The following is a 72,089-nucleotide window of genomic DNA, read 5'->3' as shown; positions in this document are numbered from 1 at the left end:
GCACTCGCGGAAGTTCAAGACCGTTGCCTAGACAACTTCAAGACAAATTCTCACTCTTCTTTTATTTCCTAAGGCTAGTATATTGTACTGCATGTTCATCAATGCCTAATAAACAATTCACCACCAAAAAATACAAAACTATTGCATAGATTGCACACGTATGCAGATAATGCAGCTGGGTGTTTTCGGGCAATAAGGACCGTAAGGCAAAGTGAACAGTTGGGCGCTTTCGGGCGGGAAGGGGTTGATTAGTTCTAGGCTGGTATTAATTTATCTGTCTTCTTTATGCGAGACTTTCTCTTTTAGGATTTTTTCAGTTGTTAGCTTAAATTGTAATTTGGCACATCATAATTTACTATTGGTCTAATGGGACATGAGCTTTTGTGTATTTTGGGGATGGTTCTTACTGTGGGGAGTTTGGGATTTTTTGATGGTGAGGCTTTCTTTTTCTTGTTCTGTGAGAATGAAGACTGTTTGCTGGATAGCTTGTTTTATTTTGTTTTGAAATTTATTTGTAGGGTCACATTGTAGTTCTTGAATTCCGTGGTTGTTGATGACAGCTATTGTTTCTTTCCATATACCCAAGAATAGAACATAACAAGAAGTGTCAAGAGTATAGATCTTGAATAGCAGTGCACTCGCATCTCAGATATGTTCAGACACCGTTCTCTTCTGTAGTGTCTGTAATTTAGAACTCAACCAGCACACATTTATTCAGAGAACAGTGTGCATAAGCTGCAGAATTTCACCTTTAAGCAACTCCTGGACAATATCACATCTATAAATTAGCAGTTCACAGTGTTGGGAGTAGATTTTTGCTGTCGAGTCACAATTATTCATTGAATATCCCTCTTCCAACTCTCAAGGTTTTCAAAGACTCTGAGGTGCAAGAATGATGTGCAGGAATTCACTTTTTTGCCAGTATAACTACAGACGTGTGCTGGGATATTCAGCTTCATCAAATACCTCCAGAATGGACCCAAATTACACTCGCCAACATTAAAGTAGAATGTTATCACATCACCATGTAAGCTATCAGATGAAGAGAGACTGAACTGTAAGCCACACATTCAGAAGATTACAATTTACTGTGTTTACAGTAGCAACAGACAGAGCAAGGAAAAATGATGACAATAAGTCGCTTCTTCTCCAAAATTATTTCACAGCTTCTCCGCCAAGGCAGAGTTTTACTATGAGATCACCCAACATTAGTAACATTGTAAAAAAGTTTAAATGATGCAAATCTTACCTGGAACTTCTTTTGGAGGAAAAATATGTTCACTATGAGATTCAAAGCCCTACTGGCCGTAACCGAATTAAATCCAGCACCCACAATTGTCCTTCAGTTCAGCAGCTACTAGCACTAAAATTGGATAATGTATGATAGGAGATGATGTCAATCCCACAACAATGCCATTACCAAACCATGGAGAATAAAAACATAACCAAACAACCTACAGAAATCCATTTCAATAAATGCCAGATGTAATCAATAAACAGTCATTTGATGGGTACTTAGCTCATGAAATGTCCTGATGCCTCAATCTTGAAACGCTGCCTGTCACAACTTCATTGGTAGCTGGACCTAACCAAGATTCCTTCACTATCAAGTCCACAACTTTAATTCAGCTTTTTGCCACTATCAAACATAGCATGCACTGCCATCTCCCTAGTAAATGCTAGAGGCAAATTGTCCACTTGGCGACCATAATCTGGGGGCAGGTGCCACCATAACCCCTTTCCTTGCCCCATGAACAAAGTTTCAGTCACTAGTTGGACCTATAGATGTATATAAATACTGTTGTTTGTACTTCCTAAGAGTTGGCTGCCTTGCGTAGCACATTATCACATACTCCCAGACAAAGAAACAAAAGAGAGACATACTTTTCCTAGATGCCCATGTAGCAAATGGCGACTGCTGGGGTTAATATTGGGGAAGCACATAGTAAATTATGCCCCTGCCAAACTTATTCAGCTACTAAGGGTTAAATTCTGATCTCTATAAAGTTATTTGCCATGAGACTCACAAGTGATGCATTTGTTGTTCTTTCAAGCCAGGCTGGTTCCTCTTTAATTTTTACTTGCAGGTCCATTTCACACTGCAACTGAAGTAGTTAGAAGGTACTGGGGTTCTTGATTACTTCCAATGATTTTACACTGAAACATAGCCCAGAGAAATATATTACCTTATTGCAGTCATTGCTACTTAGGTTATCTGTCAACAGACTAAGCATTATGCTTGAAATTTTATATGACCGTCAATATTATGAACATACCAAAAAGACTCAAAATTTTACATGACTGTTAATATTGTGATCATACCTATTGGACCTCAAGTTTTCTATGACTGATACTATGCAGAACAATCTCCATAACAACACTGATAACCATAACAAGAATTCTACATATGATATCCGAAACGGAAACTTCTCAAAATTTCGAACCCTACTACCATATGTCGCAGCCTACAATGTAAAGAACAACTCAACATTCACAGCGTCACTATTAAATTGCAAACATAGGTAAATAACACAGCAACACAATAATTAAAATTATGCACTACATATTGTCATTTCTTTCTGAAACTAATATCCGCAATTCTTCACCTGCGTAGCATTTCAGAAAAATTCTTCACACCAAAAAATTATGAGAGGTAAGATAAGTTACGTTATATTGCTACAACACACGAGGAACAGGTTTGCCGGCACTTGTGACACAAAGGCCAGGAGTTTTCAAAAAGAATGCCAGTTATATGTGTATACAGTTTTAATGCTTAAGTAGAAAAAAAATTAAGAAAATTTAAAATATTAAATGTTAAAAATCTGTAGAATGCTGAAACTGAGAAAGATTAGTATTAACTTCTTACTCTTCCCAACTGAGATCTATAATTTTCGCAAAAGTAAATTATAGAACTTGAACCTTACCGACAATAGAGATTGTAGACACATTGTAAATGATAGAAATCACAATCTCTCAATGAAGAAAATCTGTAGCACAATAAATTAACGGAATAGGCTGTAGAAATGGCTAATACGCGTCCTTTGTAACACATACCTCACACCTAGAGACAAAACCTGATATTTTAATTCAGTGTAATCACTTAAAACAAACACTTAAAGAACTTATTTGATTTGTATCAGTCAGTAGAAGGGGCAGAATTTAGGAAAGGATGAATTACCAGTGAGAACTCCAGAGTACACGACACTTCTTGAAAACAACACTGGGTGCAATGTCCCGTTATATTTCTATCAACTATCAATACAGTCCTGCTCTAGTGGGCTTTACACGTGGTCAAAGAGAATGAGTAAGAGATGACTCTCAACGTTATTTTTCACTTCTGAACGCAACGGCTGCGCAAAGATCGCCAGGAATTGCACACCAGCGCCTCTAGTGTAAACAGGGCTGAACTAAAATTACCGGGCGTGTGATTTAAATCGTTTAGCGCGCGGAGGGTCCCCAGGTTCTCGTCCCCCCTCCACTCTTAAATATTATATTAAATATATTGTTTCTTTTTTTCTTTCTCTTCTATTTTTCATTCATTTCCTTTTCTCTCTTTCCTTCTTTCTGTTACCTTTTTCTGAAATACTGCATTCTGAAAAACAATACACCTGGAGGTTGGGCTGTGCTTTATTATTATTATTAAATTTTTTGCTGGTGAAAAGAAGCTTACCAGCTTGTGCTGCTTATTATAATTATTTCAATTATGGAGCTATATTTTATTTTTATCAATTCACAAAGCCTTGAAGGATCGGAGTGACTGGCCTTGCCTGTGCTGCTTTTGTTTGTTTCTGCTGAGGAAAAAGGAAGCTAACTCACAAAGGGAGGAAGGAAGTGACCTGAAGGTGAGTGGGATTGGCAATCCTTATCTCAGATTAAGACCTATGACAGAAATAGACACTACCCCTCGTACATCAGTCCTCTTTAACACTACTTAAGCCAACTGTAACAGTCAATAGTATCAAGATAGGCCACTTATGCAGGAAATAAAATATAAATACAATGTAAGAAAGAAAACCATATACAGGAACCAAAATGATGAAAGGAAACTCATATGCTAAGGAGGGAGTTTGTAGGATTCAAAGGTAAATTGTAATGAAACATGATCTTCTGATTTATGGAGCTATATTCTACTTACTATCCACAGTGTTACAGGTATAAAATTGTGTAGAAATTATATTCAGCAGTGTTAATCATCAATTAATATTCATCAGCCAGAAAACTATTCAATACAACACAAATACAAGATCATTCATTTATGAAAGAAAGAATGGAACTGACAAGGTACAACATAATACTTTTCTCTCTTATTGAAGTTTAACGTTGCACTGACATTGCAAAAGTTTTCAGCAACACCATTTGTATTTTCCCAAGGAACTTACTATATGATACATCTTTCAGTCTGTCAAAAGAGGCACCTTGGGCCACACACTGAAAAATATTGAGATTTGTACTTCTTTTGCATCTACTAGAGGATGGCAAATCTCTGGCAGAGTAGTGTTTGAAGAAACCAAGACATGATAGCACATATTCTGTTCCTACATACTGCACCAAAACACAACATATCATTCAATCAGTCATCTGCATTTAGATGATAAACAATGTCAAGCTACAAAATTGTATGCATCCCTTGTATTCAATGATCTACACTATTTACAATAAAAATGTTCTATTTTATGTGGCAGTAGGATTTATAAAAAAAATTCTGCTACATGGAAAAGGATTGAATCATGAATATATTTGAGGGTTTAAAAGACAAGAGAGAGATTACAGATTCTGTGATTGCTCGCTCTTACATAATGCAGGAAGTACAAATAATGCTTCCTTTCAGTCCATCCGCAGGAGAGGAGTTCTAATAAATTTGCAGAAATATGTAGCATCAGGATCTACATACAATAATATGGCAGCTGATCCAGCACAAAACATTCCCATTCCAAGTCGCAACATAGCTCCACCTATTAAGAGCTATGTCCAAGGAATTGCTTGCTAATTTAGTACAGTATTATGAACAATATGCTGCTACTTCCACAACATTACGGTGTGCAAGGGACTTTGCTGGGACCTAGACGAAATGCTAGTTGTAGACAGTGGAAACTCACTTCAGACAGTGCCATTTGTACCTACTGTATATCGAAGGCAGAAATCTATGTTGGTGGTTGCAGAGTAGGCTGATCTGTGGTCTGACAGCATGCACTCCAACTGGCCAACCAAGCAGAGGAGGGGTGGCTATGGTTCCACCGTGTTTCTACACCTCTGCATTTGGGACACAGAAACGGGCTGTTCCCCTACCACCAGCTGTCCTGAGATTGGTTTTTCCTTTCGCCTGTAGTAAGGCGAATGATGGGACAGTTCCTAGTATATGTCATGGCCACCAAATATCTTGCCCTCACCACAAATCTCCTTGCTTAAGATGATGATACCTGTTGATTAAAAGGGCCTAAAATCTAGTTCATTGTTTTAAGAGAAAGTACAACTAGGCAACCATCCCCTATATATATTAGTAATCGGAGAGAAGAAATGGAAGGGGGATGACACTAGGAGAAAATGATGGTATAAGCTAAGAAGGACCATGCCCTTTGAGAAAAATAAGACTCCCTAGGCCTCCATACATAATACAATCGGGAGCAGAAAAGAACAGGTCGTGATCGAGGTAGATCAGATAGGATAGGTGAAAGTGGGGAGCCTGGCACAAGTAAGCAGAAGCAGTGCCAAAATTCAATTAAAGGCTCCGTGGTCGCCTACCCAAGCTCCCAAGTACAGAGCCCACATGGGACCCATGGGACAGCAGGCTGAGGATGCTGTGGCTGTTATTCTACTGCCCCTACCCACAGGGGGACAACTATGATAAGGCTAGTTGCTTTACGTTGCACCGACACAGATAGGTCTTATCACGATGATGGGACAGGAAAGGCCTAGGAATGGGAAGGAAGCAGCCGTGGCCTTAATTAAGGTACAGCCCCAGCATTTGCCTGGTGTGAAAATGGGAAACCACAGAAAACCATTTTCCGGGCTGCCGATAGCGGGGTTCGAACCTATCTACCGAATACTGGATACTTGCCGCATTTATGTTTCAAATTATCCGAAATTCATTTGTCTTGGTGTGGTATGTTTTCATGTTCTGGCCTCAGGAGATTAGTAAAACAAGAACAGTAAGGATGCTTACCTCAAATATCTTGTACTTTTTCTTCAAACACGCAAACGAATATAACAGATATACGCATACAAATCAAAGTAAAGAAAAATATCACAAACGTGAAAAACGTGGTCGTCCCACGTGGTCCAAGTTGTCAAACTGAAATCGACCAATAGCAATCGGGAAATGTTTCTACCAATAGGAGCTGCCGTATTCGTCACGTGGGCTTAGGTGAGTGACGTGATGTACAACAGCGCGCCCACGCGAGTGGAGGGCAAAAGTATTAAGCCTGAGCCGGACCCTCGGAAGGGTAGGACCTATGCCGCTGTCAAACCCTTTCATGTGGTAGTGGTGGGGGTAAGGTTCGGCAGTACGGTTCGCTGCCGTCTCAATCCTACATATATAGATTGAGACGGCGGTGGTTCGGTTATTGATGTTGGGGAGGAAGGGGCGTTATCGTTGAAGGAGGGATTGGATATGGGTGGGGTATAGTAGCCATTACTGAATTAAAACAGCTCATTTGCGAGCTTTAATCTGAAAATGCAACAACCCGACAACATTATCGAGATCATTTTGCAGTTGCTCACAATCTTGTAACTTATTTATCACTCTGTACAGAATAACATCATCTGCGAGAAGCCTTATCTCTGATTCCACTTCTTTACACATATCATTGATATATATAAGAAAACATAAAGGTCCAATAATACTGCCTTGAGGAATTCCCCTCTTAATTTTTACAGGCCCAAATAAAGCTTCACCTACTATAATTCTCTGAGTTCTATATTCTAAAAACAGAGCCACCCATTCAGTCACTCTTTTATCTAGTCCAATTGCACCCATTTTTGCCAGTAGTCTCCCACGATCTACCCTATCAAACGCCTTAGACAGGTCAGTCGCGATACAGTCCAATTGACCTCCTGAATCCAGGATATCCGCTATATCTTGCTGGAATACTACAGGTTGTGCTTCAGTGGAATAAACTATGTAACAGTATGGCTTCTCTTCTCTGTGTGTCCGCATATGAACAGTTAAGTCGGACTGCCTTTCTTTGTGAATGATTTGCCACAGACATTGCAGCTGTTTGGCTTGTCGCCAGTATGGGTCCGCATATGATCGGTCAGAATGCCTTTCCTAGTGAATGATTTGCCACAGACATTGCAGTTGTAAGGCTTCACGCCTGTATCGGTCAGCATATGATCGGTTAGTTTGCCTCTCTTTATGACTCGTCTGTATGTCTCCGCATATGTTCGGTAAGATTGCCTCTTTTTATGAATCATTTGCCACAGACATTGCAGATGTTAGGCTTCTCGCCTGTATGGGTCCGCATATGATCGGTCAGACTGCCTTTCCTTCTGAATAATTTGCCACAAACATTGCACCTGTATGACTTCTCGCATGTGTGGGTCCGCATATGATCGGTCAGACTGCCTTTCCTTGTGAATGATTTGCCACAGACATTGCACCTGTAAGACTTCTCGCCTGTATGGGTCCGCGTATGTTCGATTAGTTTGCCTGTCTTTATGACTCGCCTGTATGGGTACACATATGATCGGTCACAGTGCGTTTCGTTGTGAATGATTTGTCACAGATATTACAGTTGAAGGCTTCTCGCCTGTATGGGTCCACATATGTTCGGTTAGTTTACCTCTCTGTATGAATGATTTGCCACAGACATTGCAGCTGTATGGCTTCTCGCCTGTATGGGTACACATACGATCGGTCACAGTGCGTTTCGTTGTGAATGATTTGTCACAGATATTACAGCTGTAAGGCTTCTCGTCCATATGGGTCCGCATATGAAAAATCAGACTGCCTTTCGTTGCGAACGATTTCTCACAGACATTGCACCTGTATTGCTTCTCGCCTGTATGGGTACGCAAATGATCGGTCAGACTGCGTTTCGTTGCGAATGATTTATCACAGACATTGCAGCTGTAAGGCTTCTCACCTGTATGGGTACGCATATGATAGGTCAGATAGACTTTCTTTGTTAATGATTTGTCACAGACATTGCAGCTGTAAGGCCTTTCGCCTGTATGGGTTCGCATATGTTCGGTTAGTTTAGCTCTCTGTATGAATGATTTGCCACAGACATTGCAACTGTATTCCTTCTCGCCTGTATGGATACACATATGAACGGTCAGACTGCTTTTGATTGTGAATGATTTGCCACAGATATTGCAGCTGTAAGGCTTTTCGCCTGTATGGGTCCGCATATGATAGGTCAAATTGCCTCTCTGTATGAATGACTTGCTACAGACATTGCAAGTGTATGGCTTCTCGCCTGTATGGATTCGCATATGTTCGGTTAGTTTAGCTCTCTGTATGAATGATTTGCCACAGACATTGCAACTGTATTCCTTCTCGCCTGTATGGATACACATATGAACGGTCAGACTGCTTTTGATTGTGAATGATTTGCCACAGATATTGCAGCTGAAAGGCTTCTCGCCTTTATGGGTCCGCATATGACAGGTCAGATTACCTCTCTGTATAAATGACTTGCTACAGACATTGCACCTATATGGCTTCTCGCCTGTATGGGTCCGCATATGTTCAGTTAGTTTATATCTTTGTATGAATGACTTGCTACAGACATTGCAACCGTTTCGCTTCTCTCCTGTTTGAGTCAGCTTGTGATAAGATAAATTGCTTTTCTTGACAAATGATTTGCAACATACAGTGCAGGAGTTAGGCTTGTTGACTGTGTGAATACCCATGTGACCTGCTAGTTTTTTCGAGCTGAAGGATTTTCCACAGACGTTGCAACAGTATCGGTTCTCGCCCGTGTGAGACCGCATAACGTCCGGCCTTTTCCTGAAATTTTTACGAGATACTGAGCATTCGTTTATAATCCCACCTTTTAGCAATCGCGTGTCCCCAGTCAGCATTTTCCTCTTTGTAAAACAATTATCAGAAAATCTGGACACTTGGAGTGGGTGGATCCTGAGGTGTTTCGACAAGCTGCTTCGGCTACATAACACCTTTCCGCAGTTATCGCACTTGAAGGGTCGATCTTCCTTGTGTCTCTTCAGATGTTGCAAGAGGTCCAACTTCCTACCCAGGACTTCACTGCACACACTACACCTAAAACTAGATGATCCGCCGTCCGGAGGTTGATGATCTCTATAGCTCACCTCGGGTCTCGATCTACAGTGACAAATTAAAACCATGTGACCAATAGTTCAACAGCCAAATCCACTACAACTCTCACACAGGGAATTTGCTACTGGACATTCCCATCACTGATATCCAGTGCAGAGAGCTCGTTACTCATATACATTACATTCCTGAGAGTAAACATCATCTGAGGTTAAATTTCAAAAGCTCTCACTTGTTACGAGAATATGTTGCGTCTTTTCTTAATCACGATATCAGGCGCAAGAAACTTGTCACGGTTTGGAAATGTACGAGTTAATAGACAACCTCATTTGAAGAAAGCATGAGAAGTGGTCCAGCCTAAAAGGGTAAATACTCATAATAGCTCCTTAATCCAGCACATATTATTCTATCGAAATCCGTAGTCTGTTCTCCTACATAAAGAACGGCATATGCTTTGGAGTTTTGATCTTGTTGAAGCACTCTGCGCTTTGTTGCAGGGAAGTAATAGTTTTTGTAAAGGACCTTGTTCTTGAGGTTGTTTGAGTGAAACTCTGTGCTGTAGATAGTAATAAAGTTGAGAACATTTGCCGACATTCAACAAGATCTGTTGAAACACGGCTAATCTTTTATGAATGTTATTTTGTCACACAAATATACATATTGTATTTGTACATTGTTATATCACTATAGCATTTTATTATGTCACTGTGTCGCTTTTCCGAAGTATGCATCTTTGATGTGCAATCAAACATAGCCAACCTATATATAGGACGGTAGGTTTATACAAGGACATTCATACTTACTACCATCTACTACATCAGTCTACGTCTTAATTCCTGTATTTAACACGGTAGCCACTAATCCCGATGGAATCCTGGCAAAGCTGAAATATAACAAGTATACGACGGCTCTCTCGCTAGCATTGATACTGTCTTTTCTCCTCAAGACACTGCTGTTAAAGACATTATGAAGGCAACACAGAATATGGCATTGGTGGTAGCGTTTTATTACAATGTCCTAATATCCTAATTTTGAAACCAAACGCAACCTATCATGCCCTTGAATATTCTTACAAGTATTACTTTAACAATACGGATAGAAGGAGCATGAATATCAAGGCTTGAGCCAAAATTCGACATGACAAGACGTTGAATTGCACCGTAGCGGATATTGCTGCTATGCAAAAGAAGGAATATTATTCTATTTATTTCAAAAGATCACGGGCAACGTGATTATTTTTAATGGATTCATAACATAGTTAGATAGCATCCAATTCTGAGCCTGTCTCCCCACCACAGAGTAGTTCTACATATTCTACGGAAGAAGGGCGGGAAATGCAAATTTCTTGGTTAAAGGTGAGATCCGCTTACAACTGCCACATGGGAAAATCGATCACGCAGGCTAAAATATATCATAACATGGACTGGTACTTTCCAATTCATGCTGTATGAACTGAATTCACATGGCCCAGTCGAATGCACGACTGGCTCACAAGCAAAGTAATGGGAGGCTCGACCATGTATTGTTACTGCACTCTTTGGAGAAAATAAGTGGACAAATGAAAGGGGGACATTGATTCCAGATATGACAGACTAAATCTCTGGATCATCAAACAAGATATTGATGTTGATACCACTAGACAACCGGGGACAGAAAATACGACACTGGATGGTATGTCATGTGTTCTGTGGCATATCACACCAAGCAAAGGTGCAAAAGTCTGTAACCCTTCTTCTTTACGTGAATACTTGATTCCTGTGACAAGTAATTTATCAGGTTCACAATTAGTTTTCAGTAAAATAATGTTTCATTTTGCACTGATAAATATACTACACCAACCAGCTATATTACTGTAACACGTGGCGCTTGCCAGGTGACGGATACGGGTTCCCCGCTGGCCTGCCGATGAACTTGAGCAATATATAAAAGCTCTCGCGTACCAAACATGTACAAAGTCTTTAATGGCAACTTTGGCGGAGATGCAGACGTTCACTAGGGACCAGATGGCGGAAGAGGTACACTAAATTTCTGGAAGTTAATGCAGAAAAGAGGGTACCGTTTCTTCTCTAGAGGAGTGGCTGCAAAAGGCATCTGTTCTCCGTGTCCGCAGCTGCGTTACTACCTTCCGTCATGAGCACCTAAATGCTTCAAGACAAGCCGGCCGTAAAATAATGCCGTTACATCATTACAGAAATATGTCTCATGGTATCGGAGCCAAGGTTAGTGCAGCCCCTGGAAGGGACACGCATTGGCAGTGCCCAGTCAGCATGAAAACTATGCTAGGGTTACCGTCGCACGGGCTGTGACGGCTAACCATGCTAGTACCCCCATTTTGTATCCCATCATTGAATTATGCCTGGGTGAAGTAGCGAATACGCCACTGCACTTGAGAGAAGGCTTGTAGGCATCTGAGAGGTGCGGAAATAAAGATGGAATGGAGAAAAGTCATGTGAAAAGAGGTGTGGTTACTAACTGGTGTACAACAGAAACCGAAGAACAGCTCATGGTGTTGACATTGTCATATCAGCTAAATTTGACTGTTCAGTTTCCGAGGTGCCAAAGTTTGACAATCGCTTGATGTAACTCGTCCGCATTGGGGAGAAAAGGAAATTCCAATTATTCAGCGCAACGCTCCACAAACTGACGTGCGCATGGAAACCAAAGATGCGTTCTGGGCACTGCCTGACAAGAAGACCGCTGACTATCTTATCGCTGCCGCTGATCTGAATGGACGTGTCGGACCGAGGAAAGAAGAACAAACAGTCCATGGCGTTCATGGACGTGGAGAAAAGAACGACGATGCCCAACAAATTCGCGATTATGCAGAAACTGATCACCGCAAACACACGGTTCAAAAAGAGTGATATTCATCTACTCTGTACTACAGTGGCTCCCATCCAATTCGCACTGACTACAACCTTGTGAGAGGGTGAAATCTCGAAGTTGTTCTAGAGATAACAGTTGTCCCTTATTAAATCCTTGCGATGCACCAACGACCAGTCCTCTAAGCTGTGGATAAAGTCACCAAGAGCCAATACTTCACAGGAAATAGACAAATTGGGATCAAATGGTTGCCCCTGAAGAAGGAGACTAACGTCGTTGCTAAAGTTACAGAGTCACAAATCACCATAGTTGAAGTGAGCCGGACTTAACTGAAAGACGCCTTTCGCTCTATTCCTAGAACAATTAAGTCAGGGCGACGACAACGAAGGATTAAACATGATATATGGCCAAGGAATGAAGATGTTAAATATGCAGTACGGTTGAAGAAGCAGCTGTACCACGAGTTTCTTGCTCGTTGGAATGCCTACAAGGTAGCCACTCGTAAAATGAAGGAGGCATTTGCCGTAATAAAATCAAACCGGTAGGCAGGTCTATATGTTAAACATGACATGCGCGAATTCGAGCGGAATTTTTAATGCCTAGTCCAATCGAGCCATCGCAAAACGTCAGAAGTCCAACGTTTTTACGGCATCAATGAGGAAACAGACGATTTGCTACTGGAGAGGCGGGAAGCGCGAGTACACTGGTGTAACTATTTTGACAACATTTCAATCATGGAATTTCCGTATCTACCAATAGTATTCACCTCCGCTGGTGAAGGTCCAACGTAGGAAAATGACGTCACTAAAGTCCAGACTATGCTGAAGGAAATGAAACCAGGGAAAGCCATCTGTCCCGATTATCTTCCAGCAGAGTTTTGTTTCTCTCAACGGGGGGATGCAGCAATGTGGCTAGAGCAAGCTTTTCAACCATATGATCAAAGAAGGTCAAAAACAAACAGACTAGCGACGGATTATCAATTCAGAAATAAGGGAAGCCCTGCCAATTTTTCTAATCACGGCCCGAACATACTTCTGAGCCTCGCAATGAGAGACTTAGAACAAATCTTCGACAAAAGGATTAGCGATTTAGACAAACATACAACAAGCTAAGCTGGATTTGTGTAAAATTGTGGCGCAATAGGAGAAACCCATGCTGCCGGACTATTACTTGAGAAACACTGTGAAAAGAATAAGAGGCTTCATCACAAATTTCTGGACCCTTAGAAGCCCTTCCATCGGGTACTTCATGACCTAATCAGTCAGCCCTACAAGTACATGGCATTCCAGAGCACCTTGCTGAGAGGGTATAATTGCTCTACAAAGAACAAATTAGTTGTGTTGAAGCTGCCGCAGGAGCGTCTGATGACTTCCGCATAACTGTAGGAGTCCATCAAGGCCCCGGCTTATCACCACTGCAGCTTATTCTTGTGATGGACATAATTACCACAAATCTGCGCAGTCCAATACCATGGACAGTTCTCTAAGCAAATGATATCGTTTGGCTGAAGAGAATAAGCTAGACCTGCAGTGTCAAACAGAAGACTGGAACAATCGACTAGCGCAATAAGCTCCGCGCCCCAACAAGAAAAAGACGGAATACATTGCATTACATCGTCGAGAAGTTGGAACCATGCATGTTGACATTGAATATATAGGGATATTTAAGTATATTGGCTCCACAATCTATGATTATGGCCGACTTACTGATGAAGTCAACTTAAGGATATACAAAGCCTGACTGAAGTGGAGAATGACAACAGGCGCCCTTCCGAACTTTGGACGAAGGGCCATCTCTAAACTAAGTTCTACCGAACTGATATCTGTCCTATCGATATCCATCCTGTCGTTTTCTACGGCAACGAATGCTGCTCAGCTCTAGAGGTAGAACGCCAACTAAGCATCATGGATACGAAGTTTCTTATGTGGAAGGCTGGCATAATTAGGCTAGATCACATTTCAAATGATATTAGAAAACGTTTTGGCATTGCAGCGATCCAGAAGAAAATTGGGGAAAGGCGTGTGCGCTGGTTTGGCCATGTGTTGCGTGTAGAGGACGATACATTGGGAAAGTCAGAGTATTACACAGAAAGTCGGTGAAAAGATGCGCTAGGGACGAACCAGACAGCATAGACTGATAAAGTGCACAGCAGCCTCAAAGTTGGAAGACTACATGCAGACATGGCCCGAGACCGAACTAACTGGTGTCAATGAACCACAACACCGGACCCTGCCACCAGATGCAGACTGATGAATATTCTGTTACAAAAATGGAATGCAATGGATATTTTACACATCCTAATATTGAAATTAGTTTATTGTATGTTCAAATTTTCTCCCCTAATGCCTATGTCCGATATCTATAAAAACGTATTTTCACAAAATAGTGTTTGAATGTCTGAACGCTTCTGGATTTCGTGTTTAAGTGACTCCTATAAATGCATTGTGAAGAAAAACTTATAACTCAAAAAAATAAAAAATGGGTATATCTGTGTTAAATGGGAAGGACAGTTTGAATATCCGGTGAAATTCTACGAGTACCTACAAGAGGGGAGTCCGTCAGTGTATTCTAGCCTGAATAGAATTTTGCAATTCATATTTCTGCTTACATACGTCATAGACAGCAGACGATCATATTAATCAGTTTGTTATTTTCACTCTGATCACGCCTATAAATATGAAGACCATGGAGGAGTGGCACAAAGTGGTCAGCTCAGGGCCATGTGACACTCAACGCTCTAAAGCTGGAAGGAAGCCACATAACTAAGTGGTTAGTTCAGGACCATGTGTCTCTACACAAACGGAAGTAAGCCTCATCACTATTTAGCTCAGGACAATGTGTCTCTCCACAAATGGAAGGTAATCTCATCACTAATTGGTAATCTCAGAAATACGTGTATTTCCACAAGTCAGCACTTAGGAAATTTTATGAATCTTAAAATCTTTTCTTATGTAATTCAATACCCAACTGGCATGGCAAATAGTTTAGACATTTTAAAGGAAGTCATTTAAGTTGCGGCATGATATTTGTAGACTGCTGAAATGAGAGTGAGGAAACAATAGCGCCTGAGGTGAGATCTAAAACAAAGTGGGAAGTAGCAGATAAGATCCTGTCGACTGAATCCTTCAGAAGCATCTAAAATCTATGATGTAAAATGGACTAAGCTACGTAGACAATGGACTGACCTCTGACATATATGCCAAGAAAAAAGAAGACACATAAAATGCATGTCGCTTTGCTGGTCTCTGCACAAAATATGTGAAGAAAGTAGAAAGCTAATTTAGACTCCATCAAAAATAGAAATATCATTTTGTGTATGAAAAGGATTCATAAGCAACATTTTTACTGGTGGTCATAATACAAGATTGTTCTCTAACGTGGCCTATTGTGTCCTGTTACACATGAATTACAAAGAAACAGAGAGTGTGAGCTGGTACTGGGTAGTTCTGAGGACCGACATGAATATTTCTTGCCACTAGTTGTGAAAGTACAGTAGGAACAAGTCAGTGCATCACATAAGAGCCGAGAAGACCCTAACCACTCACAAAATCAAATAAACCATTCAGAATTCATAGTTTCCATCACAAATCTGGTTTGAAGTCAAACCTTAGGCTATGACTAGCCATCGCATGACCTGCTGATACAAGGGCTTGGTTAAGAGCACCAATCCGAGACTATACAATCATTTCCCACGGATTATCAAAGATCATTTCACACAGTAACCAACAAAGGTGTGACAGCAAAAAATTAATTAGCAATGTCACAATTACAGTTCAAAAACACTACTGCATTAAATGTTTTAAAACAGGACATACACTTGTGGTACTTTGTAAGGTCAGTGACAATAATTACAATTTTGAAAGAATATTATATCACTACGTTATTTATCTATTATTATTATTATTAGCATGGGGCAACAAGTTAGATACATACATACAAATATAGAGTATTTACAAATGTACACAGACAAGAAACATGTTTTATAGAATAATGTCCAGTTGAGTGATCCTCTGTATGGCTTCCTCTGTTGGTTCCAAAACGTCACTCGGGCTACCTGTGTAGGAACGTCGTGTACATTCACTTACAATATGGGGATCATCTGTCGAGATGCACCACAGTCGCACTCTGGTGATGAGATATATTTCCACTTATAAAGGGCATCCCTGCGTCGTTCATGATTTGTTCTCACCCAATTCAGATTGGTCCAAATCTTACGCGGTAGATGATGTTCACCAGGAAGATGTTGTGTAAGGAACTGTCTGTGGCAACTTTCCAGCGACTTCTCCATTCTTCTAAAGGGTGAAAATTCCCATCAGCCAATGCGACAGCATCATGCAAAGATGGATGTCGTGATTCCAACCTCGTTACCTTGAGAACAGGAATATCATCCAAAACAGGCAGTTGACGCTTCATTTCTATCTTCTTGAACTCTCGGATGGGAGCATTTCATCTTTCTAAAACAGGTGACATTATACCTGACAGAATTGGGAGCCAATAAAGGGATGTGGACTGGACAGTACCAGATATTAACCGCAAACTAACATTCAGTTGAGTACCAATTAGTCTTGTATATGGGCTATCCTGCCAAACTGGTGCACAGTACTCACCACACGAGAATACCAGTCCCAAAGCAGATCATAAAGTCTTTGCTGATGAACCCCAACTTGAGCCATACAATTTCTGAAGGATAATATTACGTGTTTTGAGCTTTTTTGACAGATTCATAAGATGTTGTTTGTAAGATAGTGTGGGATCAAGTGTAATCCACAAATATTTGGGATGGCTGCTATGCCGAAGTTCTTGGTGACAAAAACGTATGTGAAGTTTAATGCCAGCTTGGCGATTATTCAGGTGAAAACATGACACTTCTGTTTTGTTAGAGTTAGGACACAGTTGCCATTTCTTGAAGTACGTTTCAAGTGAAATCAGGTCTCTTTGTAGCACTTCTTCTGTCACACTAAGGTATCGATTTTGAGTGGCTAGTGTTATGATATCAGCATAACAAAATGTTTGCGATGATGTTTCTGGGAGATCGGAGATATACAAATTGAACAGTAGGGGAGACAGTACCGATCCTTGAGGTAATCCATTTTTGAGCTTCCTTTCTCTACTCATACTACTTCCCATACACACTCGAAATCTTCTGTCATTGAGCATATTGCTTATAACCTGCACGATGGTCATACGGGGTGCAATTCGGAGAAGCTTGTAAATTAATCCTTCCCTCCAGACTGCATCAAATGCTGCTGTAAGATCAATGAATACAGCTGAGGTCTTGAGTTGTTTCTGGAAACCTGCTTCCATGTGGAATGTCAGTGAAAGCACTTGATCGCAGCAGCTGCGATTTGGCCTGAATCCAGCTTGATCAACTGTAATACGCTGAAAAATAGTTGCGCTGATTCTGTTGTGGAATAGCATCTCAAAAAGAAGGGCAACTGGTCTATAACTGCTTGGGTCATTGGCAGGCTTACCTGGTTTCAAGATGGAAATCACTTTCGTTCGTTTGAATTCTGCCGGGAGTTGTCTGTTCTGTAGAAGGTCGGTAAAAGACCTTAACAGCCAACTTCTTGCATTCTTCCCTAAATGAATGCGAAATTCTGGATGAATGTCGTCAAAATCTGGAGCTGTACTTGGTTTAACGTCTTTGAGAGCAGCATTGATGTCTTGCACCGTAAGCGGTTGTGAATACCTTGATGTGCGTGGTGTTCTTGATTCCAGAGTTTGGAGCTGGCGCCGTATGTATTTGGTATGTTTCTTATCTGATGGAGTTTGGGAAGTTGTGACGATGTGAGATGCTACTTCATCCGGAGTAAGTCCAGGCTGTTGCTTCACCAAAGGTGTCCTTCCTCCAAGTTTTCTGCGGTGCCCCCAAGATCATCTACTGGAATGAGTTAGGTCGATATTCTCCACTGTCTCAATCCACCGTTCTCTCCGGGTAGTATCCATGCTGGAAAGAAGTTCATCAGCTATGTCTTCATCACCAGTATGCCGATATTCGTTATAGAGTGCATCAGTCTCTACATTCCAACCAGGGATGTATTCTTTTCTATGGCATACTCTTCTTAGCCGCCATCATAACTGCATCTACGAAACGCTTGTAATTGTGCTTGGGAGCAATCCACCGAACACATTTATCCAGTTCAGTTGTGAATGTTGACGAATTTGCTTTTCTGAATTTCCTCCGAGCATGTGGTATTGACCGTACAACAGGAATTTTCATGCCAATGTCCACTACAATGGGGCCATGTTAACTGTGGAGAAAAAGTATTAACACTTTACGACTGGTATGTAAGGACTGTCCTCCCTCATTGCAGCTAACAAAACACAGGTCAAGATTGGAATCCCTATTCCATGCAGCTGATTGGAAACTACCAAGATCTTTTGGGTCAAACATCAGATGGAGATTGTTCATTTCTGTCCATTCTAAGAGTTTCGTTCCACATTCACTGTTATTCTAGTACTTAAATAGTTCGTGATGGCTGTTGAAGTCGCCTATATAAAGTGCAGGGTGTTGAGCAGTAGGTAGAACGGTACTTGGCCACTTTGCGTTTGGGGGTTTATAAATGTTAAAAATAGTAACATCTGCCACTCGCACAGCAACACAATGGATGTCTTCGTCTTCGTTATGAAAGAGCAGTGAGGCATCTTGGATATTATTACGAACATAAGTAGCTATACCATGTGCACTGTGATATGTTGCACCAAGAGCTGTGTAACCATTAATGCGGCCCCTTTTCCGAAACTCGTCTTCATTGGCTGTATGGATTTCATGTATACCCACAACATCTATCTTATTATCCAGGATAACTTTGGATAGGTAGTCACATCTATGTTAAGCTGGAAGACACGGATGAAAGGTCCAATCGTCCTTGTCTGGTAGCTCTGAGAACAGCTATTTCCATGAAATACTTTAGTCATTGCTGGGAGATATTTAAAAGATAGGTCCAGCAGAAACAGTTATTGCTTTCTTAGCACCACCCGGGGGGTCACGTGTAGGGCACTTGGAGGTTAAACCTACGGACGTGAAGCAACAATGTACCGCCTATTATCTACTTTTACGAAATAATAAATTCACTTATTTAAAGAATTCTGAATTTTTTAAGCAACCTGCACAAATTTAAAACTCCACTTGTACCAGTCTATTTTATTAGATTATACTCATTATGTAGGCATGTTTTCAATCAATACACTAGAACCACCTGACTGACAATGAACACTAAAATGAAATAGAGTGTGTGACCACATCACTGGAATGAACATAAATTCAATAGCACAGTATTTTTATGGTTACAACAATGCACAAGATTTATTTGAAAACCACGACACCAAAGATGTAGCATAACTGACCTCAAAGTTTCGTTTCTACAACACATTATCTGCTTTGGCGTCCACAAATGGAGGAATCTGACTTAACACACAAGAGAACAGAAATTACCAGAAAAAAGGAATCTAACCAAATAATTTTAAAATGACATTCTCTGAGTGACCACATTATTGAACTCAGCCATAATTATATTGATTAATGAAACTGATTATGTTAGTTTGAAGTAATTGTTGTTTAAAATGTACATAAAACTTAACAATTTTGAATTTGTAGATGTAATTTATAATCTACAAACATTGCTTTTTCTGTGTGTCACTGTTGGTATGAACGTAAAAAAAACTTACACAGAATATCTGGAAGCAATAGTTTCAGAAGGCATTTCAGATGATAAGAATGTGATGAACAAATGATGCAGAGAAAGTGAAAAAAAGAACACATTTTTCGTGGTTGGTTAAAGGTATTGTAAACAAATACACTTCAAAAATATCAAGCTTTACCAAGGATTTTTTTGTAGATATACATTCAATAAATCTACATGACGGAACATTAATTATGATCTTAAATAACCTGAATATTTTAGATAATTTTAACAGGTGGAATTTGAAGATATTAGTGTTTAAATGTAATCTTGTAAAGAAAGGATTAAACTGATGAAAACGGCCAGTTTTTGGAGATAAACCAACCACTACTGAACACAGCTGTGAATAGGTACAACATATTCCATATTGTATAGAATTTGTAGTGTACGTACTTCGTTTCTTCTTTGCTGTACGGCAAGAGCTGATCATCAGTATGTTCTTCTATGAATATTTCCTCCTTAGTATATTCAGAAGGCTATAAGTAAGAAATAAGAAAAGTAGAATAAAGAAGGGAAAAATATATAGTCCTAAACAAGAAACAGCTGAGATAATAAATTTCATAGTGGCACAATAAGAGTATAATTAATTTACATCCCATTTAAAAATTATATAATTCAAAGGAACAATCAAATCAAAATCACTTTAAATGCAAGTGAGGTGTCTACCTTGTTGGCAAATGGTACACAAAAATACATTATTATCAAGCACTAAATTTTAAAAGAATAGAGAAGAAAACAATTTTGTAAATACAATATTATACAATATATGCTATTTTTTCTATTAAGCACACAGCTCGTCCTTAATAAATGTATATAATTTACAAAATTTTACTCATAATATCTTCTGTGTTACAAACATAATCAACACGTATACAACTTGTGCAGCTACTTCAAATAAAGTATACAATTTCTATTAGATTAAAATTTACATTGCATTTATTTATTTTATTTTACTGTTTTGGGGACCTAACTTGCATAATGACCTGCTGCGTTCTAACCCGAGCCCTTTCGCCACTGCTTTTCAAACAAATGATAAGATAGATAAGAACATGAAAAGGAAAACACTGTTGGATAGCAGTAGACATGGTAGCACAGAACAGGAGGAACATTTGTAAATATGTAAATTTAAAATTATCTACATATTTGTGAATATTCAGCAGAGTATATGTACACATACATGTATGAGTGGAGGCACTTCTGTGTATGTGTACATGTACAATTTAAGGAAAATAAATAATAATAAACATTCTCCAAACCATAACCCAATACCACACCTTGCTTATGTTTCTCTTTCTATTGATCCTAATACCACAATGACTAGCTATTATCTTCATTGTCTTATATTCACATTTCACTGTTCCAATTTTTCTATACATGACTTGACTTGTTACTTCTTCGTTCATTTCCATGTTCCTATATATATTCTTTCCAAAACACTTCACTGTAATATCAAATAATCCCACATTATTCCCACCACTTTTCAACAAGAGGACAATGTTTATATCACAAGCATAGAAATATCCATCGTCCCTCTCTGTACATCACATTAAGACCAGAATACATAAATCAGTCAATGTCCCAATCAATGAATAAATCAATCAATGAAACAATCAAACAACAGCATTTAGGGATGTTGGTTGTTTATGTAGAAAAAGATTGTGGAAATTTATGAAAATACTCTCACGGTAAATTATTTCAATCACTAAATCATCTTCCTATAAGTGAACATTTGCCAAAATTAGTCCCCATGAATTCCAACTTATCTTCATGTTGTGACCTTTCCTATACTTCAACAACATGACTTAAATGTATTCATCAACTAATGTCATTCCAAGCCATCTCTCCAATGACATCTCAGAATATACTGCTTAATTGAAGACCTTGTCTCCTTTCTCCAAGTCTTCCCAGCTGAATCCTTGCAACATCTCTGTAACACAACTCTTTTGTTAGAAATCAACCACAAGAAATGGAGCTATTCCTGTGGAGTATTTCCTATTCTCTAATCAAGTAATACTGGTGATGGTCTCATACTCCCATTGTGGTTTTGCTGCAGATTTATATGCCCTCTCCTTTACAACCCCTAAATAACCTCATAATCATATTAAGAGACCTGCAAATTTTATTTCTGATACGTTTATGTGATTACCACAATGAAAATATACCCTTAATAAGAATAACTAGGTACTTATAGAGATCCCCATGAAGAACTTTCACCCCATCAACACAATAATTAAATTAGAGAGGACTCTTTCTATTTGTGAAGCACAGAACCTGACTTTTCACCTCATTTACCAATATAGCATTGCCCGATGTCCATCTTACAATATTGTCAAGGTCTTTTTGCAGTTACGCACAATCCTGAAACTTAGTTATAAAATTGTTTTTGCTAGTTGTTTTACGTCGCACCGACACAGATAGGTCTTACGGCGACGATGGGACAGGAAAGGGCTAGGAGTGGGAAGGAAGCGGCCGTGGCCTTAATCCTTAGTTATTACAAAGAGCTTAATCAGTTTTCAGTTCATTATTCATATTGTTTATATATATATATATATCAGAAAACAGAGGTCTCAGAGTACTGCCCTGTGGGACCCAATCCCATAATTGTTACAGGATCAAATGAAGCTTCAACTACTCTAATACTTTGAGTTCTATTTTCTACAAATACTCCAGACGTGGCAAATTTTCATGGTAAATGGTATATTTCTATCTTTATGTAATTTATCGACCTTTATAGTTTAATCCTTGAACATTGTTTGGTGGTAAAGTTACCACTTGGGATATCCCTGCGCACATTATTGTATTTTATCATATAGTGGCTACAGTGAGAACCACAATGTAATTTCATTATTCACATGGTTTTGTGTCATATTTTGTTAGTGAACATATTCTGTTGTTTATCGTCTATATATGCATATTGTTGCTGTATGGAAGTAAATAATGCGACCTATTGTTAATACTGTGCATTCTGTAAATTGCGTGCGTTATTGCTACTATTCACGAGTTCAGTTGATATGTCTTAAGAGTGGTACTAGAGAACTGTCAAATTTTGAGGTTATGGGGAGACAAAACGAACTTTCGCCAAGAAAGGCATTGTCAGAGAGCTACTTGTTGAGAAACGTTATTCACAGCAAGAGGTAGATTCTAGATTGCAAATATTACAGCAATCTGTAAGTAGAATTTTAAAATGTGAAGATAAGGGGAAGGCAAAATGTCAACGTGTTGGAAACTGTGGGCGAAAGAAGAAACTAACAGCAAGGAGGAAGCAAAACTGTTTAAAAATGTCAGTAAACAACCGCAAGGTTACTAGTTTGGATTTACGTATGAAATTATAAGAGTACGGGTCATTGGTACCAGCCAGGACTTTGAGACGAGAGCTATTTAATGCTAGATTGAGAGCAAGACGACCTCTAAGAAAAGCGAAGATTACTCCTGCTATGGCTGAAAATATGTTCCAGTGGGCCACGACCCTCCAGAATTGGTTATGTGAAGATTGGGAACAGGCAAGTCCATGACAAATACTGTAATTCCTTAATTATCATTCATTATTCAATTTTAACCCAATCTAAGTGATGTAACTGTACAGTACAGTAACTGTGTGAAATTTTTCTTCCAAACCGTACAGCTTATTGCATTTAATGCTAGGCTTATTTGTTTCATTTATTTCAGGTTTGTTTTAGCGGCGAATCGGTATTTCCTGTAGAATAAGAGTCAAGTCCATGTGTCAGAAGAAAAGGTGAAGCATTCCATCCAGATTGAGTGAAGCAGAGAGTGAAACATCCAACTTCAGTGATGGTCTGGAGTGTGTATTCTTGGTACGGCTGTGGACAATTATATATTGTAGAAGGAACTATGGGGCGTGAACTATATAGAATTAAGAACCCGTTTGGTACCTCAGATGCAAGAGTGGTTTGGCCAAAGTGAATTTATTTTTATGCAAGATGGGCCTCCTTGCCACAAAGTCTAGAAACAGTCCAGACATGAACCCCATAGAACATCCTTAGGCGATAGCAAAGAAAAGTACGAAAAGCGAATATAACGACAGAAATTGGCTTCATTCAGATCTGGTGTCATGATGACGATTTAAAGAGTCAGTGTAAAATACTGTTTGAGGGTATGCCCAGTCTAATCAAGTCACACATGAAAGCTAAGTGGGTGCTTACCAAGTACTAAAGTCATCATCTTAAAAATTGGTAACATCTTATGTTTTCAATCCTCAATTTTTAATGTTTAATAATTTGGCCTCGTCTTTATAGTCACCCATTTAGCCACAATTTTATCTATCCCAACCACACTAATTTTTGTCAGTAGTTTCCCAAGATCTACCCTATGAAAATCCTTATAGATATGTCAATCGTGATACATTAGACCACATGAATCTAATATATCTGCTATATCTTGCTGGAATCTACAAGATGAGCTTCAGTGGAATAATGTTTCTGAAACCTGAACTACCATCCATCGAACCAGTTTGTAATTTCGTAAATGTGTATAATATAATCAGAAAGAATGCATTCCGAGCGCTTGCATGCAACATCAGTCAAGTTGACTAGTGTGTAATTACTGGCTTTATGTTTAGCACATGTTCTTTATACACAGGGTGCTACTACACTAATTATTAATTCATCTTGGATAGCTGATTCACACATACACTAATCAATATCTTAAAGAACTGACTTTCGTATATGCCCAGAAATTTTACCAATCCCAGCAGCATTTCTAGTTTTAAATTTTTGTATAATATTGTCAATGTCTTTTTATAGTAGGTCCATGTGGACATTGCAAAGTAATTTCAAAAGATTGGATGAAATTGCCAACTGCGTCAGGTACAGCAAAAGGACGCCGACCAAACCATTGGTGACATATTCTATGCTCATTTGCTTGTGAACGGTGTCTTTCTTTTCTTACGTGATACAGGACTGCAATGCCCATCTACTAATGGCGTATACACATTTCCATGTTGTGTAATTGCTACTCCATACCTTTCTCAGTACGTCGACATTCAACACCGTACACAGCAACAAGACGTACTAACATGCATTATATTCTGAACTTCAGACGTAGTGTTATACTTCAGTCACAGTGTGTACCTGTGAATTCCCTTCATCTCATCCACGCTGCCTGTATCATAAACCACACTTCAACATCTACCCCACTAACAGTCTGTAGGCAAGATCCTAGGTACCTGAATCAACTTGGATGGAGCCATTAGATGGTTCGGATGACTCCAGGTATTCACTCTTCCTTTTGTTCATTCTAAGCTTGTATTGTGAAAAACAGGTATTCAATCTTCACCTTGATGCCGCAGTCCCATTCCGGGTCTATCAGCAAGTGCAACATCATCTGCATATAACAGAGTCCTACAAACACCCCTTTGCAAGTCCCATGTGGTGGTGTCCATGCTGAGGACAAAGAGCAATGGGGACAGAGTGGAAGATTGGTGTACACACAACCTTTCAATGAGAAGCTCTCCGAGACGTTGACAGCGCAACATACACAACCTCTGGTGTTCGTGTATAGCATCCTGATCTAAATTATAAACATTTCTGGTACACCATGGTCATGAGTGCAGACTAGATCACACGGTGTGGAACACGGGCTGTCATCAAACAACTCTCAATAACTATTGATCTGCATTTAGGGCTGCCGCGCAGGTGGCGGATTCCGTATCTGTTTTTTCCTAGCCTTCTCTTATATGATTCCAAAGAAATTAGAAATTAATCGAACATCTCCCTTGGTAAGTTATTCCACTCCCTAAATCCAGTTCCTATAAACGAATATTTGCCCCAATCTGTCCTCTGGAATTCCAACTTTATCTTCATATTGTGATCTTTCCTACTCTTAAAGACACCATCCAAACTTATTCGTCTGCCAATGTCATTCCACGCCATCTCTACACTGACAGCTCGGAACATACCACTGAGTCGAGCAACTCGTCTCGTTTCTACCAAGTTTTCCCAGCCCAAACTTCGCAACATTTTTGTTACGCTACTCTTTTGTCGGAAATCACCAGGGAACAAATCGAGCTGCTTTTCTTTGGATTTTTTCCAGTTCTGGAATCAAGTAATATTGGTGAGGGTTCCATATACTGGAACCACATTCCAGTTGTGGTATTACCAGAGATGTATATGCCCTCTCCTTTAGACCCTTACTACAACCCCTAAACACCGTCATAACCATGTGCAGAGATCTGTATCCTTTATTTCCAATCCCATTTATGTGATTACCCCAATGAAGATCTTTCCTTATATTAACACCCAGATACTTACAATGATCCTCAAAAGGAACTTTCAGCCCATCAACGCAGTAATTTAAAACTGAAAGGACTTTTCCTATTTGTGAAACTCACAACCTGACTTTTAACCCCGTTCATCATCATACCATTGCCTACTGTCCATCTCACAAAATTATCGTATAACATCATCTGCAAAAAGCCTTATCTCAGATTCCACTTCTTTACACATATCATTCATATATACACAAACATAAAGGTCATATAATACTGCCTTGAGGAATTCCCCTCTTAATTATAACAGGGACAGATAAAGCTTCACCTACTCTAATCCTCTGAGTTCTATTTTCTAGAAACATAGCCACCCATTTAGTCACTCTTTTGTCAAGTTCAGGTGCACTCATTTTTGCCTGTACTCTCCCGCGATACAGTCCATTTGACCTCCTGAATCCAGAATATCTGCTATATGTTACTGGAAACCTACAAGTTGAGCTTCAGTGGAATAACCTTTCCTAAACCCAAACTGTCTTCTATGAAACCAGTTATTAATTTCACAAACATGTCTAATAAAAACAGAAACAACGCTTTACCAAAGTTTACATGCAATGCATGTCAAACTGACTGGCCTGTAATTTTCAGCTTTATGTCTATCAGCCTTTCCTTTATACACAGGGGCTACTATAGCAACTCTCCATTCATCTGGTAGAGCTCCTTCATGCAAACAACAATCAAATAAGTACTTCAGATATGGTACTATATCCCAACCCATTGTCTTTAGTATATCCCCCGAAACCTTATCAATTCCTGCTGCTTTTCTAGTTTTCAACTTTTGTATCTTACTGTAAATGACATTGTTGTCATTGGTAAATTTTAATACTTCTTTAGTATTAGTCACCTTCTCTATCTGGACATCCTTGTAACAAACAATCTTTACATACTGTTGACTGAATACTTCTGCCTTTTGAAGATCCTCACATACACACTCCCCTTGTTCATTAATGATTCCAGGAATGTCCTCTTTGGAACCTGCTTCTGCCTTAAAGTACCTATATATAGTTTTCCATTTTTCACTAAAATATTGTTATCCCTAGCTGCCTTCTTTGCTAGATTCAATTTCCTAGTAAGTTCCTTCAATTTCTTCTTACTTCAACAGCCATTTCTAACTCTATTTCTTTTCAACCTGCACTGCCTCCTTAGTCTCTTTACTTCTCTGTTATAATATGGTGGATCTTTACCATTCCTTGAAACCTTTAAGGTACAAACCTATTCTCACATTCCTCAACAATTACTTTAAAACCATCCCAGAGTCTGTTTACATTTTTATTTACCGTTTTCCACCTATCATAGTTACTTTTTAAAAACTCCCTCATGCCTGTTTCATCAGCCATATGGTACTGCCTAATAGTCCTAATTTTAATACCTTCCTTTCTTTCGCATTCATGTTTAACTACCACAAAAACAGCTTCGTGATCACTAATACCATCTATTACTTCGGTTTCTCTATAGAGCTCATCTGGTTTTACCAGCACCACATCCAGATTATTCTTCCCTCTAGTTGGTTAAATCACTTTCTGAATCAGATGCCCTTCCCATGTTAACTTATTTGCCATTTGCTGGTCACGCTTCCGGTCGTTCGCATTACCTTCCCAATTGACATTTGGTAAATTGAGATCACTCACTACAATCACGCTCCTTTCCTTATCGTCTCCCACATAGCTGATTATCTTATCAAATAATTCTGAATCAGCATATGCGCTACATTCCTGGTCTGTACACTCCAAAGACATCAAGTTGCCTATTATCTTTAGAAATGAGCCTTACACCTAGAATTTCATGTTTCTCGTCTTTGACTTTTTCGTAGCTTACAAATTCTTCTTTCACCAGGATGAATACTCCCCCCTCCTACCATTCCTATCCTATCTCTACGATACACACTCCAGTTCCGTGAGAAAATATCTGCATCATTTATATCGTTTCTCAGCCATAATTCAACTCCTATTACAATATCTGGTTAGTATACACTGACTGAGCAAATTTCATGGGATAGCGGAGCACTGATGCGCAGGTGTGTTGTATGCGCACCACAAGCCCCCTGTGCCAGCGGCAGTTGTATAGGAGACCTTGTGAGCAGTGGCTGTGCATGTGACAGGTGTAACATGAAACGTCGTCGTGAGATGACACCGTTCGAACGGGGTATGGTGGTCGGTGCACGACGGATGGGAAGTGCGATTTCGGAAGTGGTGCGGGAATTCGGCTTCACACGATCAACCGTGTCCAGGGTGTATCGTGAATGGTTGAGTGCGCGTGACACCGTCCACAACAGACGAACGACCGGCCGTCCAGCCACTTTCGATGACCGTGACCGGCAACATCTGAGACGGATTGTCAGTTGTGACAGGCGGGCAACCGTGCAACATATCACGGCTCAATTCAACACAGGTCGTGCTAGACATGTCTCCCACTGGACAATCCGTAGGAACATGGGTTCTATGGGGTATGGGAGCCGGCGCCGCACACGGGTGCCACTGTCAACCCAAAGTCATTGGGCACAACGACGCGCATTTGTCGCCAGTCACCAGGGATGGATACTGGAATAATGGCGTAACGTGATATTGTCGAACAAGTCACGATTTCAACTGCACTATGCCGATGGAATGCATCGTGTATGGCGCAGACCACATGAGGCGATGAATTCCGCCTGCCAAGAAGGTGTGGTCCAGGGCGCTGGTGTCTCTGTTATGGTGTGGGGTGCATTTTGCTGGTATGGAATGCGCCTCCTAGTTGTTCTGGAAGAGACTTTGAATGGTACGCGGCATGTTGAGCTGCTCGGAGACCATCTCCAACCATTCTTGACCTTCCAGCGCCAAGACGGTTCTACGGTGTTTCAAGATGATAACGCGCCACCCCATCGCTCCCAGGTCGCCCGGGAATGGTTCCAGGAACATGCAGCGGAGGTCCAACGACTGCCATGGCCACCCAGGAGGCCCGATATTAACCCTGTCGAGCATATCTGGGATGTCGTGGAACGCAGGCTCCGTGCTATGGATCCTGCACCCACGAACAGACCAGCTTTGGCGGCCGCTCTGCAAACGATTTGGTGACAGTTGCGTCCAGAGGACTACCAAGGACTTGTCCACTCACTTCCACGGCGTCTCATTGCAGTTCGCAGGTCCAGAGGAGGCCCCACACGCTATTACGTGACTATCCCATGACATTTGCTAAGTCAGTATATATATATTAAATTATTTAATTCAATTCATTTCTTTACAATACTTCTACAGTTCAGCACTAACAATTTTATGTCATCCCTACTTGACTTCCAGTTCCCTGTTCCCTTATCACCGCTCCCCGTTTCCCTGAATTTACCTCCCTATAACCCTCCTAAAAAAATTTCCTAACTTATATGTATCACTGCGGTGTAAGTGGAAGCCATCTGAGCGCAGATCTATATCTCCTACCCAACCATTAGGATCTAGAAATCTCACTCCCAGTTTCCCACATACCCACTCCATAGTCTCATTTAAATCCCCAATCACCTTCCAGTCAGTGTCACTCCTACACTGTATTCCACTGATAACAATCTCCGCTTCCGTAACTTCATGCGTACTGCATTTACCAGATCCCTAACTATATTGGTACTTATACCTGCTTGTTCTACGTTGTTAGTACCAACGTACAACACCAAGACCTTCTCCTTTCCCTCTTCCTTTTCTACTTTCATCAATATCTGCCTTAACCTAATTCCTGGATAACACTCCACCCTGGTTCCCTTTCCTCCACACACATTCCCCACATGTCTAACGATGGAAGCCCCCAGGACCAGAGGCTCAACCCTACCCCACCTCATTTGATCCCGTCTCCTCATGGTCAGGCCTTACATCCCTGACAACTGCAGAAGCTACTTCCTCCGCCCTTTTCTCCATCCCATGACCCTGTTCCACCTGTCTTTTCCTATCCACTATTCCACATTTCCCTTTCCTACCTTTTCCCTTCCTCCTACTTCCACACTCCTCAGCAACAGTTCCCTGTTCATCTTCCCTCGGTTATTCTACCTGCAGTGACTCATACCAATTTCTCACAGACACCTGTCCTGAATTCTGATCCTGAATGGAGCCCTTAGCCTGCAATCTCCTTCCACTTAAAACATTAAACCACCTGTGTTCTATAGTTCCCCATTTCTTTCCCTTCCATTCCCTCATTTACACCTACTGTATCCTGTACATTGTTTGAGGGAGGCCTACTTTCATTCCTGTCCTCTGAGAGAATCCTAATTATCTCCCTCAAACTCTCCAACTCCTCCCCCATACTCCTTAATGCCTGGCCACATCCACAGTTCCTACACTTGCACTCCTTAGCAATTCTTTACTGAATAATGAAAAGAAAACGAAAAATAAGATGACGTATTCTGTACAAAATAAAAATGAAAGGAAGGAAATATTGTCTAGGATAGTTCACAAAGATCACACGACAATAAGGTAGTGAATATAGGCTACTACTACACTACAACACTACTTAGTTGTACGATTTTTTTCCTACAACACCCTAACAGGATGAAAATTGCTGTTAATTATTGAAAACAGAAAATAATACACAAGAATTACACAATTCTAAACTGCAGTTAAGTCTACCATAATGACTACAACAGAATTCTGGTAAGAGAGTTATCACAGATACTACAGACACTATAGTACACAAATACTCATATTTCACAGTAATAAAATAAACACACTAATATCTAATAAGATACAACAATACACTGCAATAATTTTAAACTACGTTCAGACGTATCCTAATGACAACAGGTTATTACTAAGCACAAACAGAAAAGGAAGTTACAATTAATGTTTGAAATTCGCAAGACTACTCAAAATAATAGAATAAGCAATCTAATTTCTAATAAGTTACTGCAATACACTACAAACATTTTAAACTACGTTCAGATGTATCCTAATTACAATAGGTTATTACTAAGCACAAACAGGAATGAAAATTGCAATTGGGCCTAAAGTTTAAAATTTGCAAAAACTACTCAAGGATTACAAACAAAGTCAAACGCCTAGACAGATTATTGTTAAATTAGTACTACCTTATCTTTCTATGCTCTAACAGAAGTGAAACCTGCCATTTGTTAAATGCTAGAGTATCGAAAGGGTTACCGAACACAGAAATACACACGAATATAACAGGAACAATAGAATTCTAGTGATAACTAAATTTCTAAGGAGAAATCTCCCCTACAATGAAAAATTTAGTAATAGTAAAGGAAGAATGATATTTACTAATAAAATAAATATTGTACAATAATTCTAAGCCACATTTAGGTGTATCCTAATTACAATAGTTCAACTGAAGCAACAAATATTCCTATACTCTGAATCTATGGAACTTATGAGAATGTAAATTTTCATTGACTACGTTCATAACATTTAGCTTCCTTGGTTTATGAAAGAGACAAAAGGTGAAAAGTTTGAATGTAATTAACATTCAAAGAACAGTGGCCAGTTATTATCATAAATTTAAGCCTTATTAATGAAAGTTAATTGAACATAACCTACGGCATATTGTTATTTGATGGTTTCTACCATTTCCCTTTCACACCGACACAGATATGTCGTAAGGGGATGATGAGCTAAAATGGTTAGGAGTGGGAAGGAAGCAACTGTGGCCTTAATTAAAGTACAGTCGCACCATTGCTTTGCTGTAAAATGTGAAACCATGAAAAACATGCACTTCAGGGCTGTCGACAGTGAGTTCGAACCCAGCATCTCCCAAATTCAGGCCGATAGCTAAATGGCCAGTTGCTCAGTATCACAAAGAAGCAATTGCTTGAATTCTTTCTCTTCCAATACTTATTGTGAGAGTATCTTTATATGTAATTTCAAACACTAAGTTAAAAGTAAATTTCTATTTTAAAAAATCGGTGTTTACAGTTCCCCATATTTATATGCACATTTGGACATAAGTTTTCATATACATGCCAAAATTTTACGATACATGGGGTTACTTTGGAAAACTAAAGATTAAAGTAGAACCCCAAGTGCACATCTTTCAAAATTCTATAGAGAGCATGCTTTCCTCCCTTGAAGTCAAGATGGGCTGGCTACCTATGCTCTTCGTTTCTAGGATCGAGGTAGCCCTTACTTCTTACTTCGCAGCTTCTCTGTATGCCATTCACCAAGAATCCCTTTACGAGACTTGTCAAGCATATCGGCATCGTAATTACGATAGACCACGCTTCCAAGTTTATACTTATATTCTTGCAGCACAGTCCGAAGAAAACTGCACGAAAGAACTCTACTCATAAAAATTGCCAAGATATTATTCTTGAGGTGATCAAACTAACGCAAGTTGAACCTAACAGAACTTCAGTTAGAGTGAAACACTCAAAAACAATTCACTTCAACTAACATTGGTTGACAATGTTAACATTCAGTACCACACGATACAACAAACAAATTCTCCCTCTGATGTACAGAAAAAAAGGGACAACAATCAAGAAATAGGTTTATCACAATAGTTCTATGAACTTTGACTGTCCTATATCACCACAGATCTATCCATATTAAGAAACAATGTATGCACTTATTTGAAGATAAACCGTCGTCCAGAATTATTCCATGGAATATTTGGAAGCTAACACTCAGAGAAGTGTAAGAAAACACTAGTAAACTGCAGGGTACATGCTGTAAACGGGAATCATGGTTCAAAGGTATCTAGGCACAGAGAAACGGTCATGGGTCAATTTATCTCCAAAGGGAAGAGATTGGGTTGGATCAAAAACATTTCAACGACACTTGGGTGAATTATCAATTAACAAATAGTAAATGAAATGATTATCAACATTCTACTGTAAAACCAGCTACAGCATTACAATTAACAGCTAAAAGATCGCTGGGCATGTTAGAAAACTGTTAATAATGTAGAATGACACTGAGTAAGCACTGTACAAATGTACAGGTAGTTTCACTTTAAAGTTCTACACAACAATTTAATCCAAAAATGCAATTATCACATCACACATAGGATTTCTACAAAATATCAACGCATCAAAATAATACACTTTTAATACTTCTGTATAATTTATAAAATAGTATATACTGTGGAAAGGAATTCTTCGTCTACAACATATTGTATCCGAATATGGCATAATTACAGTTAACACTGAGACTGCCGCAAAAACCTTAGAGCAAGTTGCCTTTAAGCTCATAAATGCATGAACGCGTGGCGATCCGTTCCTTTTCTCGTACTGGCATGCGACAGATATGAATAGCTAACACTTTCAAGGCTAGCACTGCCCAGCAAATTTCCAGAACTCTTCACAAGACCAGTTTCGAACCATGATTTTTAAAGAAGATGTGAAGAAATTTAATGATTGGTTTCCACCTCATCACACGTTCTAGGCTGAGAACTGATAAAGGCAGTGTGTAATCGACGCTCAACTTACTCAGCCCTTACTATAATGCTTTCAAACAGGTCTACTTTAGAGCACAACTTCGCTTCGCTTTCCCACTACAATCCTACAAGTTATTCTATGCCAAGAGACGTTTATTAGCTGTTATGTCTTGCAAAGAGAACACTTTATTGCGTCTTCTGCAAGACATAACCACTATAATATTAATTCCAGAACACGTGTGGTATGCATAAATCATCTGAACCCGCAAAGTGTCGACTGACATTTAAATAGGCAGGGTTGGAGCACATATTAATGTGTGTGTGTGTGTGTGTGTGTGTGTGTGTGTGTGTGTGTGTGTGTGTGTGTGTGTAAGCAAGCCTAGTGTTAAAGGAAGCCTGCAAGGCAAGGAACAAGGGGAATCATCATGTTGTTTGCAACAGAAATCTCTACATCAATCACGGTGCACCTTGCAAAGGATATTCCTTCCAGAATGTGCTACTAAAAGGGGTGATGCCACCACAACCTAAAGGGTGGTAAAGGGACCAAACATGAGACGTTGCCAGCAAGGACTGAATCAACTTCCATCATAAAAATTTAAATACCTTTTTAAATATTAATTTCCTTTTCAGAAGGACTTCATTCTTGTAATAATAATATCTATCATTTTGTGTTGTTACAGATCCTTACCGCTTCTCATCTACTTATTGGTGTTGGTAAATTTTGTGAGTGACTGAAATACACTCATGTCCTTAAAATACAGAACAGCTTGAAAGACTAGAGATAGGAAGTTCATATTCACAAGACATGTGGACTAGTATGTTCTGAAGAAATGATTAGCATTTGAACCATGTCGAATATCAGGTACAAGGTCCTCATCGATACATCTGTGCACCACCATTGGCTGGTAAACTGTACCTGCGGCTCTCATTGTCGCTGTAAACCGAAGGTACTGGATCAGTGTGACTTTAGCAAATGTGCAGGATGCCTCGCAGACGTATGCAAGAAAAGTACTGTCAGATGAGTGATTTTGAAAGAAGCATGAGAGAACGTGATACATCTATCTGGGAAATTGTAGCTCGTGTACGAAGAAGTGCGTCGGCTGTGCAAAGGGTGTGTACAGAACGTTCACAGAAGGCTATAGAACACGACCAGATGGGTCTGGTCGCACCGCCCACAACCCTCCCCCAACCCCAAGAAGATCGAAACCTAATCGGAATAGCATTGCAGCACAGATCACAGATATTCATCCTCCTCGGCTCTGGCGCAACAGTGGAACAGTGTAACATATCGTACTTTCATGAGTGACAGTCCGTCCCAGTTTATTACGATCTGGGTTAACGGCGCATCGTCCACTCTTCTCCCTACCTTTGATTAATGTGCATAAATATGCCAGACTGCAACGGTGTATGGAGTGACGTCTCTGGGGACGGGAATGGCAGCAGACAGTGTTTTCAGACGAATCAAGGTCCTGTCTGTTTGAAAACGTTGGCCGCAATTTCGTTCGCCGCAGACTGGTGGAGAGACATCACACTGACTGCATTCACAAAAGACATACACCGCCAACTCAAGGCATTATGGTGTGGAGTGCTATTGGGTACAACTGCAAATCACAGTTGGTGCGTGTCCAGGTCACTGTTACTAGTTTGACCTACGTGAATGACATACCCTTTCTGCACGACACCCCAGACACCTTATTTCTGGAGGGCACATATCGCTGCACGAACACGTGCAGTCTTGTTGTGACAGAATGTCAGATTGTTGCCCTGGCCCACCTGATCATTGGACTTGTCGCCAATTGAAAATGTGTGGGATATGGTGAAAGGACGGGTGCTTCGCTGTGACACAATGCCAGCCACCAAAGATGAACTGTGGAACGAGGTGAATGCAGCATGGACGGCTATACCCCAGGACGCCATTCGCGCCTTATACATGTCGATCTCATCACACATGGAATAAATTACCAGTGCCCTTGGAGGACCCAGTGCCTACTAGGCAACGGGACACATGCCCACTCTGGGTGACTGAAACGCTAATTGTTTCAGCAGAACATACTAATGAACATGTCTTGTGAATAAGAACTTCCTGTTCTAGTCTTTCATGGTGTTCTGTTTTTTATGAACATGAATGTAGTTCTATCAGATAAAATGTTTTGATATTGTAAGTCCTCAATTATTTGAATTTCATTAACAGTATAGTGCACTAGCAATCAAGTGTTAAAAATCATAGACCAATTTGTTAAACTTAGAACCTAAAAGACGAATGGGATGGATATGATGTATTTATTTCCGAATGTTTATAGAATATGACACCTCATCTTGCATAATTTCATCAATGAAGTATAAATTGTCACCTAAATGTTATTCATGTATATTAAGGACTAAACTTATGATATAAAAATAAGTTATGTTGAAAGTAATGAAAGTGGATGTAAATGATTGAGTGTTAATAATAGGCCTTAATGACATTGGATGCTCTATTTATGAAGGCAGATAGTGCTCAATGCAAATAGCCGAGCCTTGTCAAGTGACAGAATGGTACCATAGCACATATTTATGATCACTGAGGAAATAGCTTTTTTTTTTTTTTTTTGCTAGTTACTTTACGTCGCACCGACACAGCTAGGTCTTATGGCGACGATGGGACAGGAAAGGACTAGGAGTGGGAAGGAAGCGGCCGTGGCCTTAATTAAGGTACAGCCCCAGAATTTGCCTGGTGTGAAAATGGGAAACCAGGGAAAACCATTTTCAGGGCTGCCGACAGTGGGGTTCGAACCTACTATCTCCCGAATACTGGATACCGGCCGCACTTAAGCGACTGCAGCCATCGAGATCTGTGAGGAAGTAGCAACGAATACTCATTATGGAGAGCACATGAGGCGACAAACACAGTTTAAAATAATAATCACTCTCTGTGCTCACTCAACAACCCCGAGCTTGTCTAATTAAAAAACGTATCTATTTAATGCAAATTTTAAACCATTATTAGTCTGTCTTCTATAATGTGTAAAGATAAATTAACAAATCTTCTCAATGTCCTAAAGTGATCGTTCTTCTAGTTAATCGATCATGATTCTTATAGTGAGAGTGACATAAGTTCTCGAATGTTCATGAAGTTAAAGTTTTCAATAAATGATGAAGATACATAATGTAATAATCATGCCTAAATAAAAATATTAACCTCAAATGACCATAAATTCGGGGGGGGGATCTGAAAGTAGGACTTGGCCAAGAGTGCAAGCTTAACCTAACGAGCACGGGTTCGACTTGGGGCCTAACATCGCAGGCCCTGGATTCAACCCTAGGCTTAATCTTACAAGGTCATGAGCTTTACAGACAAGTTAATGTCCAAGAGTACTGGCTGAATCTATCAGGTATGGATTTGTTGCCCGGTTTAACCTTACAAGGGCGTTATAGACTCGAGTTTGAGATTCGATCCCAGGCTTAACCTAGCTAGACAAGATTAGATAAGGTCCATGGGCTTCAAGAGCTGAACGTGGAACAAGATGGTGGTATGGGATTACGGAGATGGTAAAAGGTTTAATGCATGTGCATTATTCACAGGGACATACCTTTATATAGCTACCTCAAGGTCCTTAAGCTGAGCGACTGCAGAGTCAAAGATGCTAGCATGTAGGCTGATGCGTAATGTGCTGTTGGTATTTAGTGCTTGGAACCCCAATTTTCTTATTGTAACAATTCGAGCTCAGAGATGTGAATTCTGGAGGCTTATAGTAGCTTATAATACTGTTGATATCACTCAAGGGATTAAAATTTAAGTGTTCAGAACTGGAAAAATATGTTCGCACTACATGTGACCGGGAACTGAATACAGAGCTCATCCCTTTGGGCTGCTGAGTATCCTGCTAAGTAAATGACTGCACACTGAAAGCGTCCATTTAATTCAAAACACCTAACGTTTGAGCTGAGAGAAATTAAAAATCCCAACACCGACTGGGAATATAACTCGGCAATCTTTCCCTTGGATTGCTGACTACCATAGTAACTAAATGATTGTGTATTAAATCTCAAACACCGAACCTTTGAGCTACAAGGAATGAAAAATTCGCTGACCCGACTAGGATTCGAACCCGGGAATCATTTACTTGGGAAACAAACAAGCGTGCTAACTAAATGACTGTACATTAACAGCTTATGTGTTTCACTAAAACACCTAGCATTAGCCTTACAAGATTCAAAGGAAAAAATCACCAACAGAACTAGGATTTGAACATGGAGCTCGCTTGGACCCTAAGATGAAGTGCTATTTAAATATCTAACACCAAAAATTAAAACTTTTAATTCTGAGCAAAGAAAACAATCGCTGAATTGGGTTCTCAAACCTGGAGCTAACTTCAAATCAGAACTTACGGTCTTAAGTTCACAAGAAGAAAAAATATTAAAAGTCCTCAACCCGACCCAGAATCGATGACGGGCTTTTCTTTCACTGAAGACTAAGTGTGAACGATTAGCACAAACTATGTCAATTGAATGTGGAAAGAGAATGCAACAAATTCTGTACTAAGTGAGGTCGTGACATATGTGCGTCTTAGCAAAACAAAGATTGATTCCAAGAACATTCTGATTAGACTTGGAAATATTTGCTGTGACATGAAATACAAAGTTCATTGTTTTTGCAATTAGCCTAGTATGCACATCTCAGCAAAAGAACATTGGCGGTACGAGCAAGTTGACTAGACTCCGAAGTAACTTATTTAGTAAGACAGGGAGTACAAAGTTTATTGTTCGCGCATTGAGCTCTAGGCTACAGGTTTGAACCCTGGAGACGTGTAATTGCCTGCTGGTTTACATCACTTGGTAACTAACATTAGAGAAGCGAGCAAATAAAAAATCACCAGGCTGCCTGGGAAACAAACTAACATAACAGCTAAAGGAATCAAAACCCACAACCTTCAGGACTAACACAAGTAATTAAACATTGTCAATATCATGTGTACGCAGACGACATACAGATATATACACATGCACATCATCGTGACTGCAATACACGACCTAGGAAGAATATGTAGGTGGACCGATGACCATGCACTAAAAATCAATGCGCAAAAATCGCAGTGTATTCTTTTAGCTACCCAAAAAATCCACGCACGACTTACAGACATCCATACCCACTCAGTAACATTAAGAGGCACTCAGTTACAATTCAAAGACACAGTTAAAAACTTAGGGATGATAATGGATAAAAACCTTAGTTGGAACGATCATATAACAGGTATATGTCAGCGAGTGTTTTATTCCTTACATTCCCTTAAAAAGCTCAGAGATTTACTCCCCCAAAATGTAAGAAAACTGCTTATCCAAAGTAATGCCAATATTCGACTACTGTGACGTAGTATACAGTAACCTGAACGCCTCACTTTCCATCAAGTTGCAAAAGGCACATAACGCATGTGTTCGATTTATTTCAGATATACCAAGGTTTAGCCATATTTCACCCGCATTTGATAGGCTTTCATGGCTACGCTTAAGAGAGCGACGAAATTTACACACTCTTTCCCTGTTACAACGTATACTGAACCTTAACACACCTGAATACCTTTGCACACAATTCCATTACCTAGCATCACCTTCTAGTATTCCTACAAAATCATCATCTACAGCAGTATTAAGCACTCCCATTCACCGCTCAACTGGCTACAGCAGATCATTTATAGTCGCCGACAGCCGAATTTGGAATTCCCTACCTGCTGAAATTAGGAGCGTGTCAAACCACCTCCACTTTAAGAAACTCTGTCAAACCTGGTAATGAATAAAAATAATTTCTTATAACATAGTAGGATTAGATCATAGCTAAGTATTAGATTAATTAAAACATTTAATTGATACCTTAGGATATTAAACTGTAGATAATTTGGAGTATATTTAACTCTTCATGTAGGTGTATGTATGGTCGGACAGAATAGCAGGCTTCATAGCCTGAGTCCCGCCATATACAACAAGACAATAAATAAAAATAATAAATAAATAAACCTTCGAGCTAAAAGAAATTAAAAAATCACCGACCACACTAGGAATCGCACCAGTGGCTTCTTCACACATGCATGAAACGAGCATGCTAACTAAATGACTGTACATTAAAAGCTTGTGTGTTTAATTGAAACACATCAAGTTCGACTTCCTTTCACGGGGTGGTGGGGGTCGTCGACAACAAAAAAATTCGCTTTACGTCTTAATAACTACACTCGAACGTTTGAAAAGTTTGAAATAATAATTTTGAAGATCCAAGTTGCTGCCGTACTCAATACTCAACATTCATGCACAATATGAAATATAAGGCCAGCACTTTAACCGCCTGAGCTACTCAGCTAGGCAATTAAACTATTAAGTGCCAAAACACATGCATCCTGATAATGATAATTGTACCGGGAGATACACCTCAACCCCGTGCATTTAAATAAAGCGCACTGAAGAACGCTACCTATCACATAAAAATTGAAACAAGTAAAAAAGGATAGGGGAAACACGCTGACTTAGTGACAAGACAACTACAAATGAACATAATCATCAACAATACACTTTGTTGCCATGGTCCTAGATGGTTGAATCAAGATCCCTGGACTATCCAAAAATGAAAACGTAATGTTCAAATTATTCTCCCAATTCAAAAAATGCCACTAATGCTTCTTACAGTCATGCATGGTGATCTGTTCATAATAAAAGTTGCAAGATTAAACAAGGTATAGAGAGTAGCTGTATATTGTTTGCGAATTATCTCACATTAATTCAACAATGGTACACAAGTTTATTGGAGATCCACCTATTCAGTACACATAGCGTTCTTATAATTAAGATTTACATCTTGTCTTACTAATTTAACGGGACATGTTTCGCCCATTGCATGGGCATCACCACCCGTGATCTCATGCCTAAAGAATAAAAATCAGATTTTGAAATTCCCAGACATTTCCCTGTTTTCCAGATATAAAAACCAGTTTTTCTCTGACACACAATGACAAAAAATAAAATTATAAAAGGAGTTTCCAGCTATGACAGCAATATTAAAATACAGTTTTAAAGCTTAACATCCAAAAAATTAATTTAGAAACTTGGAAGTTGAATTTATTCTAATTAAATTCAATTTAAGATTTTAAAAGAACTGATTACCATTACTGCTGCAGCGAACAAATTCCTTTGTCTATAGACACCAAAGACTGTTGAGCTTCTGTTCTTCTAATTCTTTCAGCAACAAAGTGGCCACAATACCCTGGCTGCAAACACAAATTGTCCTCTGCCTACCATAGCTACCACAATGAACTCTATCACTTATGACTCTACTTCTTCTTCTTCTACTTCCATTACAGAAGGTTCACGAGAGGATAGATGTCTACAGAATTACCTTTCAAGAGAGCAAGTAACCAAAGCTGACATTATATGGTGCATGCAAACTGTCATGCAACACCATTATTTACGAGCCAGTGAAGCTAGTGTACGTATGTTCCCTGTAATGTTTCCAGACTCTGAAATTGCTTCGATAGTTCAACTGCACAGAACGAAAGTTGCATATACAATCACTCATGGTTTGGCTCCGTATTTTCATAAACAAGTTCTTGAGATGTGTAGTAAGTGCATACATTTCACTATTGGTTTTGACGAGTAACTGAATAAAGTTTCTCAGATGGGCCAAATGGATCTTGTAGTTTGCTGTTTCAATCCTGATACTAATGAGGCATGCACTTCTTATTTTGATTCCGTGTTTCTTGGTCACTCTACCGCCTAGAATTTGTTACATGTTTTTTTGCAAGCACTGCAAGGACTCAATTTAAAGAACTCTAACAAATTTCAATGGGTGGTCCAAATGTTAATAAAAAGTTCCTTCAGGATATCAGTAATTTATTAAACGATGATCCAGATGCTAATATTTTAGTGAACATTGGACCTTGTGGCTTGCATACTGTGCACAATTCATATAAAATGCCAGTAAAAGAAACCCAGTAGAATATTGCAGAGTTTCTTCGTGCACTTCACTTCTTGTTTTCATACGTTCCTGCAAGACATTATTCAGGTTCAAACGTACTTCCTTTGAAATACTGTGCTATAAGATGGCTTGAAAATTCGAAAGTCACTGAACGTGCTATAGATAACCTACCTAATGTTGACAAATATGTGGAATGGAAAAACAGAGGCAAAAAAATCCCAAACTGTAACAGCTTCAAAAGAGTATCTACTTCACTATCACTAACATAGTGTATGCACTTCCTAACAATATCCGACACTAAAATAAGAATACGTACATTATTATTACAAATAAAAGAAATAAATTATTTGCAGCTAATGACTGGCATAGGAAGGATGTTTTGGCTGATTGAGACCATGGTGCCAATTTTTGCGGAGTCACATTCTTCTCACTTGTCTTTGATGAACTATACTGAGGTATGGTACACAGACGAACAATATACTAACCAACACACGGACATAAATAAAATTACATCTACACTGAAGACTATTAAACCTATACCTTAAAAGCCGAGCCAGGTAGCTTAACCTCATGGCGATGTATTGTAGACAATGTAGTCGGCAGCCAGGTTTCAAGATTGCACTTAAACTATATAAGTCAATATGAATGGCAGCTTGGGACTGGTTGGATCAAGACTGAATACACAGAATCATGCTTCAAAAACTCCAAAACAAAAAACAACTTTCATCTTACAATGTGATGTCACTTTATTTTTAATCTTGTTCTGTATTCACGAAATTACACGTGATATTACAAGCCACTAGTCATGCCTCAAGTTTCCGAACACCTTGCATAATAGATAGATAGATAGATAGATAGATAGACAGACAGATATATAGATAGATTGATTGATTGATTGATTGATTGATATGGTTTATTTTAACTGGCAAAGTTAGGGACACGTGTCCCTGTCTTACTCTTAACCAGTGAAATACATAAATAATATAAAATAAAAATTTCTGAATACTGAATTAAAAAGAGACAAACAAATTACTATGCTACTGTGCTGCCCTACTGTACATAAAATATCTATTATAAAACACAATATAAATTTACATTTCCTAAGTATAATAATATTATAACTGCTAAAAAACATACAATGAATTGCAACAGTAATAATAATAATAACAATAATAATAATACAGACAAACCTAATACTTGCAATTAATTTGTCCAATTCCAGACATATATTACACTGACAAATATATAATTTTCAGATTTTTATTGTTGGCCAAAAACATTACAAAATAGGGATCGGGATAAGGTTAACTATGCAGGGAACCACAGCTGAGTACTCTCTAACACTACTGATGAATCATATAATAATAATAATAAGAAGGCAAAGAAGAAAGGCCAGGATGAGAAGGAGAAGAAGAAGAAAAAAGGAATCTGTTGCACTACAAGCTTGTTTCATAGAGATATTTTGAGCACATACTTTTAAATCTTCCCAGGTTTGATATCCCTCTGACCTCCTGCAGAAGGAAGTTTCATTCACAGATGGCCACAACAGTGAAGGAATTGTAGGTTGAGGATCTATGCTTAGGAATAGCGAGCAATGTCGAGCTCAGCGCTATGATGTTTTTAACATGGTGTTCAGGGAGACTATGAAATCGTTCATACAGGTAGGATGGGGATTGTACGGTAAAGATTTGGTGCAATGAAGTCAGGGTACGCAGCTTTCATCTATTTTCAAGGCGTAGCCATCCAAGGTCGACGCAAAACTGGGTAAGATGATCTGAATATTTCAGATTACATATAAATCTTACACAGGCATTCTGTGCACATTGTAGTTTATCTCGAAGCTCAGTTTTCATGTCTGTGTAAACTACGTCACAATAATTGAATATTGGAAATATCAGGGCTTCAAATAGTTTCATCTTTAAACTGAACGGGAAAGTAAATTTGAAACTGTTTAATATGTGCAACATTGCAAAAAATCATCTACTCACAGATATTGCCTGATCTGTCCAAGAGAAGTGCTGGTTAATGATCACTCTGAGATTGTTTACCTCTTGCAAGAGGGTAAAGCTTCATACTGAAGTCATACATCAGGGATGGACATGCGGTAATTACTGGAAATAAGTCTTGGATGGGCAAATGCAATGATTTGGGATTTTTTGGGTTTATAATAAGTCCGTGCTGGAAAGACCATTTGCTTATGGCCTCTAGATCCATGTTAATTTGCTCAATTGCTTTCAAAACATCTGTTGGTTTTGCATGGATGTACAATTGAATGTTGTCAGCATAAATGTGACATTTACAATGTGTCAGCTCTTTAGCTAAGTCATTTACATAGACAGAACGACACGTTGACGTTCATGTAAATAGGCTCCCATTCATTTCAGAGTAATGTAGGAGAACTCTTGGCGATAAAGTTTGGATAGGGGCAACTCATGGTCTACAGAGTCGAATGCTTTGCTGAAGTCCAATAAGACTAGAATTGTCAGTTTTTGCTCATCAGTAGCCTGCCTTTCAGTCATGCTTAGCAAGGTAGTACATTAGCTGTGATTTTGGCGGAAGCCTCACTGGTGTGGGTCCAGTATGTCATGGTCGTTGAGATAGTTCGTGATTTGATTATGCACCATGTGTTCGAGTCTCTTGGCTGTTATAGACAGTATATTAATAGGTCTGAAGTTACAGTTTAGTGGAGGAGATATTATTTTCAGTAAAGGATGTACCAGGGCCATTTTCCAGACATTTGGAAATACACTGTTTTGAAGGGAGAAGTTGAATATGAATGTCAATACTGTAATAATGGCATCGAATTTCCTTTAGCTTTATAATACATAGATTGTCCACCCCTGTGGAATTAGTTTTAATTCGCAAGATAGCCGCTTTCCCTTGCAGGGGTGAGACAGAACTACAATAAAATTTATCTATGCCTATGGGTGGTATGTTGTTATTTGCCCTCAAAAGATTTTCTTTTGCTTCTTCGATTAATTGAACATGGGAGGATACAAAGTGATCATTCAATTCATCAAGAGAAATCTCCAAATTGTCTATCTTGTCCGGTTTATTTAAGCCAAATAGTTGCAATGACTTCCATAAGGTAGCGGGTCACAGTAGGGTTTTATAAGGTCATGGGAGTAATGTAGTCGAGCGTTTCTTACTGTCTGAGTCGTTTTATTATGTAGTTGTTTGTAATAGATAAGGATTCCTCCTTCGGGTAATGTTTATATTTCCTAAGAGCTGCATCCCGCTTAGGCATCATTGCTCTAATATCATCATTTAGCCACGGGGAGAGTCTTTTACAGATGCGTGCTGTTCATAGAGGGGCGTGCTTGTCAAAAGTATGTAGTATCATGGTATTGAAAGTCGTGACCATGTCGTCAATGTTAGTTTTATGAGTTATATCCTGCCACAGCATCGAAAAAGAGTCTTCCACAATAAGTTTGCATTGTCAATACGGCTAGAGTCTCTGTAAGTAACGTACTTAGGTTTATGTCTGGGGCACTGCAGTGCGTAAGACATAAAGATAATGTCATGGGCTGACAGTCTGGGAGCAGACGTCTGGCCATGATATAATACTCTGTCAGGGTGGTTCGTTACTATCAGGTCCAGTAATGTGTGTGGTTTTAGTGTGCTGAGTGGGGGAAAGTAGCAGGATCGCCATAATGCATGCCTGAAATGTATTCAATAGATGGGTGGTTTCAGATGAATCAGGATATAGAAGGTTTGTATTGAAGTCGCCCATCATTATAAGATGTTCCCATATAGGTAACAGTCTGTTAAGATCAGTCTCTAAGTCATTCAGATGGCGAGCTTTATGCGGCTTGTATACAGCACCTACTAAGCATTTCACAGTAGAGACCTGCATCACTATGAACATGTCCTCAGGTTTTCGTTCATACTGTTGAGGCGACTGACAGATAATTTGAAGTTTCATGCGCGAAGAGACAAAAGCACAGACCCCACCTCCCCCTTTGCCAAGTCTGTCATTCCTCAGACGACAGTAGGCAGGTAATTCCAGATTCTTAGCCTGATATTTGACTTTCAACCAACATTCACTGCATTAGATTATATCAAAGGACAGTGGTATGAAAATCGCTTTTATTTCATCTATACGAGTTTGGGAAACTAAACTCTCGGCATTAAGGTGACATGTCAAGTGCGATTTTATGTCTATTTAGGGCTGACTGGAGAATGTGTGTTGTAGCTTCAAGGGGTGAAGTTTGTGTCAATGGACTAGCAGGTAGACAGTTTGAAGGGATGGGTGGTGAAGAGGAAGTGTGACAAGGTAAGTATTGTTATGGTCACAGGGATTACGGCTGTTTGTGGTATGCATAACCAACTGCTAAAATGAAACTAACTAGAAAACAACATGCGACTACATCCTAAGAACGGTCAGCAATTTATGTATTTTAGATAATTAAATTGTGAGTAATAATAATAATAATAATAATAATAATAATAATAATAATAAAAATATTAATAACAATAATAATAATAATAATAGTGATAACATGCAACAGCAGATTAGGTGTACAGAATACTCAAGTAGGAGCTTACTCTATGTAGTGTTGATGTTAGATCTATGTAGACGTAATACAGAGGCCCGACTTAAATTAGATCCAGATAGGAAAATTTTATTAAAGAGTAAGTGGATGGACAGGTGGTAGAATAAGAAAACAGATAAGTGAATAGATATTTAGATAAATAAATTTGGTAAATGGATAGATACGTAGATAGATGAAAGATACCTAGATAGATAGATAAGGTTAGTTGAAAAAAATAAAAAAGCTAGCTTCTCAGCTGCGACTTAGGTAAAGCATGGGAGTTGACTCACATTGTCAAGTGATAAGGCAGCACTGCAACAGAAGCTTATGCCATAGGAAGTTCCTTTAACTGGCACACTCTTAATTCCATCCTGCCCGCTTTCTTGATTACGATGTCTCCTGAGTCAGTCCAAGTGTTTGTAAGAACAAAACACTGGATTGCTGTCTCCAAGATGGACATTCTGATAGCCGAATGATCTTCATGGATTGCTGTGGATAAGCATTTCAATTTCGTTTTCCTAGTGAAGACATCCTGCTGTGACCGATAAGACACAAATTTCACTAGGATACGCCTTGTTCTCTGGTAATCAAGGTCTTACTCTGTGACACCTATCAATGTCATTAAGTCTAACATCTGCACCTACTACTTTGCACACGTTGAGCACTAGTTCATCACAGTTTCCGTTCGAACATTCAGGGATGCCGAAATTTCTTACATTACTTCTCCTTCTTTACTGCTCCAATGAATTGCACTTGGCATCCATATCCTCCTTCAGTTTGCGGATTTCTGCCTCCTTCTTACCATGTTCTTCAGTTAACTCTGAAAATGCTTTGATATTAAAATTTAAACTCTTTTCAAATTCTTTTATAACCAGTTGTGTCATGCGGGTCGAAATGGCCTGCACAATTAATTCAAAGAAGCTGTCCGAGTTAATGAAGTCCTCCAGCACACACTTCACGAGGCAGTCTACGCTGGCAGCACTGGTAGTGGCTGGGCTTCCAACTCCATTGTTTCCCCATTTTCTTAACATTGCAAATTTGGAAGAAAACGATCAACACCGACAAAAAATATGGGTATATCGATTCGTAAATACAAATGTAACACTTCCGCAAGTTTCTATCACTTCCACTGAAGTACAACACCTTCAAATCACTTGATTACTGTGGAGCCTCACTCACTGACGTCCATCACCAACCATTTCATCAAATAGGTTAAAACTCAACATGGCACGACTCGAACAGTGTCACATTGCATTACACATTTACACAAGGTTTACCTACATCAGCACATTTAATAATTGTAATAATAATAATAATAATAATAATAATAATAATAATAATAATAATGAGCACTCGAAGGAGTATTAAGTTAAAGCGAATTTCACACTTTCCTGCATTGAGTCAGTGTCTTTTCTCTTTTTACATTTTATGAGGTAGTGACTATCGCACACATCATTACATAGTAAACAAACACAGTCATTTGTTGGGTAGTGGAATTTTGTCTATATGCATATTTTGCTGTGGAAGCCATACATTTAAGCGATTAGAAAACTGAGAACACAATATAGGCCTCACCATTCCCCAACAACACAGAATATACAATAGTTAGCAGATCAAAACATTGAAAATTCAATCGAACATAGTCGCTACTGCATGCCATATGCTATTCATATAGCTACTGAAGATATCGATTCGCGATCACCGGGCGAGTTGGCCGTGCGCGTAGAGGCGCGCGGCTGTGAGCTTGCATCCGGGAGATAGTAGGTTCGAATCCCACTATCGGCAGCCCTGAAGATGGTTTTCCGTGGTTTCCCATTTTCACACCAGACAAATGCTGGGGCTGTACCTTAATTAAGGCCAAGGCCGCTTCCTTCCAACTCCTAGGCCTTTCCTATCCCATCGTCGCCATAAGACCTATCTGTGTTGGTGCGACATTAAACCCCTAGCAAAAAAAAAAAATATTTGCGATCACACTTTGTTTTGTTAATGTTTATTCAGGTTTCTTCACAATTTATTCCTGGCATAAAAGACATGCCCAAGATTAATCTTACAAAAATTGAAGAATGTGTTTCTATTAATGGACAAATAGGGTATGTCCATTTTATCTGGCAGAAGAACGAATTTCCAGATTATTTTCTGAATTCCAGGACCTTTCCTGGTTTTCCCATTATTTCTGGAATTCCCTGACATTCCCCAGTTACCAGTATTCCATACTGCTGGACACACTGATAATCCCGTATTTGTTTGGTGAGGCCACAGTTTTCTTATTTTTGTTGAAAATGTGTAAAAAGGATCATGTCTGTGTGTTGCTGTGTGTGTCTTTACTAGCTGATGTGATAGCCTCCTCTTGTCCTATTAGTCGAATGGGAATGCTTGTGCTAGATGTTGGCTACAGCTTCAATGCTGAAATCGAATATTGAGGGATGTGTGGTGAAGAATCTGTAATGAGAGGAGGCTAGAAAGATTTTTAAGATTAGAGCAAAAAGGGTAAAATTTGACGAAAAATGCTGTGTATAAAATTACTCACACCGTCGACCTTTCTGGTGGGAACTAGTTGCCTCTGCAGCATCAGAACCAATGACAGTAGCACTTCTAGTATTGTATCTGTGTGATATTGATGGGAGGGGGTGTGGAGGAGGGGAGGAGATGGGCGGAACATTGAGCTTATGTACGGCTGGCTGTAGGGAATAATTACAGTGATAATGGCACAAACATCTTTGAAGCAACAAAAGAAATCAAGGCCTTTCTGCAAAACAACCCTCAGAAAACCAACTTTTCACACAACTGCAGGCATGGGACTGACATGGCATTTCATCCCTCCTGCAGCACCACACTTTGGTGGAATCTGGGAAGCAGCTGTCAAGAGTCTGATACATCAACTGAGAAAAGTGATGGATTCTTATCGCTTCACCAACAAAGAAGGTACCACTTTTATAAAACATATATAGTCTCACCAAATGTTTTTTTAACGTGTCTTAATTGTGTAAATTGTCGTTTGTGAACTTACAAGTTTCCTCATTTTTATAACACACATTCCTATACGTAACACCTTGACTAGAGTAATCAGGATCCTGATTTTTATCCCTTAGGCATGAGATTATGGCTGAAGATGCCCAAACAATGGGCGAAACATGTCCCCTTAAATTGGTATTACAATATATAAATCCTAATTGTAAGACCCCAATGCGTATTGAATACGAGGATTACAATAAACTTTTGTAACATTGTTGAAATAATGTATATTTCAATACGGACCAGTCATGAGATTGTCGTAAACAACCCATGGAGTAAAAATAAGGTCCACTGTTCGTATAGGAGTTGAACCCTCTACACAAATGTTAGATTAATGTTGTGTAGGAAACTATCAACTCATACAGTATAAAAACTATAAATCCAATCATAGATCAAGAAGGCCATCTTCTTGTTGGTGGAAGACTCCAATACTAGTGGAGTAAAAAATTTAGAAATTCTGTATCATCTCACAAATATAATTATGATGGCGGAACATTTTCAACTATTTCATCCTGACACTCAACTCTCTGAGAGACAAGTTTACGATCTCATCAGCAAGGGGGACAGAAAGAAGCCACACTCATACACATCTCAAGTGTTCTATGATGAATGAAGATACCTCAGAACAATTAATGTGAAATACACAAATTGTGCCTGTAACCCAGAATTACCCATTCCTTAAAACTGCTGGCCAAATTCTAATGAAAAATCGTGAGAAATCAAACAAGACCAGACTGCCTAGCTACCAAGGCTGTCTACATAGACATGATACCTGATCTCACTACAACATTTCTCTCTGCACTTTATAGACTTAGTTCTCATAGAGGTCAACCGCTGAACATTTACAGCAATTACAGCACAAACTGCTTTGGAGCAGCTACAGAAATCAAGGCTTTTCTGCAAAACCACCCTCAGAAACCATCTTTTCACACAACTGCAGACATGGGACTGACGTGGCATTTCATCCCTTGTGCATCATCACACTTTGGTGGAATCTAGGAAGCAGCTGTCAAGAGTCTGATATAACACCTCAGAAGAGTGATGGATTCTTATCACTTCACCAACAAAGAATGGACCATTCTTACAACACATACTCACATCCTATCACCAAAGCTAAATGATGACCCTTTTGACACTTTTTACCTAACTACATCCCATTTCCTTATAGGACAGCCAATTACTACACTCCCTGATCATGATTATACTTCCCATCTCATCACAACCTTGCCCACATAGAAATATTTTCAGCAACTAACCCAGAACTCCTGGAAGAGATGGTGAAATGAATATCGAGATAAATGGGCAATGAAATACCCCATAGCAACATAGTCATACTGAAAGAAGATGACACTCATGCTATGAAGTGGACAAAGGCAGTGATCAAATGTGCATCCTGGTAATGACGAATTCATTCATGCAACGAATTTTCAGGTGAGTAATGGTGAAATTATAAGGCCTATCACAAACGCTATCCCTTATGAAGTATGAAACAGAAAAGCAAGATAACTCTTGAATGGCTTATTTATTCCATTGTATGTTTAAGTAAAATTATCAATCACAATAGACAAGTAACACCACAGACCACATTAGGTCACTTGCCAAGAGATGGCTACAATGTGAGTAGTATATTAAGCGAACGCTCATGGTAAACAAGCATATCACCAGCAACTTGTATCAACAAATTACTGTATTATCTAGAAATCAATAATGAATATAATCAATAAGATAACAAAGGTGTTTCATTTGGAAGCAACTAGTAAAATATCATGTAACAGTAACAAAACAATATACCTTATAAACACTTTGTGTTCAAAAGTATTTACGAATTCAAAAATATTAGTAGGAATGATACCAGCTCTCAAATGCTAAAGAGTAGGGGTCTTTGGAAAAATCCTAAGTGCTGTGCAATTCATAACACAAGATCATGGAACAACTCAAAGGAAAAGTGAAAATAGGTAAGTAAAAGGTCAATCTCATAAAAAAAGTGTATTTTCTGTAGGACTATCAATCATATGCACTGAAATGAAGGGTCAAACACTGATATCTGTGGAGCCATTTTCTAACCATTTCAATTACCTGACGATGGCTTATCAAATTATGTACATTACCTCAAAGGAGTTTTCCTGCATCGAACCTGGCTCGGTTAACTCTGATTTAACTTCTCCTTTCAGAGCTATCACTTCTGATACATATTCAAAATTTTCCTGTGAAAAAGAAGATATATTAGGTATGCTCATAACACACATCTACAAATACAGTCACTAACAAATGAGCATGTTATTTCATTAATATCCAGTATTACAGTTACTTTACAGCGATAATGGCACAAACTTCTTTGGAGTAGCTAAAGAAATCAAGGCCTTTCTGAAAAACAACCCTCAGAAAACCAACTCTTCACACAACCGCAGGCATGGGACTGACACGGCATTTCTCCCCTCCTGAGAGCACCACACTTTGGTGGAATCTGGGAAGCAACTGTCAAGAGTCTGATATATTACCTCAGAAGAGTGATGGATACTTATCACTTCACCAACAAAGAATGGACCACACTTATAACACATACTCACATCCTCTTATCAAATGTTTTTTAGATGTATCTTTATTGTGTAAATTGTCGTTTGTGAACTTACAAGTTTCCTCCTTTTTATAACACACGGTCCTCTATGTAACAATTTGACTAGAGTAATCAGGATCGTGATTTTAATCCCTTAGGCATGAGATCACGGCTGATGATGCCCAAGCAATGGGCGAAACATGTCTCCTTAAATTAGTATTACAATATATAAATCTTCATTCTAAGATCCCTATGCGTATTGAATACGTGGATTTCAATAAACTTTTGTAACATTGTTGAATTAATGTACATTTCAATATGGACCAGTCATGAGATTTGTAACATATAATTGTCTGAGATTGTTGTAAACAACCCACGGAGTGAAATTAAAGTCCACTGTTTGTATCGGAGTTGAACCCTGCACACAAATATTATATTGATATTGTGCAGGAAACTAACAACTCGTATAAAGACTATTAATCCAATCATAGATCAAGAAGGCCATCATCTTGTCATTGGATGACTGCACAATACTCCAATACAAGTGCACTGGAAACATTAGAAATTCTGTATCACCTCACAAATATAATTATGATGGCAGAACACCTTGGACTACGTCATCCTGGCACTCAACACTCTGAGAGACAAGCTTACGATCTCTTCAGAAAGGGGAACCGAAAGAAGCCACACTCATACACGTCTCAGGTGTCTCATCGTGCCATACTAATTTATGTTTCGCCCATTCCATGGGCATCATCAGCCATGATCTCATGCCTGGGGGATAAAAATCAGGATCCTGATTACTCTAGTCAAAGTGTTACATGGAGGAATAATTAATGAAAAATACACAAATGGTGCCTTTAACCCCAACATACCCATTCCTTAAAACTAGAATAATCTGTGATGGCCCAGTTAATATAAATCAATTGCGTGAAACTGAACAAGACCAGACTGCCTAGCTACCAAGGCTGTCTACATAGACATGATACCTTATCTCACCACAACATTTCTCTCCGCACTTGATCAACTTAGTTCTCATAGAGGTCAACCCCTGAACATTTACAGCATTAATGGCACAAACTTCTTTGGAGCAGCTACAGAAATCAAGGCCTTCCTGCAAAACAACCCTCAGAAAACCAACTCTTCGCACAACTGCAGGCATGGGACTGACGTGGCATTTCATCCCTCCTGCAACACCACACTTTGGTGGAATCGGGGAAGCAGCTGTCAAGAGTCTGATTTAACGCCCCAGACAAGTGATGGATTCTTATCGCTTCACCAACAAAGAATGGACCATTCTTGAAACACATACATCCTCTCACCAAAGCTAAATGATGAACCTTTTGACACTTCTTACCTAACTACAACCCATTTCCTTATAGGACAGCCAATTACTACACTCTCTGGTCATGATTATACTTCCTCTCTCATCACAACCTTCCCCACGTGGCTATACTTACAGTAGCTAACCCAGAACTCCTGCAAGAGATGGTGAAATGAATATCTCAATAAATGGGTAATGAAATACCCCATAGCAACATAGTCATACTGAAAGAATATGACACGCATGCTATGAAGTGGATGATGACAGTGATCAAATGTGCATCCTGGTAATGATGAATTAATTCATGTAACGAATGTTCAGGTGAGTAATGGTGAACATACAAGGCCTATGCACAAACACTATCCCTTACAAAGTATGAAACAGAAAGGCAAGATACTTTTGAATGGCTTATTTATTCATCGCATGTTTAAGTAATATTGTTGCGAGATTACCTGTGGAACTCAGAGAGTTGAAAGAAGATGTCAGCTTGAATGGGTCTATCTACGATATCGAAGATTAATTTAAAATTTAAAAACAAAGGTTATATTTCTTTTCAGATCTCAAATTTAACAAAATTCTTCACTAGGTCAAGGAACAAAATGTCAGGTACAAAATAACAAACTAGAATAGAAATCCAAGGGTTGGAAATTACAAGTTTTGAGCTTCCAGCTCCAATTTACAAGTTTACAACGTCACAAATGTTGCGTTTGGTTAGATAACGAGAGATATCTCCCAAGGCACAGTTCAAGAGCACCTTGCTCCAAAGGTTACACATACAGCCTCCCAAAGGCCCCACTCAAAATTGCACCAATATCAGACAAGAGTTCACATATTCTTTAAATTGAACAAAGGAGGCTGTGCTCCCAATTCCTTACAGCCTACTCAAGGAAACATTAAACAAAACCTTACAATTTCTGGCATCTCTAACACAGTGGTATCTAGTACCCATACTACTGGGCCTTCATGGAAAAGAACAACAGGTTATATTACTGTCCCAAACTCAAAATGTATGCAGTCGTAAACTTGTGCTCCTTGAAAACCAAGTTTTGAAACCCTACTTGGGCTTGTGGCCCGATGATGCAGAGACAAATTCTACACAACTGAGGTGACACAAAAGAGAAGTTAATGAGTGATTTACAGGAGAAAAAAGTTACAAAATCGTAGTCACCTCAAGATAAACTGAAGGGGATTTTGAGAGGGAAACACACTCTCTATCCCCAATTTACAGTTTAAGTCTGTATGAAATTTTACATTAGCAGAATGAAAGTTTACATTTGTGAAAACAGCTGTGAGTTTGAGGAGACAGCTACAGATATAGAAAACTGGTGGCCATTACCTGGGTTGACGTTCTGCCTGCCAAAGAATTAGGCACCCCTCCTCCTGTCTTAACACACACACTCAGAAATTTGACGAGAAAAAGACAAGGTAATTAGGAGAGGCCGCAGCTTTTATACCCAAGGGGTGGGTTCGAGAAGGCTCTGGGCTAAATCCAACCACACCCTCCCATTTTATTTGATACTCAAAAAGTTACAAGAAGCTTATGATTGGCTGAAAAATAAATACAGAAAATTTGTGATTGGCCAGACTTCAAAGCTGGCGAGATGAGAAGAAAGTGTTGCAAAACATTGAAGTATCAAAATAAATGAAAGTCAATTTAGTTGAGGAAATTTACAAACCCAAAACTTCTTTAAATCATTAATTATTCCACCTTACACCAGAGTGCATTACCTCAGTTTCTTGTAGGGATATCTATGGAGAAAAATTCAAACATTTTGATGTACACCAAAACAAAACAAAGATATCCAGTCAGTTTAGGAAACGTTAAAATAACATATTACTCAGTTAGTCAGTAGTGAGGTCTTCTGATCAATGTCCCAACTTTATGCACTAGCGGTTTCAAGTTTTGTTCGATAGATAGTGTTCCTTAAGGCGCTTCTTTTACATGTGCAGGGTTGAGGTGCACCTCCCAGTACAAATATTATAAGTCACAATGGACTAGTACCATCACAGACCACATTACGGAGAAAAAGAATACTTTTCACTTGCCAAGGGATGGCTACAATGTGTGTAGTATACAAGCGAACAATCACAGTAAACAAGCATATCACCTGCAACTTGTATCAACAAATTACTGTATTATTTAGAAAACAATAATTAATATAATCAATAAGATAACAAAGGTGTTTCATTTGGAATCAACTAGTAAAATATCCTGTAACAGTAAAAAAAGAATGTATCTTTCAGCTACTTGGTGTTCAAAACTAATTTACGAATTCAAAATTATTAGTACGAATGATACCAGCTACCAAATGACATAGAGTAGAGGTCTTTGGAATAATCCTAACTGCTACACAATTCATAACGCATGATCGCGGAACAACTTGAAGGAAAAGTGAAAACTAGGTATGTAAACAGTCAATCTCATAAAAAAGTATATTATCAGTAGGACTATCAATCACGTGCACTAAAAAGTGGATCAAATCCCGGTATCTGTTGAGCCATTTTCTACCCGTTTCCATTATCTGATGATGGCTTATCAAATTATGTACATTACCTCAAGAGAGTTTTCCTGCGATGACTCTGGCTCGGTTAACTCTGATTTAACTTCTTCTTTCAGAGCTATCACTTCTGATACATTTTCGAAATTTTCCTGTGGAAAATAAGATATATTAGGTATGCTCATAACACACATCTACAAATACAGTCATTAATAAATGAGCATGTTTATTCATTAATTTCGGAATTTCACTAATGTTTAAGGAAGATTTCTTCCAGCAGAGGATTGTTATAACCAAAGTCTGTACTGAGAAAGGTGTTATTATTCTTGCTCACTCCTTATGTCAGAGAAAGGATGAGACTGAGAATAAAATATAAAATGCGAAATATTTTCTAGCCATATCAGAAGATATAATACCAGGGATGGAATTGGGGCTATTTCTCACATAATTTGGAAAGAAGCAGCCATAGGCATAAACACTAAATTGTATGAACTGTTTTCATATGTTCAATCATATCAGTCAAATCATAAAAGTTGTTTGAACCAATTAGAAGCATTACAATATTTCTAAATGATTTTTTGTTCTCAGCATAGAGTTTGTTTAAAGACAGATTCAAATTACTTGAAATAATGGAATCACATTCACTACTATGGTTTTGCTGAGATCACAGGAGCTACATTAAACATTAATACAGTTCTGTTTCAATGATTCCAAGTGTAAAATAAAAAACTCAAACATGAAAGAAGCAGACTTATCACAGTCATATAACAGTGAAAGATGTGATGAAGCCCAAAGTCAAAGCAGCTAGAAATGAAATATTTTACTACTATAAGCATGTTATGTAATGTTCTGTGACGAGCTGAGGGGATGAGGACACCGTCAGTGGAGAATCAGCAGTGTTGGAGTGTATATCTGCAGTTTCGGAAGATCTTTTATGATCTACTATGAGACATTTAAATTTCACTCTTGGATTCATAAAACCTTGTCAGCATTAAAGGGGGGAGGGACTGTGATTAAAAGCATATATTCTAATGTAAGTTAAGTAACTAATAAAAGTGAATTAATGCATCAAGTTCTCTAGAATATACCAACTTAACACATTCAATACGAAGAGAACAGTGGCTGAACTAAGGAATGGATGAAAAGGATGCACAAAAAGACAAGGAAATAATGACAATGAGGAAAGAAAAAATTCTGTTTAATGTGCCTCAAGTTATATGAAGGGGCATATAAAATAAATTATTCTCAGAAATCATACATGCTAGAGCCCTTAGACATGGTTCTCTACTGTATATATCATAGAATCTGACCTGTATTTGAGGAATAAAATTAGCTAATCACTATTCTGTCTTTCTAGAAGAATTCAACATCTGAGCAAAATATTTATTTTGAGAGAACGTACATTCAGATTTTGAGGTATTTCATCCCTCGTATGTCATAGGCAAATCTGATCGTTCCTTAAAACACATAATATCTTCCAGCACATTGTGGATGTCAGGGTAACCCAGAATTATCGCACCAGTGTTGACATTTTGTTTAGCAGACTGGTGTATCCAGGCTATAAAAAAAAACACTAATGAAAGATTTGTGATTTAACTTCTTCTACACTAATTATGGTAGGAGTAATAATTCTTAACATGTGGTGCTAATGGTGGTGCAGTACTGTAGGAGGATATTAGTTTTTTTTAAAGTACGATCGGCCAACCATCATCTATTATAATCAAAGGGGAAAAATACAAAAAGGTGCAACCCCTAAACCAAAGTAATTTCAATAATGACAGTAAAAAGTACAGACTAATCCAAGCCTAACCTTAAGTTCCTAAGAGTTGGCAGCTTTGTGTAGCACATTGTGGTGTATTCCCAGACAAATAAAACAAACAGAGTTGTACTACGCATAGATGCTCATTCAGCAATTGGTGACTGCTGGTGTTAATACTGAGGAAGCACATAGAAAATTATGCCCCTGCCAAACTTATTCAGCTATTAAGGTTTAATTTCTGACCCCTATAAAGTTATCTGGTATGAGACTTACAAGCGATGCCGTTGTTTCTCCTTCAATCCAGCCTGGTTCCTCTTTGATCTTTGCTTCCAGGTCCATTTTACACTGCAAACTGAAGTAGCTAGAAGGTACTGGAATGGTTGATTACTTCTACTGAAACATAAGCCAGAAAAATATATTACCTTATTAATGTCATTGATACTTATGGTGTTTGTGAACAGACTAAGCAACAACCTTGTCATTTTAAATGCTATTGGCTTCACGTCGCACCGACACAGATATGTCTTATGGCAATGATGGGACAGGAAAAGGCTAGGAGTAGGAAGGAAGCGGCCGTGGCCTTAATTAAGATACAGCCCCAGCATTTGCCTGGTGTGAAAATGGGAAACCACGGAAAACCATCTTCAGGGCTGCCGACAGTGGGGTTCGAACCTACTATCTCCCGAATACTGGATACTGACCGCACTTAAGCGACTGCAGCTATCGAGCTCGGTCATTTTAAATGACCATCAATATTATGATCATACCAAAAAACACAAAATTTTACATGACTGTTGATATTGTGATCATACCTATAGGACCTCAACTTTTCTATGACTAATACTTCGATCAAAGCTAAGGACCTGCAGTTTTACATGATTTCTAAAACAGTGATCACATCCATAATATAATTTAACTTATCTGTCGATATCAAGACCATAGTCATAGGACTCCTATTATTACATGACACCTTATATCATATTAATAGCTATCTAACATACAGTTTTATATGAAACTGAAACCGCAACAAGATGAACTTTCTTGAAAATTAAGTGACTGTACGGTTTGCATATCACTCTGATCACCCGGGTCCATATACTGGAAACTTCCTACCACTTTTATCTCTTGTAATCAGCTTCAAAACTAACTGAACAAGTTCAAAGTTCTTTGAGATATGTTCTATCAAAATTTTCCTGCCCAGGATCAAATTAGCTCAAACCATTCTCCTCTCATTAAGCTTATTCACTATCTCTGTATTTGAGACATGCTCTATCAATCTGATCTTCAAGAACTTCTGATAACATGGCATCTAAAAGGCTTCAACTATGTTTTTTCTTGGCACCAGTTATTATCTGTGTTTCACTTCCATACGGTGTCATACTCCTTGATCAGTGTAAACATAATTTTAAAATTTTTCACTCTGTTGAGCCTAAAGAACGTGATAGGGAACAGATGGGAATTTAAGCTGGATTCAGTGATGATATTTATCGATATTGAGAAGGTCAGAGATGGTCAGTGTACCATGGCAAGTGGTCTCGGATGCATTGATAAAAAAGAAGACAGGGAGAGGTGAAGAGCCTATTATAAAAGCCATGAACGAAGAGTGAGTAAGTAATATGAATACTGTGATAGGACAAACAAACTTTTTCAAAGTAGAATCAGGACTTCAAAAACGATGTTTTTTATCCCCGCCAATCTTCATTACAATCATGGATGAAATCCACAAGAGTATACAACAAAAAATGGGAACCAAGGAGGCAAAGGCCTCATACTTTGCAGATGAGACAGTAATATGTGGAGAAGATGAAATGGAAGCACAAGAACAAGATAATGCAAGGAATCAGGAGATGGAGGAATATGGAATGAAAATAAGTGTGGAAAAGAATATGATAGTAGTGGTGACAAGAGGTAATAGAGAAGGAAGTGGGAATATTGAAGTAAATGGAAGACCATTAGAAGTTGTGGAAAGCTTCAAGTATTCGGAGAGAATAATTGAAGATGGGTAAATAAAATAAGAAATTGGATAGGGACTTGAATAAGCCAATGAGTTTTACCAATGAGTGAGATGTATAGTCTGTAACTGGGACATCCAATGGAATGCAAGAAAATTTTGCACCCAATGTATTACACACCAATTTTAACATATGCACCAGGCACATGGACAACAACAAAAAACATGATAACGCAGAATGCAAGAGGCCAAGATGAAATTCCTTAGAGAAATATAGGGAGGGCATAAAGGGATAAAGTCAGAAACATAGAAATGAGGGAGCGAATTGGATACCCTGAACTGAAAGGCAAGATAGAGACCCGTAAGCTGAAATGGTATGAACAAGTGATGAGAATGGAAGAGGATAGAGTTCCACAGTAAGTATTTAAAGAGAAACTCATAGGCGAAAGACATCGGGGAATGCCCAGAAAGGGGTGACTGTCTACCGTAAGGAGAGTACAGAGAAGAGTGGAGTAAAAGTAGAAAAAAAATTCGAGGAAGGAATGGAGTGGTGGAGAGAGAAAAACTGAGGAGGTTCTTGATTCACATTTCTACCCAGAAGACTGGAAATGGAAAATGAAGAAAATTCTGTTGAAATAAAGACAAAAATTTATACAATAATGCTACCAGCTCATTTCATTGAACAATGCCACTAACCTTAAGTGCCTTTTCTTTATTTTTCTATGCATGTCTTGTCTAATGACACAATCGAGTGGTGTTTACCAGAGTGCCTCTTGTAGGGAAATGAGTGGTTTAAATGTTCAGCAGTTTTTTTTGTTCCCCAGGTGGCAAAAATTGTCTATGTTGAATACCTCGAGTAGTGCCTCAGAGAATTCATTTCACCCAATAGCAGTGTTCGTTAGACACTTTGTGATATTTTACTGTAAATGTAAACATACAGCACTAACAATGAATACGAAAATTTCTCCTACAGGTAATACAAGCTTCATTCCTGTGGCTAAGTGAGTTGATTCTTATGCATTGCCAGGGAACAGATTTCTATGTAAACACATATCTATTCAGGTAAGTGTGATCAATTGTATTTTATATATTTCACCGGAGGGGACAATACTGAAGAGTGCCGTGTTTAATTGTTCTGGCCATCACAGGTTATTCTAATAATATGTTATTGGCTTTACATTCCAGCAACTACCTTTTACAGTTTCCACAGCCAGAATTTATTCCTGAAGATTGTTCTTCCATTCCTGCTAGCAGTTTAATGTTGCACTAACAACTCCAATGGTAAGGGATAAGATTAGGTATGCAGCAGCATTAATTAAGGTTAATTAATGATAAAATGGGGAAACCACAGAAAAGTATTTCAGGCCTGCAGATCATAGGATTCGACCCCATGCAAACTCACCGTCACTCACCCCTGAAAATCTTTTACACACCAATAAATCAGAGAGGCAGCCTACTGTTACCTAAATCATCACGAATAAGTACCGGATATAGCTGCTGTGGGGTAATGATGAGATACAGGATAATCTCCATAACAACACTGATGTAACAAGATACAGATATCCTAAATAGAAACCTCTCAAGATTTTGAATCCTACTACCATATGTCACGGCATACAGAGTAAAGAACAACTCAACGTTCACAGTAGTATCACTATTAAATTGCACAAAAAGGTAAGTAACACAGCAAAATAATAATTAAAATTACATACTACATATCGCAATTTCTATCTGAGACTACCATCTGCATTTTTTCATCTGCGTTGCTCTTCAGAAAAAATTCTCATTCCACTAAATTTAGATATACGATATATTGCCACTACCAGAGTGTGAAATCAGAAAGAAGTGGTGGTGGGGGAGGAGAAGAAACATAGGGCTTAACTACTAATTTTTTTCAGGCAGTACCTGGTTGGGGGGGTTAAAATTCCCCTGTATTTTAATTACCCTCTCCACCCAGAAAAATGTAAATTTGAGATATTTTTGTTCAAATTTTGCTGTTATAACGGGAATGATAAACATTAGAAAGTTTTTCCAATCAGCTGAGAAGTTTATGAGAGACTCGCTATCTTAAGAAAGGCCACACGAGGATCGAGTTTCCATGTTTTATTGCTCTTTTTTAATGGAACTTTCCTCTACCAGGGCTATGTGTTGACTGAACCAATTGTCAGTTTGTATCCTGCTCAAGTGAATATTGTCCTAGTGATACCTATAGGAAACACACCCACTACAAGAAGTACAGGAGTGGTGTAAACTCGAGCTACTTATAGCAATGACAAGGGAGGATGGACTTGCCAGCGTGAAACAACAACAATAAGCTGTAGGTGCGGGGTTGCCACTGCTGCGTTGTTTAATTGCTCAAGGTCTGGCAGTCACTTGAATTATTTCTGATGATTTTATGAAAATATGCCCAGTTAAAGTCATTAATTTCAGTAATAAATTATCGGTTCTACATTTTCCTGTTTATTTTATAATGAAAGGTAACCCCCCCCCGGGCAATTTTAGTGGGAGGGGGGGGGAACCTCTGAGATAAAATCATCGATGGGGGAGACATCCTTCCCTTCCCACCCCGCCGCGATTTCGCACCCTGGCTACTACACACAACTTCCAGGCACTTGCAATGCAATGGCTGGGTGTTTTATAAAAAGCAAGCTAGTTATATGCGTATTCATTTTTCATGCTTAATTAAAAATAAAATTTAAGAAAATTAATAACATTCAATATTACAAATATGTAAATGCTGAAACTGAGAAAGATTAGTATTAACTTCTAATATTCTCAATTGAGGTCTATACATTTAGCAAAATTTAATTATTGAATTTGAACATTACCGACAGTATGTTAGAGGTTGTGGACACAGAGTAAAATGATAGAAATCACAATTCCTCAACGAAGAAAATCCGTAACTCACTTAACGGAATAAGCTGTAGAATAGGCTAATACGCGCCTTAGATAACAACATACCAGCCACTTCGAAATAAAACGACGTATTTGGATATCGCTTAATCACTTAAAAGAAACTCTTGAAGAACAAATTTGATTTGTAACAGTCAGTAAAACAGGCTGAATTTAGGAAAGCATGTATTACTAGTTACAACTGCAGAGTATGCGACACTTCTTCTTCTCTTGAAATGTGAATGGGCTTGTTATATCACCCAGTTCCAATAATTGTAATAAATCACACTGTAACACTCATATATACCAAAATACACAACTGTGTGGAGAGTTGTAGTTTAACATATCCGTAATGTCTACAATTGTAGTATGGGACACTTACTGGAGAGAGCACTGGCAGCACTGGGTGCAATGTTACGCTACGTCCGGGATAAAAGAGGATGTATAAATAAGAGAGGAGTCTCTCCGGGTGTAAAAAGAATAAAAAAAAAATTAAAAAAAAGATCTCGAAAGGAAGTCCATAGGACTTAACGTACCGTGGACAGCCATGGAAGGAGGGAACAACTGACTGAACTTTACGATCCAATTCTTCGTACACTAACGGAAATAAAATCTAACGGTTTTTAAACATATATACATGCATTATCATTATAGTCCGCTATGCCTTTCAGCGTTCAATCAGCAAGCCTCTGTGCGTTTACCAAAACGGCCCGTCGCAAAAATCCTCTATTTGCAACTAGTGCCGTGGCCTCATTTAGTTCTATACCTCTTATCTTTAAATCGTTAGAAACTGAGTCAAACCATTGTCATCTTGGTCTCCTTCTACTCCTCTTACCCTCCATAATATAGCCTATTATTCCCCTGGGTAACCTATCCTCCTCCATTCGTCGCATATGCCCCCACCACCGAAGATGGTTTACGCGAACAGCTACATCCATCGAGTTCATTCCTAACTTAGCCTTTATCTGCTTGTTCCGAGTACTCAACTGCCATTGTTCCCACCTATTTGTAAAAGGAATAATTCTCGCTATTTTCACGTCTGTTACTTCTAACTCTTGAATAAGATATCCTGAGTCCACCCTGCCTCCGCTCTCGTCAAGAAAAGATGGTCCTGAAACACACCGATGTAAAGGCAGTTTCGTCCGGGAGCTGACTTCCATCTTACAGAACACCCTTTATCGCAACTGCCAGCTCACTGCATTAGCTGTACTACACCAAATACAGTGGAGACAATACGCGACACTCTGCGAGATATCGAAGGACAGCGATTTGAGCTCCCTCTAGCGGGGTGACCTGAGAGTTACTGAATCTGTCATAAGAGCACGTGTATTTGTTTGTGAAGTTTTTGGCGTTATTTATGCCTTTGCATTAAGTTGACATAAGTAAATAGTAGCGTGTGTCATTCCTTTATATCTCCTCTCAATATGAGTGGAAAGATATCTGTAGTGTTTTGCTGCAATAACTATGAAGTGCAGAAGGATTCGCGGTCTTTCTTCCGTTTCCCTCGTGACAAGAAAATGTGAGTAGATATTGTGTTTGCATATATATTCCTCCAGTTACAAAGAGATTTTTATAGTACTTCCTAAACTTCTGACCTGCGCGACCCATTTGAATTGGCCAAAAAGTATAATAAGCTTATTTGATTGTATAGTGTAGCAGTTAACCTTCAACACCGATGTGTTGTTGTTGGTGTAATCTGTGGGTTTGATTTAATTCAGGAAAATACATACACATATATGTCTGGTTAGTTGTGTTCCAAGTTACCCCCTTTGGAATGCCGTAATGCGTTGTCAAGAACTGAAGAAAATATGGGTGATTTAAGAAATGTACATATTTTATTGAAACAATATGATGATGCAAATTTGCTTTACCATAATGAAATGGCACTGTGCCAAGTATTGCTTATAGTGAAAATTTGAATGTTTTTGAGGCTAAATTTATAGATTTTCTTTCTGTTAGTAGGCTTCAAGTTAAAAGGAAAATTGTCTAGCTCTTAAATGTAAATTCATTGAATCATGTGTGTAAGGAGTGTGCCGATATGTTTGTTGACAAGCGTTTTAATGTGATCATACTATGCTTTTAAATGAGAAAAATAGACAAATCTAGCCGTGAAAGTTCAGGCAGGAATGCTAAAGCTAAAAAAGTAATGCATAAATGAAAGATCGAGCCCTTTCATAGCAGTCCACTTCACATCTTGATTATATGTCTAATTTCAGTATTTAAATAAGAACCTATTAAATAATTCTTCATTCATTTATCCAGAAATGCTTTAGCAACTTTGAAGTTAATATCTTAGTAACACTTTCTTTCAGGACATATTTTATTTGTCCATTTCCGTATATACATTTACAATGATATTTGAATTTAGCGCGAATTTTCAGGTCACGCCACTAGGAGCGCCACTTGCGAATTGTCTTCGATTTAAACTACGAAGAGCAAAGGTGAAAGATTACAGCCTTGGCTAAATCCGGAAGTGTCTGGTATTGCCTCGGCTGTATTTGACTACATCTTGATTCAGTCCCACTTACTATATTACCATCCTGGGGGAATAATAATAACAATAATTTATTAATTTGACCACCTAATCAATACAATAAGTCTTGTCTTTGTTGATATACATTGACATGTAATCCTGGGAGAACACATAACAAAAATACTTAAACTTATCTACGTGCTCTAGCTTTGTATCACCAATCTGACATTCAATTCTGTTGACTTTCTTACCTACTGACATCTATTTGAACTTGGATATGCTAATTGTTATTCCATACTCATTGCACCTATTGAAGTTCCAAGACATTAGACTGCAGGCTTTCGGCACAATCTGCCATTAAGACGAAGTCGTCAGCAAAGGCCAGACTGCTTACTACATTTCCACTTAACTGAATCACTCCCTGCCAAATTATACCTTTCATCAGATGATCCACGTAAACTACGAAGAGCAAAGGTGAAAGATTACAGCCTTGTCTAATCCCTGTAAGTATCCTGAACCAAGAACTCATTCTACCATCAATTCTCACTGCAGCCCAATTGTCATCATGAATGCCTTTTATTGATTTTAATAATCTACCCCAGTATGGTGAACATCATTTCCCTCGGTAACCTGTCATATGCTTTTTCTAGATCTACGAAATATAAACACAACTATCTATTCATATCGTAACATTTTAAATTTACCTGGTGCGTACTGAACATCGGATCTTGACAGCCCCTCCGGGCTCTGTAACCGCACTGTTTTTCATCCAACTTCCTCTCAACCACTGATCGCACCCTCCCTTCCAAGATGCCAGTGAATACATTGCTTGCTATGCTAATGAATGAGATACCTCAATAGTTGTTGGAATCCTTCCTGTTCCCTTGCTTATAGATAGGTGCAATTACTGTTTTTGTTCAATCTGAAGGTACCTTACCAACACGCCATTGTAATCTTACTATACTATATGAAGCCATTTGATCCCTGCCTTACCACTATACTTCACCACTTCGGGTCTAATTTCATCTATTCCTGCTGCTTTATTTCAATGGACTTTATTTACCATACTTTCAACTTCCTCCAGCGTAATTTCACCAACATCACTTTCTGCCTGCCCATTAGCTTGGTTGTGCGCGACACCACCAGGAAGATTTCCTTTAACGGTGCGAAGATTTTCAAAATATTCCCTCCACCTCTCCAGTGATACTCTGGGATCTATTATGAGTTCACCTGAATTACCCTAAACACCGCTCATTTCCTTTTTCCCTTACTTAGTAAGATTCCTTTTTACTGTCCATAAAGGTTTTGGTGCTGTTTAACATAGCCTTTCCAGGTTATTACCAAAATCTTCCCGTGGTTTCTTTTTGGATTCAACAACTATTTGCTTCGCTGTTTCATTCATCTACGTAAAATTCCCTGTCCGCCTAGGCCCTTGTTTGGATCCATTTCGGATAAGCCCCCTTTTGAAGTTTATAAGCTGCTGCCACTTCATCATTCCACCAAGATGTTCGCTTTTCCCCATCTTTACACATACCGTAGCCGTTCCTAGGCATTCCCTTGCTGTTTCTACTACAGCATCCCTGTATGCCACCTATTCTCTTTCTATATCCTGAACCTGCTTTCTGTCCACTTTTCAAAACTTCTCACTAATCATATCCATGTACCTCTGTCTAATTTCCTCGTCCTGAAGATTCTCTACTCTTATTCGTTTTCAGACATATTTCAATTTCCCTCTCCTAGTCGTAGAGATACTTAGTTCACTACAGATCACATAGTGGTCTGGATCACCGAAAAATCCCCAAAGAACTCATATACTCCTAACAGACTTCCTGAATATAAAGTCGGTTAAGCTATAGTTTATTTTATGGACCTGGTACCTCTAGCCCCCCATGTGAATAGCCTTAAGCTTGAAGAATGTATTCGTAACTCCGAAACACAAACTATCACAGAAGTCCAACAAACGCTTCCCATTCCCCTTAGCGTACATGTGTACCCCACATTTACCAATCATCCTTTCGAATACTTCACTTCTATTTCCAACTCTCGCAATGATATCGCCCATTAGCACCCTCCTCATCCTTGCTGTTGACCCTGACTACGGTGTCACTCGATGCTTCATAAAACTTGTCGACTTCATCCTCATCTGCACTCTCACATGGTGAATATATTGAGACAATTGTCGTCGTAATTCCTCCAACTGCCATATATACCCACAGCGTTCGCTCATTTACGTGCCTAAAAGAAACTATGCTGCGTACAGTAGTTTTCCACATAAACAGTCCTTCCACTTACTCTGCCCTTCCCTTTTTAATACCCATCAAGTACCTTTTATCATCTCCTGTCTCTTCCCCGTTATCTCTTCTTACCCGAATATCACTTACGGTACCCCCCAGTACATCCGGAATCGTCCCGTTTGCTGAACCAGCCAGTTTTACTTTCTTTCTTCCAGTAGCCCCAATAATACTGGTAGTTCCGCATCGAATTCCATTTCGTTCGACAAGTTGTTTCAAACGAGTCCTTCGCCAGTCAAATGAGAGTGGGACTCCATTACTCCCATAGGTCCGAGGTTTGCTTAAAACGTTCTGAAATCGGTAAATTCATGAAACAGGATGCTATCTGTTGTATGGGTCCTCCGCATCGTATGTTTTGCGCCTACAATCTCCGCAACCCGCCGCAGCACCGAAGTTTCTAGCAGCTACGAGGTGTCTTCACTGCGCCTGGCACGCTCACCGATGACGTCAGCCAGCGATATATAAGTAGCTTCGTTCCGAGCCTCTCCAGGACTACACAATGTTCGACGACCAGTACACACCGCAAGTCAGGCACGGAGGCATTCCTCTTTAAAACGTGTTTTGAACAGGTGGACAAATTGCTGGCCGTGAGGTTTCACCTCTAAACATTGCCTCATTATTCTGATCCCCGTAGCCACGTCGAGCCCCGACTTCAGCATTCTGCTACTCCCCCTAGTCCTCACCAGTACTCCGACGTCCATCTTAGCATTCTACAATTCGAGAAAATTTATGCAAGTTCCTTGCAAGTATAAACCTAGTACCAGCATTCTGCCTCTCTCTACAAGTTACACTTGTAATTTCATGGAAGATAGTTTTCGACTATCAGGACATTTCTTAGTGCAAACGGACTATCTCCTGAAGATAGAACTGAGTGTATATAGAACTCTCTCATTGTATAATTGTACATATACAACAGACATTCAATCGAAGATTTAATTTCAACATTAACTGCGTGCATTCAAACAACTTTCAAGAAGAATTTAGTTATGTTTCTTGTATGTATTATATCAAATCATTGAAACAATAAACTTTACGTTGTGTCATTGTATACCAAGTTCCTTGTATACAACACAATCCTACTTACACATAGTCACAGTGATGATCTCTTCTTTAACGGGTTAGGGAAAACCGGTGGAATTTTAGTCCTAGCCTCCTGATCAAACCGGTGGAATTTTAGTCCTAGCCTCCTGAGCACAAGTGGGCCATTGCACAGATTATGTCCGAGAACCCAATCCCGTTCCATAGAAATTTGTTTCCCGACCCTCTGGACCACTTACTAGGCCCCTCAATCGTTGCCCATGGTTCACGAACTAGAACGTGACTACAGTAACCCACACCATGAACCATCAATTATTATTATTATTATTATTATTATTATTATTATTATTATTCCGGAAATATCGTGGATCACAGAGGTGTAAGAAGGTGCTGGGCTGAACCGATGGACAAGGATTTGACAAGAGCATAATTTATTGTACTAAATTTTAAAATTTTATTCCTTCCTCCTTGTTTCTCTTATTTAAAATTTGGTAAACAGAAGATCTGAATAAACAATAACAATATAATCATTAACTCTTTAGCTCCAACAACAACGACATAAAGTCCGAAATCAGGTACAAAAGTAGAGAGAATTTTCAGCATGATATTATATGAGGGATGAGTATTATTAGCTCTGAAACAGGTACACTATTGTATAAGAGCAGGTTTGCTCCATTAACTTCCATAGCCTAAGAGTCTGAGCTCCAAACTCTAATGCAGTCCAGTTCCTCAGAGCCATAAATTTCTTATAGCGCACAAGGTTATACAATGGCAATCTTCAAATGAGGTATTTACAGTCACTTCTTGTCAATTACTTTCATATTACTTTCCGGAAACATAAAGAGGGGAAATGAGTGCCCGTAAAATTCCCATAATGTAAAAAGGAAAAGTTTGCTAATCATCGGCTAAAAACAAATGCAGGTAGGAGAAAATCCTGCCCTCCTTCTAGAAAACTCTTAAAACATTAAGTGGGCTCATGGCTCCAAGGTACAGAGGCTAAGGCTACTCCGCGCTAGATCGACTAAATGATAAACATTAAATACCAAAAACGGTTGATAATTTTAGAGACTAAGAAACTTTACTCATCCCGTACCGAGGGGAATGGTAGTCAACAGAGGGTAATCACACTTGTACCCTTACATTACATATTTCCCATTAGGGAATAAAACAGAGCCCTTGGACTGGAGAAAATTTTACATTTAAACCACCAGGTTTAGGAATGTACACGAAATAAAAGAGCTTTGAAGCATTCCCCTCAAGCTATCTCCGGGAGCTATCACATGTTAAGAAAATTCTGCCATTACCTTGAGTTGCTGGGCCTTCCGAACGCCGATCTGCGACCTCTGCCACTTTAGTAAACGTCGCACACAATAAACTGGAGCCATAACAATGGAAATACGGCCTTAACGCTCCCAGCTCTTATAGTATCACGAGGGGAAGTTCCATAACTCTTTACAGATAGGTTGGATGCTTGTACACACCACAAATGTTATTTGGATAGAGAAGATATTCAAAAAATTTCAAATTTTTTGATAGATACAGGCTATTGAGGGGGAGGCAGATGTGTTGATAACCTTGACAAAGAACAAAATAATTCTCAAAACAAAGATAAGCCACCTCTAAAGATTAGCTTTCTCTTAAGAATTAATTGTCCTTAATCCCACCAGAGGGGGTACTTAGGCCGATTGCAGAGACATCTAACAGTTAAAAATCCAAGTGTCTTCCATATCATCATTTCTAGTTCAATTTCATAGATGGCCTTATAGAAGACTCGCATTTCCACCGAAAGGAGAATGTGCACCCTGTGTTCAGACCGCCAGCCCCTAAGCTCTTACCACGGCATGAGCAGCCTTGATATCTTGAATCTTGCTATGTATCATTTTTTGAGAAAACGTATACAAGTTGGAGTATCACTTGATCGAGTTTCCTTTCTTGTCTATTTGTTGAATGAAAGTAGATCAGATAGTGTTTGCAAAGTAGTAGAAGTTCGGGCTGTTGCGCCCAGAGTCGATGGCAAGAGCGGCTGCCACTGACGATGACTGGATGGGGTCGTCCGGACTCCCAAGGTACCTTGAGATACCATCGTCCCGTATACTGAGGGGAACAAACATGGCGATGGTCACAAAGTAACAAATAGCATTGTTCGGGCCAAGGATAGAGTGGTCGTTCGGAATCCAACTTCCAAGCCTATCCCAAGCATTATAGTTCCATATGAGGCAGTTTAGAGGTTGTCTCGGCCGGAACGAGGCGGGCCCATACCCCACGCCGGCATCTTTCGCAGGTTGACACGATGTGGCCTCAGGTGAAAGTTGGGCACTGTAACCATGAACTTTGTGGCAACAGTAACTGACTCACAGACAGTGTTACATGTGGTGCAGGTAAATGGCGACTTTGGAGGAGGAGTACACGAAGTTTCTGACACACGTTTGGAGGCAGGATCCTTCAGGCAGAATGGTAATAAAATAAATGAAGGGGAGGTTTTCAAAAAGTATCTTAAAAAAATAAAGTTAACCTAGGATATAACTTAAATACATAAAATATATCACAACCCACAGGGACAGAAGGCCTCTTTATTCTAACTAGCTTATATAAAAAACTAAGAAGATCCTAAGGAAAGAAATATAATTAAATCAGCAACATCATCAATTGGCGGCATATAATGAAAAGCAAAGTCTTTCACACAAGTTTTACTTGACAGATGGACCCCTAAAATCCTTTCGATACTCGGGTTACTCACCAAAGGGTGACAGGAGTAAGGAAATCAAGTATTATTCCATAAAATCTGTAGGCAGGCTTGCCCGCGGAAACAAAATATATAACTATAACCTGATCTCCAATTTCTAAATTGGTGGTTCCTTTTTCCACGGGCATACCTAATTTTTACTTTCTTATGAGAGGCCTTACGGTTATTTCTAGCTTTTCTCCATAAATCCCGGATATTCTCTGGGTCTGTGTTATCTGGCAATAGCTCATTGATCGACTACAAATTTGACAAAGGAATATTTGGGACAAACTGAAACGAATGAGGAAGTGGAGGAAACATGTGAGACACATGAAGGGCCCAGTTAAAGGCTAATGATATCCAGTGTAAGGAAGTGTCTGAACGAGAATAATCTTCGTGGTGGAAAGCAATACGGGCAGTTCGGGGCTAGAGATGGCTGTGCGTGGTACGCAGACGTCGTGACGTGTGAATAGACAGATCGAAACAGAACTTACGAAATAAATTAGAGAGGAACGCATTAGCGACATCGGAAACAATATATTGACAGGGTCCAAAAGATGGAAAAATAGTGTTGAAACAAGAAACAGTGGACCGATCAGTGTCATTCCTAGTCGGGAACAGCTATGAAAACCGTGTGAAACGATCCACGCACACAAGAATGAATTTATTCCCATTCCCTTTAGATTGAGGCAAGGATCCGTCGTAATCGATGTACAATCGCTAAGTAAACACGACTTACATGCTTTCACCAGTTCCCTAATCTCGCCGTCCATATTCTTCCAGATAAACATTTCCCTTATGCTTTCTCTAGTTTTGAAGACGCGTAAATGTCCATCTAATGGGGCCTCATGGTAATATTTGAAAATCATAGGCGCTAGAACAGCTGGAAACACAATTTGCATCTTGTGATCACGCCTCGAAGGGCAACACCGAACCCCATTCATTAAAACATAATAGACAACATGTTCCCCAGAAGAAAGGGTTTCTATAATAGGAGCCAGCACTGATATTCACGTTGGTATTTCTCTATATCATGAAATAACAAAGGGGCATCAGTTAGTATCGCACTTATAATAATAGGTGTGGGAATAGAAGGCAAAGGGCTTTTCTTCGAGACAACAACATCAGAATCGCCGGGAAACATTCGGCTTAATCCATCTGCCACCATAATTTCAGATCCCCGAATGTCTCACACGTCAAACTGAAACGCTCATATCCGATTTGCCCGGTACGACGGTGCCTAGACAGAACCCACCTCAGTGAATGATTGTCAGACTCTAATTGAAATTTAACATGCTCAAGGTAAGGACGAAAAATTTCTAAGCGGAATGGGAAGACCAGTCTTTCTAACGCGTACGTAGCCTACTTTGCGTCTTGAGGTGGCAGGTTCTAGACGCATGGGTCATTGGCCGCCATCCTTGTTCAGATTCCTGAAGAAGAACCGCAGTGACCGCGGATGGAGAGGCGTCTGTGTGTAAAATTACTTCTTTGAGAAATCTGGCATAGCCAAGACCGGGGCGTTATACAGAGCCGATTTCAGATCCTCTAACGCTGCTTACTGCAACGGCCCCCAATCAAACTTGACAGCTTTCCTGCGGAGACGGTTTAGGGGTGCCGCCATATTGCGAATTTGGGGATGAATTTCCTGAAGAAACCTAGCAACCCCCTTAACATCTTTTCAAGGCTTGAAGTTACGAATTGCATGCGTTCTGGATTGATCGACTGAAACTCCTCAGGTGACACAAA

General features: G+C 39.1%; 1 protein-coding gene across 1 annotated transcript; it reads right to left on the bottom strand.

Moving 5' to 3' along the window:
• Nucleotides 1-12,183: 12,183 nt before the first annotated feature.
• LOC137503299 (uncharacterized) lies at nucleotides 12,184-61,837 on the bottom strand. Its single transcript, XM_068230848.1, has 6 exons — nucleotides 61,756-61,837; nucleotides 57,250-57,366; nucleotides 55,274-55,369; nucleotides 50,950-51,045; nucleotides 20,134-20,216; nucleotides 12,184-12,244 (listed from the first exon to the last, which is right to left on the bottom strand). Exons 2-6 carry the CDS (start codon nucleotides 57,313-57,315, stop codon nucleotides 12,184-12,186), a joined length of 402 nt encoding a protein of 133 aa, XP_068086949.1. The 5' UTR covers nucleotides 57,316-57,366; nucleotides 61,756-61,837.
• Between the last annotated feature and the right edge of the window lie 10,252 nt (nucleotides 61,838-72,089).

This window comes from Anabrus simplex, chromosome X (assembly GCF_040414725.1).
Source record: "Anabrus simplex isolate iqAnaSimp1 chromosome X, ASM4041472v1, whole genome shotgun sequence".
Taxonomy (NCBI): domain Eukaryota; kingdom Metazoa; phylum Arthropoda; class Insecta; order Orthoptera; family Tettigoniidae; genus Anabrus; species Anabrus simplex.
The sequence above is the reverse complement of the archived record's forward strand: the minus strand, read 5'-3'. Positions and strand labels throughout refer to the sequence as shown.

Bases quoted from the DNA above. Each gene is read 5' to 3' on its own strand.
- LOC137503299 (XM_068230848.1), bottom strand. From the start codon at position 57,315: ATGGACCTGGAAGCAAAGATCAAAGAGGAACCAGGCTGGATTGAAGGA. The intron at 20,217-50,949 runs GTAATGTACATA...TCTTACTTATAG, and splicing joins TGCAGGAAAACTCCTTTGAG to CCTTCTGAATATACTAAGGA. The intron at 12,245-20,133 runs GTACGTACACTA...CTTTATCCACAG, and splicing joins TACAGCAAAGAAGAAACGAA to CTTAGAGGACTGGTCGTTGG.